Source organism: Leucopleurus acutus (assembly GCF_964270905.1).
Source record: "Leucopleurus acutus genome assembly, chromosome: X".
Classification (NCBI taxonomy): Eukaryota; Metazoa; Chordata; class Mammalia; order Artiodactyla; family Delphinidae; genus Leucopleurus; species Leucopleurus acutus.
The window spans coordinates 129,933,746-130,004,057 of record NC_139148.1 but is presented as its reverse complement, the minus strand read 5'-3'; the positions used below and the strand labels follow the sequence as shown (position 1 = coordinate 130,004,057).

The window sequence follows — 70,312 nt, the reverse complement described above, 5'->3', positions numbered from 1 at the left end:
GCTCAGGGGGCGGGGGGCGGTGGTGTGATGAACTGGGCCATTGGGATTGACATGTATACACTGATGTGTATAAAATGGATGACTAATAAGAACCTGCTGTAAAAAAATAAATAAAATTCAAAAATTAAAAAAAAAAAAAAGAAACTTCTCAACTGGTGCTAGTACCGGAGGGATCCTATAGTATGATTATTGCCCCGCCCTCCAATCCACCCCCTCCCTCAAACTCTGCCCCCACTGAGGCACGACGGAGGACTTAAGCCCCACCCCTGACGCCAAGCCTCCCCTCACGGAAGTTTGATCCCTGTCCCCCCTCCAAGTCCCACCCCCACCCAAGCGCCACCCCCACCTAAGCCCAGCCCCTGACGCCAAGCCCCAGGCTTACGGAAGTCCGATCCCTGTCCCCACCGAGCCCCACCCCGCCCCACCCCTTCCCATGTCCCATCCCCCACTCAAGTCCGATCCCTAACAAAGCCCTGCCCCCACCCAAGCCAAATCCCTGCCCCCACTCAAGCCATGTCCCCCCCCTTCCCAAGCATCATCCCTGTCCCAAGCCCTGACCTCACTCAAGTCCAACTACTGTCCCCAAGCCTCCCGCCCTCATTCCCCTGTTGTCCCCACCCACACCTAAGCCCTCCTCCCTAAGTCCCCACGACCCCTCACACACCCGCTACCTCAAACGTCCCTCATTCCAGAGCAGGAATACACGTGGTCAGTGGAAGTTGGTGGAGGCCAGGGGAGGAAGGGCTGAAGCCACTTTCCCTCTAGGATAAGGCCCAGAGCCACTAGTCCTGACCGCAATGGCTGTGAGCAGGGTTAGGTGCGGAATAGGTTCCCCTGCAATTCCTAGGCTGGTCGCGGTGCCTGGAAATGGCACGGAATGGATGCGGTGCCAATGCCTGGTGTAGTGGGATCCCATTTCCAGGGGAAACCTGTAGCCACCAACCCCTGGGACGCCAAGGGAGATGGCAAGGGTCATTGTGCGGAACCCCACGCGGTTTGGATGGCTCTCTGTGCCCGGGGCCCGACCAGTACCTGCTGGAGGTGCCTACAGGCCGAAGCGCCTGTACACCACGACCACCACGCGTCCGGAACCACGGCTCGCGCGGTGCACACTGGGCCGGGAGCCCATGGAAAGGGGATGTCGGGCTACAAACTCCCCGCCCCCCCGCCCCCGCTTCCCGCCCAGCAGAGCTGCACACGGCCCACTCGCGGCTGCGCCCTAGCAGCGTGGCGCCCACCATTTCCCCTCGGAAGGGGCAGACCTCGCCCCGCCCTGCGCCAGTGTGCGCAACTAGGCGGACAGAGTTCGAATTAAACCGGGGCACCTTAAACTGCAGAGCTGGACAGAATCCAGCCTTGGACTGTGAGCGGGGTTAGGTGTGCAATAGGGTCCCCTGCAATTCCTAGGCTGGTCCCTGGAAGGAGGCCGCCAGACCCACCACGTGCCACGCCAGGCCCAGCAGCCATCTTGGCTCTTGTTTAGCATGTCTGTTCCCCATTGAGCGGGAGCTGTGGCGTGACAGTCACCAGTCGCTCTCCCTATTTGAATATTCCAAGAGGTCAGCGCAGGGCCGGGTGCAAAAGTAAAGGCCCGGTGGGTGCTTACTAAATGAAATCCTGATCGTTTTTTTTTTTAATTGTTCTGTTTTCTAGAGTTGGACAGCAGAAATACAGCTGCTTCCGGGAAAAATGCAAGGGCAGGAAAATTTTTCGTATTCACCAAGAGACCGAAAACTTTCAAAGGATTACATTCTCCCATTATTCCCTGGACTTCACAGCCTAGTACTACCCACCTAGTACTACCCACCTAGTACCCAAACTGCTTCCCGCCCTTTTCCAAAGAAAATTTCTTCCACAGAAGGAAGACTGGAATATTTTCCCTGGGGCCCGCGGGACTCTTAACTCGCTGTTCCAGAGAACGGCGTGGGGGGAGCTCAGGTTATCGCACTGGAAGTCTGCAAATCTGGTAGATCTTGGTAAAAATGAAAGTTCTGATTCAGGAGGACTGGGGTGGGACTGAGGTTCTGCGTTTCTCGAAAGCTAGGTGGCTCCCATGCTGCAGATCCCTGACTACGCTTGGAGTACCAAGGCTCTGAAGCCTGTAGTCACTTTTCGGACCAGAAGTTGTGGTCATCTGGTGACAGAATAGATTTCTTTTGCTGTATTCGGGACACAGAAGAAGAAGCTTTTCGATAACGTTTTAATAAAAATATTAAAAGCAGACAAAAATGTTAAATTAAAGATTACCTTTAAGTCCAGATATTTCCTATATCAGAGAAGGAGAACACAGACCTGAACATGCCTTAATTAGAACGTACTATTGAGAGGCTGTTAAATCATTCTCCTTCCATGCCAAGAAAAAGGGGTTACCTGCTGGTGTCAGAAAGTTATGGACTCCAAGTGGGACATTTTACTTGAGGGATCTCATAACACTAGCCCACTGTGGCTCCATGAATCCCCCACTCAGCCACGTAGCATTACAGGTATGAGAAGGTGTCATAAAGGGTGATACCATGGGAAGAGGGGTTCTGACCGCCATGCTGGAAAACAGTGGAGGTTAAGAAATATGTTTGAAAACATATAACATTATATTAGTTTCAGGTGTGTTTGTATATGTTGCAAAATGATCACCATGATAAGTCTAGCAAACATGTATCAGCACACATAGTTGTTTTTTTCTTATCAGGAGAATTTTAAACATCTACTCTCTCAGCCAATTTCAAATATACAGTACAGTATTATTAACTACAGTCTCCAGGCTGTGCATTACATCCCCAGGACTTATTTATTTTATGTTTTTGTGTGTATGTATGTGTATATAATGTTTCCTACCCTGATGGTATTACCAAATTAGATTATAAAAGTCTTTCAAGGAGCTCCATTATTATTGGTTTAGAGATACTTAAGTGCTTTTATAAATTGAATCCTCAAAATTCTCAGGAATTAGTGACAGTGAATTTGTTCTCACAAAACTTTATTTTAGCAGTAATTGTTTCATATGTAGTATGTCAGTCTTAAAGATAGTTTCCAAGATCTTTTGCTCACTTAAAACCTTACACTTATACTAAATTAACTATGCAGGATGTGTTTTTGTTAAATAAAAGACTAAAGTAAAATGACTAGTTGTTCCAGAATGAAAAAGATGGAAGTGTAGGACAAAACCTGAATGGATATGGTTCTCAGAGGAGATTTTATCTCTTGTGGTCAAAGCTGGCTAAAGTTCAGTGGGTTTGTTTATAAGATTTAAAAAAATGAGCTATAATATCAAATAGTACACTGATGCAAAACTAGAATTTGATTTTCTCTGTTAAAATGGAAACATTTCCTTAGATTATTGGTCTGCTCTTCATAAGATTTTTCTTTACTTTTTGAGTAATCTGCCTAGAAAGCAAAGATTCTTTCTTTCTTCTTCTTTTTTTTATTCAAGACCCATTTATTCTCTAGTTCTGCCCAAATGGAGACAGCCTCCTTGAAAAGGCGCTAAATCCTTCCATTCACTTTAACACCTTGTGCTGAAAACACGTGTTCCAAGGTTTCAACTACGAGATCCACATTCTTAAAGCACTGATTCTTAAACCTCATCTAGATTTCTCCCCTTGGATGGGGGGAGATGACCCAAACACAGAGAAGAACAGCTCAGGACCGCGGGCTCTGCTCGCCCAGAAGACCTTGCAGCTCCCCTGACCACCCGGCTGGAGCCAGGATTAGGGCCCTGAGACGAGGGGCGCCTGCTGGGCTGCTGCCACCACAGATGGGCCACGCTGCCGTTGGGCGCCTTCTTGCCCCGCCGCCCCCGCCCCCGCCCCCCGTCCTCTTCACTAGGCTGGCTGTCACCTCTAGTTTCCCTGGAGTTTGGGGGTTCCAGACAGTCTCTGCTCACACTTCTGCATCACGCCTGCTGCCTCAGCACTGCTGATCCACACCAAGGGGGAAAAGCACACAGAACTGCTTTCAGCACACCAACGTTCCACACAAAAGTTATTCGATAAGCCTGCAGGTTCTTTTTCATCAGAGGACACTCCCAAGGCCATGACTTCCCCCGGCTCCCCACTGCCCTTGCCAGCAGACTGGACGTGCGTGGTCGCCGTGCTGAGTCAGGCACCCCCCACTTGGCTCCACTCCGGCGCACTCTCCTGGAGAGCTGAGGACAGTGCCCTGGGCTCATCGGCAGGATCTGTCCCGAAGCCAGTCCTAGAGTGACAAGAGCCACACCTGCAGGTCTATTCCACCGACCAGCCGCACAGGACCGAGCTGGGCCCTCGGACCCGGGTCTGGATTGTGTTGGCTGCTCGTTCTTGCCTAGGTTCACAGGCCAACAGCCAGTGTCCTTTTTTTCCTGCTCATCACCGCACCAGCGGCTCACTCCTACCTGCTGCCGTCACACGCCTGGCAACCTCATGTTCCGGGGCCAGCCAAGAACTGAGACCCCAGCAGGCCCCTAGTTCCCAGCAGGCCAACTCCCCACTCAACTGCCGCTGCCTAGCCGTGTTCTCGAGGCTGCAGAGCCGGGAGAGTGCGGAGAGCATCGCAAGCCCGGAGGCCCCCAGCCCCGGACCCACGATGCTCCGGCAGAACCGCTGGAACCTCGCCGCAGCCCCGCCCCCCAACACAGGCGACCTCTGCGGCCCGCTTGTCCCGCGGCCCCGGGGCGCACCTCTGGCTAAAGAGTCTTTCTTATCAGAATAATTTTCTTTGCTTTATGTTGACTTAATCATGGCCTTCAACCAAGTCTTGTCACTTTTGAAAGAACTAAGGCTCTTTATAATTGCATTTAAATATTTTAAAATATTTTGTCACTTTGGTTAAATAGACAAGTAGTGTTTCTTACTGACACATGATCTTATTTAACCAAGTGTTCAAACCTTCTGACAACTTTTTTATCTTACTTTCCCCACGCTCAAATCCTAAGCGATATATTCTTTTTTTTTCCTCTTCTTTATTTTTCGCTGCACCCGGTGGCTTGTGAGATCTTATTTCCCTGACCAGGGATTGAACCCTGGCCCTCGGCAGGGAAAGTGCTGAGTCCTAACCACTGGAACGGCAGCGAATTCCCCTGAGTGGTATATTCTTGATCTCAAAGCTCATTTGAGTTTTCCCAGATAGAGCCTGGAAAATCACAAAGTATCTCTTCCCTTGTAAAAACAGAGGTGCCAGAAATAATTAGGTTTATTTGATATATTGAGTTTCATGGGAGGCTTTGTCATATCATAAGAGATGCCTAACCTTCTCTAGGTTACGTTTGTGTGAGCGAAATGTCATTAATATAAATGTTTCAGAAACTGTATTAATTTCCTGGCGGTTTGTCAATGCCCTCAGTGTTCATGATACGTCCTGGTATTGCTTTGCCTGATATTAAAGAGTGTAGTGTTATCAATCATAATTGTAGTTATCTTTTAAAATGTTGCATGCCACAGAAACAACAAAATTTCCTTGTCAATTGCATTATTTTTGCGATGAACCCTCGTCAGATCTTTAACCATTTAAAGCATTTAAAATCTTTTGTCATGCACTAAGGCTTCCCCGAAAGAGCTTGCAATCAGCTACAGGCCAGAATGCTTCACCTTCAAGAAAAAGGGACTGTCTCAGACCCCCAAGGAAAGGACTATGCCACATGCTCTGAGGCACGAGCTTCTGATGCCATTACTTAAATAACTTTGAAATCCTGTCACTGGACTAAGTCAGAATTCCCAGAACTCTAGTGAAGAAGCTGATGGGTTCATGAGACTGAGCGGAACAAGAATTAATGACGTAGGACTTAATGAACTCATGAAAGATGATTACGGGTTTTGTTTGGAATGTTCCCAATGCTTTCATGCTCTATATTCTGGATATAAGGAACCTTTTCTCATTTCTCTTAAGCTATCCATAACTGATAACAATTTAGTAGACTATACTTTCATAAATGGACACAAACCATTTATTTTTTCCTCCCTGCCCACTCCCTCTAGAATTTGGAAATTATTTTTGAGCACTCTAATTTTCATGGTCATACAGTTATATGCCTATAGGTTCAATAAGAACCTGCCTTTCTTATTAACAGGACATAATTGGAAACACTGGTTATATAACCAAGGCTTTGACTGGAATGTCATATTTGTAAATGATGTTCATAGAATCACATGTGATCTGACAATTTTAAGGAACTCGGGTTGAGTTTATGAAGCCAAGTCTTATAAAACTCCCTTGGGAACCTGGTACCTGGCTTACAGAGTTCCCAGCCTTATAGGTGAGTAAGGAAGGTCTCTTCTTGGCAAGTCCAGGAAACTCAGGTGGCTTTGGGTACCTTGAGAAGAGAGGAATTCCCCAATATGTATATATAGGAAGCACGGGTGATATCTGGTGGTGAGTTCTTGGCTTGCCCTACTAGCCTCGAGAGGCTTTAAATGTCCAATCTGAAATTCTTTATAAAAACTTCAGCAAAGCGAACTTCAAAAGGCCTGTATGGCCAATGACCATCCTTGCTGCACCTGTGCAAATAATCAGGTCAACGCTAGTAAGACCAGAGTTAGTTTGCAATCGAGAATAACCTTATTTGAGATGATCTTTGATCAAAAGGAGGGCGACCATTGAGAGAAATTTTGCATTTCATTAGAAAATACTATGAGATGTGGGTTATGACATTCTGGTCCTGTTCATTGTCTCTGAGCTATTTTGCCCCTCTCTGTAGAACGTCATGGTTTTGTTACCATGTAAGAATTTGTAAATTGGACTGAATCCTGCAATCTTGCGCACATTGTCCACACTTAAGAAATCTTCAGTTACTCCAATTTCTTTCAATATCTGCCTACAACCCTCCAAACTAACATTTCTCATTTTCCTCTCTCCCTCCTGATTTGGCCCCACAGACCTAAAAGCTGACTGCCTAGATCCTTATGAAGACTCTAAGTTGTCTTTAAGCATAGATGAATTGAAAAAAAAATGCTTGTTAATCAAAGTTTGGTTCAGCTCCTCTCCTTCCTCCAGGCCCCTGAACTTTGGCCCACCCCCAGCCTGAGTCAGCAGACAGCCCCTCCTGAGAATAGACTGGCCTCTCTGATCTCTATGCGATCATGCCACCATTTCATCCCACTTCCCCACATCCAATTCTTTCTAACCTTGCTTACTCTTTAAAAAAGAAAAACTTTTTCCCTAACTTTTCAGATGCTTGCAGAATTTACTAGCACAGCATTCTCCCTATTGCAAAAGTCCCCCTCCCTCTGTTGCAAAAGTCCCTTTCCCCTCTTTCAACAATTCTTCTGAATAAAAGTCTCTCCTTAATGAGTCTGTATTTGTTTTTTATTTGACAATACTTAACAGACAATAAAACACATCCATTTTAAGTGTACATATGATGAGTTTTGACAAATGTATACATTCATATATACTCACCATCCCAATCAAGGTTTAGAATGTTTCCATCCCTCCATCGAAGGGTGCATACTGTATGATTCCATTTATGTAAAACTTTTTACGTAAAATGCTTTAAAATACAAAGTAATGCACAGTAGCAGAAAGCAGATAGGTGGCTGCAGGATAGACGGATTACAAAGAAGCAGGAGGAAAGTCTTGAGAGTGATGTATATATTCACTATTTTAATGGGGTGATGAGTCCACAGATACATACATGTGTCAAAACTAATTTTAAAAAGTGAACACTTTTTTTGTGTGTGTGTGGTACGCGGGCCTCTCACTGCTGTGGCCTCTCCCGCTGTGGAGCACAGGCTCTGGACGTGCGGGCTCAGTGGCCATGGCTCACAGGCCCAGCCGCTCCGTGGCATGTGGGATCCTCCCGGACCGGGGCACGAACCCGTGTCCCCTGCATCGGCAGGCGGACTCTCAGTCACTGCACCACCAGGGAAGCCCAGTGAACGATTTTAATGTGTGCAGTTTCTTGTGTGTTAAATATATCTCAATAAAGCTGTTAAAAATATGAGTGTGCAGACAATCTTCACTAGAATGGCCTGTAGCAATGTCTCACAGCCAGAGGACTTTAGAAAGAGACCCACACATTCCCAAGCAGATAGTTAGACGCAGAAAGCACCCAGAGGAGGAGGTCACGCTGATTACATTATGAAGAGTGCAGCAGACAGGAGTTCCTGGGCAGTGCGGGGTGGGATGGGGAGGGAACACAGGCAGCATTCATGAGCAGGGCTCAGTGTTCAGAGGATGTTCAAAAGGAAAGGAATCCTGCAGATGGCATTAGATAACGGGCCTGGCACACAAAGTGCTCCTTGGGCGACAGCACTGTGCAGAAGGTATTCAGAGACAGAGTGTACAGTGAGGAAGGGCTGGAGCAGGGATTCTTCATGGGACAGATGGCATGGTGGGAAACACTCACAGGTAGAGTGCATGCTCCGGAAGCCATTCACAGGCAGGACATGCGGTACAGAAGAAGGTTGGGTGGAGACAGCATTAACAGGGAAGCCCATCAGGAAAGCAGTGCCACTCCTTCCCTAGCAGGAAGGGTTGAGAACAAGGAATCAGTGACTTACACAAGCAGTAGAAGGCTGAAGCAGTGAAGGTCAGGGAGACTCTGCTGCTGGTACACGAGGAAAAAGCCCCCAGCAATTCCACCCGCAAGACTGTCATGGATAATTCGCAGCAGGTTTCCCACAAGGCACCGGGAAAAAAGCCAGGTGTACCCTCTTTTTGACACCCCATATTTTTCTTACAAATGATAACAACAGTGACACTATGCTTCTGCTTAGCATGATGCAACCATACCTCATATACACGAATATGCCTTTGCCTTCTTCAAGAAGGGGGGACGTCAAAAGTCCCATTAGATACACTCTCATTCTCTGGGGGATGTCTGTTCCTTCTCTAGTTCTGTCATGATTCCACTTTGACATACTGTGATCTACAGGTTAAATTATATGATTAAGCACCTCCCACACAATTTAAACGCGAGATTTGGAAACGGGAGAAAGAAAAGTAACAGGGCAGATTTAAATATATAATAGTAAAGCAAGACGAATTATGCATAGCTTCCGTAGCTGTTATTTTTGCAACTGGCCATGAGGTCATAGTATTTGTAACTTCCTTTCCCACTAGCATTTCAGTTCCCTATGACCTCGTCTAGTTGGCTGTGGTCATCTACCAGGCAGTAAGATACAAACCTTTATTCCTAACCAATCTGATCCCTTAGTGGTCCTGCCTGCATGAGTCATCACAGTCATCCGTTATCTTACGTTATTGGACGTGGGAACACTAAGAGACACCCCCAGAAGACTCTCCTCCGGGGTTTGCTATGTGGTACTTGCAGCGACCCTTTTCCCCTCGATTGTCAGGAGCGCTCAGCCGGCGGGTAAATAACACCCTTCTTGTTGATTCAGTGGCAAGAGGGGCCCCAAATGGCCACGTAGTGATCTCAACTTTGAATTCAATGTAACCAGTGTTGGGCCCCCTGGTGGAAGCTTTCCTCCCTTGGGAAGTTCATGGGAAAAGGATATTGTGCAGAGAAACATCACAAGAGAAATGGAGCGTGTGGAAATTCACAGGCGGAATACATTCATAAGCAGAGTCCCCCGGAGGACCCCACGTGGGGGTGTATGGGTTGGGGGCCCTCACAGGTGTGGACCTATAAAGGGGAAGGAGGAATAGGGGAGGCTGGGTACTGGGGATCAACCGGCTTGGTGGGAACCTGGTCTGCTAAGCCATTTTTCAAAATAACTCTCCCCTATTTTTTTTCTAGGTCTTTGTGTCACATGCTGTCACCAACAGAGACTCCAGGTCCTGGTTAGGAGCTACTGTTATAGTTCTTGCCTTTGAAGTGGTAAAGCCTCTTCTTCCTTTCCCAAATGTACTCGTAGCCAAGATGGTGGCTGAGGCTGGGGTGAGAAGGCAGCTAGAGGGACACTAGTTCAATGCCTGCTGAATACTGGGCCCCAACGCCCCTGCTCAGTTGTAGAGGGATTTCTCTGTCATGTCTTCTATCTTTGGACTGACTTCCTGACCACCCTTTTTGGCCCCAGGCTGGATCAAGACATCGATGACATGCAAATTATATTTTCGGAAACAAAACCTGGAAGCATGGATCACGTGATAGGCAGAATGACTGTTCCACAGGATTCTGACCGCTTGGGCACCAGCCTTAATGAGCAAGGTGAAAGTCCTGCCTGTCGGTACACATCTGGAGGAATGGGTTCGGACGTGCGGTTGGGGGCACCTCTGAGGGTTAAGAGATGCATACACAGAATTCCGGTCAGAGTTGATGGGACCAGGGGTGTTTAAATGGGAGAAGAGTTGACAGAGGAAGAACCCAACAAGTGTATTTACCGATTTTAGGGGCTGGCATATAAAAGAGGGATTACAGATTACCAGTGGGTGATAGTTAAAGGGAACAGGTTGTAAGTCAGCTGAGGAACGCATTTCCACAGACAGAATGGGCTTTTAAGGGACTGAGCTCTTGGTCACTGCAAGAGTTCAATAAGGACTGTCGACAATGAAAGGAAGGATGGGCCCGAAAGAATAAAATCTCCTTCATTCGATCTGACAGGTCTAGAATTGCACACTCGCTGTGCATGCATAGTTTCCAGATAATGCTGTTGTTTTCTCTTTAGATTTGATACTTCTTAAAAGTATTTGCTTCTGTAGAGAAAACTTTGATACTCCTTAAAGTATTTATTTGCTTTTATAAAGAGAGTGGCTTCAGGTAATAGGAGAAAATAAATCACACAGCCAAATACACCAAGTTATTACACCTATAAAAGGAAACCTTAACATTTACACATGAAATATCTTACCATTTATTATAATTGTGTACATTAATGAGTTAAGCAAGTATGATTAAAAATTCTAGGCAAATAAAAAGAAGCGAAAGAATTCTGTGCCATTTAAACATGAAAGAGACTTTTTCAGATTGGAGTCAATATCTTGCATGTTGGTTCTAAAACTCTCTTAAAGGCAGAGTGTATCTAGAAGGCAGGGAAGCCAGCCTATCTTGCACCTCTTGATCCTGCCAAGACTCAGGGGTGCTGCCTCCCACCCAAAGGCACGACCTTTCTTTCCCTTTCACTCATTCATTCAGCACCTACGTGTCAGTCCCTACCGTCTTGAGGAAAATCAGCTCATGTTTTGTGCGAGTACATGGCCAGTTTTCCACTCCACAGCAAATCTGACGCACATCTATGGAAATAAATGGAACATTCCTCTCTGATCATTTGGCAGGAAGAAGAAGTCCACCAGCCAACGTGCACAGGGCTCAGAAACTGGAGAGAGATGGAGAGGCACTTTCTAATTAAACCAAGAGAAAACGCCCTCATTTTTCATCATAAAAACTGTCAGGTTGTCCTTTCGAGGAACTTACACAGTGATGCTGGTCCCAAAGGCAGAGGGGCCCAGTCGAACCTGAGCAGAGCATCAGCTGACTGCATGAATGGGCCTGCATCTGTCCAGCTGGCCGACAGGTATCCCTGTTCCAAGTACCTGGGGTCTCAGTAGTTGCCACTAGCATGGGACAGAGTCTGGACTGGAAAATGGGAGGTCACTGAGGGCCCTGTGCCCAGATCCGCTAGCCTACTGGAGCTTCCCCTGGGTTGACAAGCTCGTCTTTGGGAAGGTCTGTGAGTCAAATCTGTTCCCAGCTGAGAGTATTTCAGTTCAGAAGTGTTTTCATGGAAAAGGGAGGTGCGAGGGCCAGTTTGGCCCTTCTGGTATTTTATGGGGACCCAGGATGCCCAGAGGAGGGGTGCAATTCCCCAACTTCCCCTCTTTGTAGAAGTGTGCATCCGGGTGTCACCTCCGCACAGTGCTTCACATATACTCAGCATTACTGTTACTGGAGAGGGCATGGGTGCTAGAGAGCGTTACATGGGTGCGCTGTGCACAACGCAATGACCACCTCCCTGAGCCTCAACGTCCTCACTTGCAAACTGCGGAGAAGAACACCCTCTGTACACGATTAGCATGGGGATTAACGCCACCACCTTGTGATAATGCCTGGTACGCAGTAAGGCCTCAAGAGATGTTAGCTGATTTTCTCCCTTTATAATCCTGCTGGAGTCTATAGACCCTACAACTTGCTTTAGGGGACTTCTGTGTAAAGTTTAGGGATCGGACATTGAGGGCAAAGGTATTAATCAGCAAGGTTCAGACACAGATGCCCCTTTGGTCAGTAGCCTCTTAAGAATCACATCCTATAGAATTTAAACCTAACGTGTAAACTTTCTAATACACGTCCACGTGCCTGCAGCACAAAACGCAACTATACTGAAAGGTAGGTAGGTAGGAGGTCATTAAAATCTGCTATATAACTCAATCAAAAGCAACTAACTAGTTGTAAAAGTATATGGAAAGTTTAAAAAATATATATGGCAAATAGACAAGCTGAACTTTAGCCTATGTCAATCCCTAGCATTCAGCGTCTGCAATTTACCCACCAGGGATCGTCAACAGTCTTTAACCCCTCAGAAGCTTCAGGAGGCCTGCTTCTTCTGTCAAGTTCCAAAGGTACACTCAGAGCTGTGAACCAGAATGTGATTTGCTCTCTGTCCCAAGAGTCAGGATACACCGCACCCCGCGCTCTTGTCCGTGACTATCGTACCAGGCCACCTAAACTCATCAGGAAGCTGACCAGTCTGAGGGAAGCCAAAATGGAATTACAGTTCAATCCTCTTTGCTTGAGCTGGAAGTAACATAATGGATGGGAAGTGCTTTCTAAGCTCTAAAAAGCCACACACACAAGTAATTATCATAACATCATTAAGATATGCTACTGGATGTAAGCAAGTTCAACTTAAGAAGAGCAAAAACGTGAAGCAATCACATGGAGGAGAGAGGAAGTGAGGGAAGAAGAGTCAGCAACTTGGGGCTCGTGGGGACAGTCAAACTTGTCCAGGAGTTATCAGCTTCTTCTCAGCCTGGAGGAGCTAAAAGGAAATAGAAGTGTCCATGAGATTGGAAACACACAGCCGATCCAGCGAGCAGTCAGAAGCCCTTGGTGAGGGGGACTGCTCCAGGCACCGGGAGTGACAGGCCAGGTCAATGTGTCTTCTGGAGAAAAGGCGGAACAGGCTTGTGGCTGGTGGAGGGCCCGGTTGGTACCGATCCCCACTGCCTTCAAGGGAGATATTCTGCTCTGTGCTTCTGGCTGAGGACGGTCACTGGGCCCCGTGAAGCTGACACCGGGGTCGATCCCACGGGCTTTCAGCATGCAAACCTGACTTCAGGCAGAGTTCACAATGTGGCCCAGAGGCCGCCCAGGCGCCGGGACAGCACCATCATCTCCCACACACGCCTGCGTATCCTGGCCTTTACCTGCTGCTGCTACCCAGCTGTGCATCTGTTTTACTGAATACCTCGGCTGAGGCCTGATCTGATGCTATATGAGCAATGCTGGAGGCGACTCAAGGGAATGTGGCAGAGAGCCCCGGACCTGAATCTGAAGTCCTGGGTTGAGGTCCTGACTCTGCCATCTACAAGCCAGGTGTTTCCCCATGTCCTTTTCCTTTCTAGGTCTTTACTTCCTTGTTCCCAAATGAGGCTAACAACATAGGCCTGGCCAGCATTTCAGGGCAGCTAGAGGGCTTAGCTGAGGTGCTGCATGGAAGGTGCTTCTTGACAGGAAGAGACAATGACTCCTGCAACTTGGAAATGTCCATGGGGAGGGTCTTTATCTGCGCCACCTAAGACTTCAAAGTATCACAAGGCATAGGGACACAAGGACTCGGGGTCCCCTGAACATAAAGGCTAAGAGAGATAGCACTGTCCCAGGTCAAGACTCAGGGAGAGACCAGAGCACATTTCTGCCCTCTAGTAAGTTTCCAGCACCCACCTAGAAGAGCTTCTCATAGCATTTCCCACAGTGGATGGTGTCGCGGTGAATGAAGATCTGATCCAGAAGCTCACCCATCGGTTTACTGCAGATCCCACACTGAAAGAGAGAACAAGCTAGAGGTCAGCACACAAGCGAAGCAACATAAGCGAGTGGAGTGGGCAGGCTCCAAGCTGATCGCACATCCTGGACTTCGAAGCTGACGATTTAAAAATGGCTAACAGAGACCAAACCCAAACAAAAACAGAAAGAACCTAACAGGCAGAATGATCACACAGCGGTCAGGAGCCCACGTTTCAGAATTGGGCCTGGGTTTGAGCCCTAAATCCACTACTTATTAGCTAGGTGAGCTTCCATTTCCTCACCTACAGGAGGGCTTTAACTGTGACATTGAAAGTCCAAAAGAAGGTGACATGAAGGCCCGCTGAAAGGTAAAGCTATTTCAGCAGTCCAGCCGCTCCGGCGTGTCTCTCCAGCGAACGTCTAAAGGATGAGAACAGTCAGTCATCTGCAGCAGACCCTCCTGGTACGAGAAGTCAGAGTAGGGTGGCCTGCAGACAGTCTCAGCTAAGAGGAGACCAAGAGTCCCCATGTTTCTGAGACTCCAGCTGTCTCCAGGCCCAGCCTGGCTAAGGCTGCTGGCTTCCAGCTGAGAGCAGCGGAGAGTGGCCGCAAGGGTCCCCAAGTCCCTCTGCGGGTTCTCACCAAGCACCTCTCTAGTGGCTCTTTCTTCCGTTTTTCAGTTCCTGTCTCCTGGCCATTTATTTTTTGAATTTTATTTTATGTACTTTTTTATACAACAGGCTCTTATTAGTCATCCACTTTATACACTTCAGTGTATACATGTCAATCCCAATCTCCCAATTCATCACACGACCACCCCCCACTGCTTTCCCTGCTTGGTGCCCATATGTTTGTGCTCTACATCTGTGTCTCTATTTCTGCCCTGCAAACCGGTTCATCTGTACCATTTTTCTAGGTTCCACATATATGCGTTAATATACGATATTTGTTTTCCTCTTTCTGACGTAACTTCACTCTGTATGACAGTCTCTAGATTCATCCACGTCTCTACAAATGACCCAATTTCGTTCCTTTTGACGGCTGAGTAATATTCCATTGTATCTATGTACCACTTTTTCTTTATCCATTCGTCTGTCAATGGGCATTTAGGTTGCTTCCATGACCTGGCTATTATAAATAGTGCTGCAATGAACATAGGGGTGCATGTGTCTTTTTGAATTATGGTATTCTCCGGGTATATGCCCAGTAGTGGGATTGCTGGGTCATATGGTAATTCTATTTTTAGTTTTTTTTTCTTTTTTTTTTTTTTTTGCAGTATGCGGGCCTCTCACTGTTGTGGCCTCTCCCGCTGTGGAGCACAGGCTCCAGACGCGCAGGCTCAGCGGCCATGGCTCACGGGCCCAGCTGCTCTGCGGCATGTGGGATCTTCCCGGACCGGGGCACAAACCCGTGTCCCCTGCATTGGCAGGCGGACTCTCAACCACTGCGCCACCAGGAAAGCCCTATTTTTAGTTTTTTAAGGAACCTCCAATACTGGTCTCCATAGTGGCTCTATCAATTTACATCATCACCAATAGTGGAAGAGGGTTGCCTTTTCTCCACACCCTCTCCAGCATTTATTGTTTATAGATTTTTTTTTCCCGGTATGCGGGCCTCTCACTGCTGTGGCCTCTCTCGCTGCGGAGCACAGGCTCCGGACGCGCAGGCTGAGCAGTCATGGCTCACGGGCCCAGCCGCTCCGCGGCATGTGGGATCTTCCCGGACCAGGGCACGAACCCGTGTCCCCTGCACTGGCAGGCGGACTCTCAACCACTGCGCCACCAGGGAAGCCCTGTTTATAGATTTTTAATGATGGCCATTCTGACTGGTGTGAGATGATACCTCATTGTAGTTTTGATTTGCATTTCTGTAATAATTAGTGATGTTGAGCATCCTTTCATGTGTTTGTTGGCAATCTGTATGTCTTCTTTGGAGAAATGTCTATTTAGGTCTTCTGCCCATTTTTGGATTGGGTTGTTTGTTTTTTTCAATATTGAGCTGCATGAGCTGTTTATATATTTTGGAGATTAATCCTTCGTCCGTTGATTCGTTTGCAAATATTTTCTCCCATTCTGAGGGTTGTCTTTTCGTCTTGTTTATGGTTTCCTTTGTTGTGCAATAGCTTTTAAGTTTCATTAGGTCCCACTTGTTTATTTTTGTTTTTATTTCCATTTCTCTAGGAGGTGGCTCTAAAAAGATCTTGCTGTGATTTATGTCATAGAGTGTTCTTCCTATGCTTTCCTCTAAGAGTTTGATAGTGTCTGGCCTTACATTTAGGTCTTTAATCCATTTTGAGTTTAATTTTGTGTACGGTGTTAGGGAGTGCTCTAATTTCATTCTTTTACATGTAGCTGTCCAGTTTTCCCAGCACCACTTACTGAAGAGACTGTCTTTTCTCCATTGTATATCCTTGCCTCCTTTGTCATAGATTAGCTGACCATAGGTGTGTGGGTTTATCTCTGGGCCTTCTATCCTGTTCCATTGATCTGTATTTCTGTTTCTGTGCCAGTACCATATTGTCTTGATTACTGTAGCTTTGTAGTACAGTAGGAAGTCAGGGAGTCTGATTCCTCCAGCTCCGTTTTTTTCCCTCAAGACTGCTTTGGCTATTCGGGGTCTTTTGTGTCTCCATACAAATTTTAAGATTTTTTGTTCTAGTTCTGTAAAAAATGCCATTGGTAATTTGATAGGGATTGCATTGAATCTGTAGACTGCTTTGGGCAGTATGGTCATTTTCACAATATTGATTCTTCCAATCCAAGAACATGGTATATCTCTCCATGTGTTTGTATCACCTTTAATTTCTTTCATCAGTGTCTTATAATTTTCTGCATACAGGTCTTTTGTCTCCTTAGGTAGGTTTATTCCTAGGTATTTTATTCTTTTTGTTGCAATGGTAAATGGGAGTGTTTCCTTCATTTCTCTTTCAGATTTTTCATCATTAGTGTATAGGAATGCAAGAGATTTCTGTGCATTAATTTTGTCTCCTGCAACTTTACCAAATTCATTGATTAGCTCTAGTAGTTTTCTGGTGGCACCTTTAGGATTCTCTATGTATAGTATCATGTCATCTGTGAACAGTGACAGCTTTACTTCTTCTTTTCCGATTTGGATTCGTTTTATTTCTTTTTCTTCTCTGACTGCCATGGCTAGGACTTCCAAAACTATGTTGAATAATAGTGGCGAGAGTGGACATCCTTGTCTTGTTCCTGATCTCAAGAGGAAATGCTTTCAGTTTTTCACCATTGAGAAAAATGTTTGCTGTGGGTTTGTCATATATGGCCTTTATTATGTTGAGGTAGGTTCCCCCTCTATGCTCACTTTCTGGAGAGTTTCTTATCATAAATGGGTGTTGAGTTTTGTCAAAAGCTTTTTCTGCATCTATTGAGATGATCATATGGTTTTTCTTCTTCAATTTGTTGATATGGTGTATCACATTGGTTGATTTGTGTATACTGAACAATCCTTGCATCCCTGGGATAAATCCCACTTGATCATGGTGTATGATCCTTTTAGTCTGTTGTTGGATTCTGTTTGCTAGTATTTTGTTGAGGATTTTTGCATCTATATTCATCAGTGATATTGGTCTGTAATTTTTTTTTGGAGTATCTTTGTCTTGTTTTGGTATCAGGGTGATGGTGGCCTCATAGAATGAGTTTGGGAGTTTTCTTTCGTCTGCAATTTTTTGGAAGAGTTTGAGAAAGATGGGTGTCAGCTCTTCTCTAATTGTTTGATAGAATTCATCTGTGAAGCCATCTGGTCCTGGGCTTTTGTTTGTTGGAAGATTTTTAATCACAGTTTCATTACTTGTGAATGGTCTGTTCATATTTCCTATTTCTTCCTGGTTCAGTCTTGGAAGGTTATACCTTTCTAAGAATTTTTCCATTTCTTCCAGGTTGTCCATTTTATTGGCATAGAGTTGTCTGTAGTAATCTCTTATAATCCTTTGTATTTCTGCAGTGTCGGTTGTGATTTCTCCTTTTTCATTTCTAATTTTATTGATTTGAGTCCTCTCCCTCTTTTTCTTGATGAGTCTGGCTAATGGTTTAATAATTTTGTTTATCTTCTCAAAGGACAAGCTTTTACTTTTATCAATCTTTGCTAATGTTTTCTTTGTTTCTATTTCATTTATTTCTGCTCTGATCTTTACGATTTCTCTCTTTCTACTAACTTTGGGTTTTGTTTGTTCTTCTTTCTCTGGTTCCTTTAGGTGTAACGTTAGATTGTTTATTTGAGATTTTTCTTGTTTCTTGAGGGAGGCTTGTATAGCTATAAACTTCCCTCTCAGAACTGCTTTTGCTGCATCCCATAGGTTTTGGACCATCGTGTTTTCATTGTCATTTGTCTCTAGGTATTTTTTGATTTCCTCTTTGACTTCTTCAGTGATCTCTTGGTTATTTAGTAACGTATTGTTTAGCCTCCATGTGTTTGTGCTTTTTACGTTGTTTTCCTTGTAACTGATTTCTAATCTCATAGCGTTGTGGTCAGAAAACATGCTTGATATGATTTCAGTTTTCTTAAATTTACCGAGGCTTGATTTGTGACCCAACATGTGATCTACCCTGGAGAATGTTCCGTGTGCACTTGAGAAGAAAGTGTAATCTGCGGTTTTTGGATGGAATGTCCTATAAATATCAATTAAATCTATCTGGTCTGTTGTGTCATTTAAAGCTTGTGTTTCCTTATTAATTTTCTGTTTGGATGATCTGTCCACTGATGTTAAGTGAGGTGTTAAAGTCCCCCACTATTATGGTGTTACTGTCGATTTCCTCTTTTAGAGCTGTTAGCAGTTGCCTTACGTACGGAGGTGCTATGTTGGGTGCATATATAATTGTTATATCTTCTTCTTGGATTGATCCCTTGATCATTATGTCGTGTCCTTCCTTGTCTCTTGTAACATTCTTTATTTAAAAGTCTATTTTATCTGATATGAGTATTGCTACTCCAGCTTTCTTTTGATTTCCATTTGCCTGGAATATCTTTTTCCATCACCTCACTTTCAGTCTGTATGTGTCCCTAGGTCTGAAGTGGGTCTCTTGTAGACAGCATATATCTGGGTCTTGATTTTGTATCCATTCAGCAAGCCTGTGTCTTTTGGCTGGAACATTTAATCCATTCACATTTAAGGTAATCATCAATATGTATGGTCCTATTACCATTTTCTTAATTGTTTTGGGTTTGTTCTTACAGGTCCTTTTCTTCTCTTGTGTTTCCCACTTAGAGAAGTTCCTTTAGCATTTGTTGTAGAGCTGGTTTGGTGGTGCTGAATTCTCTTAGCTGTTGCTTGTCTGTAAAGCTTTTGATTTCTCCATCGAATCTGATGATATCCTTGCCGGGTAGAGTAATCTTGGTTGTAGGTTCTTCCCTTTCATCACTTTAAGTATATCATGCCACTCCCTTCTGGCTTGAAGAGTTTCTGCTGAGAAATCAGGTGTTAACCTTATGGGAGTTCCTTTGTATGTTATTTGTCGTTTTTCTTTGTCTTTTTCTTTAATTTTTGCCAATTTGATTACTGTGTGTCTCGGCGTGTTTCTCATTGGGTTTATCCTGTATGGGACTCTCTGCATTTCCTGGACTTGGGTGGCTATTTCCTTTCCCATATTAGGGAATTTTTTTTTCTGCTTTAAAATATACTCTTTATTTTTTCAATTATAAAAATAATACATTATCTAAACAGATAGCTTAGGAAGCACAAAAATCCACCCAGGTAAACGACAACAAAAGCCCCTCCATCCCACCAGCCTGAGATAAGCGCTGCTGGTGTCTGTGACCAAGATGCACCTGAGGCCATGCACCGTGTACAGATGATGCCTTTTAAGTCCGGGCAGAAGACAGAAGAACTCACACTAGAAGGAAGGCTGCATGCAGTAAGGTTCCAAAGTTTCTGCACGTAGAACGGTGGCCTTAAAGTCTCCTCCCCTTGACCATTTTTGATGCTGCAGAGCCCTACCCACCCGGGGACACAGGAAGAGCTCGTCCAGGCTTCCTGGGGACAGGGCTGGCCTCTGCTCCTCTCAGCCAGACGCCCATGTCCATGGTGACATGAGATGCCCCAGGGCTCCACGGGGCATAGCAGGGACCTGTGGGTAGGGACCCTGAGACTGTGGGTGCGACTGTGCATTCCAGAGCGGGCACCAGGAGACAGGGCTGGAGTCCCAGCTCTGCCGCCCACTGCCCTTGGACCAGGCAGTCTCTTGGGCCTCAGTTTCCTCGTCTATAAAATGGGAATAACGCCTACCTCATGGGCTCCTGAAGGGACTAAATAAAACATGAGAAGCAGGTGACAGCACTGGTACATCTCAAGGGTCAATAAATGTCCAGTACCCATCGCTCCTTCCCATTAACCTGCTTCGTATCAACCCTGTGGCTCTCATTTTTTAAAAAACCATCCCTCTGAGCGCTGACCAAAGCCTGGGGGGGGGGGGTAAAGGCGAGGTTTATCATATCCAGAGCCAACCCAAGTCTAGATCCAGCCAGGCCTGCCAGATGACGAGAAGCCGTGAGCCTGGGGCCTGGACCCTGGACCAGAGAAGAGCAGCCCGGTGAGGACTCTGCCAGGGCCACGTTCATGCTGCAGAGCAGACAGGGCCCAACAAAGGACGGGCCTATGTGGAGGGGCCCCGTGGGGGGCATCGAGGCCACCCGGCAGACCTCGGGGGAAGGAAGCCCTTTCAGTGGCCAAGCTGGAACCCTCCCTGCAAAACAATGAATCCCCCATCATTGTTTTGCCCTTAATCACATTTTTAAACACTTAACATATGAACATCTGTTCCCTGACGTTTCGTCTTTGTGCGTCTGTCATCCTCAAGATGAAAGTCTGGAACCTTCTGCACTAATTTTAAAGTCGGGCTGGATGTTTAGTAATGAACAAAGCTGCTTAAATTTCCCTCTAATTCTGTCTAAGTTCTTCATGAAGTTTATCATAAGTAGGGTCATCATAAGGGAATTTCTGAATCATTCCAATCAACGATTCTAAGACCTTCATCTCTTTGCTGTCTTTCTCAGTGGCCCAGCCGTGCAGGAGACATCTCCACGCAAAAGCGAAACCTTGGTAGCACCCGATCTCAGATCCGATTTTAGCTCCATGTAACATGCCATACTGTCTTCCTTCAATCATACCCAAACTACTTCCTTCTTCATAGCCTTCCTGATAACCTTCCCCATGAAACTGGGCTTTCCATCACATCTCAGGAGACTAGCAAGGAGAAACGTCATCAGATGATCACAAAATGTACCGTGACTGTGGCGCCTGCAGTAGAATAAAGGCTCTAACTTTGAAGGCCCAGCTGTGTAACTGGCACCATCATAACCTCTCATCCGCCATCACGATGGCGTCGAACATGTCCTGACTCCCGGCCATGGCGGCAGCCAGCCCGCCCCCAACCCCACCCCCTCGAGCTCCGGCGCCACGCGCTGCGGCCGCAGACCCACGAGCCTCGGGCACGGACGCCGGGAAGTTTTTGACTCTAATGTCTTCAAGTATTTTCTCCGGTCCTTTCTCTCTCTCTTGTCCTTCTGGGACCCCTATAATGCGAATGTTGTTGCGTTTAATGTTGTTCCAGAGGTCTCTTAGGCTGTCTTCATTTCTTTTCATTCTTTTTTCTTTATTTTCTTCTGCGGCAGTGAATTCCACCATTCTGTCTTCCAGGTCACTTATCCATTCTTCTGCCTCAGTTATTCTGCTATTGATTCCTTCTAGTGTAGTTTTCATTTCAGTTACTGTAATGTTCATCTCTGTTTGTTTGTTCTTTAACTCTTCTAGGTCTTTGTTAAACATTTCTTGCATCTTCTCGATCTTTGCCTCCATTCTTTTTTCGAGATCCTGGATCATCTTCCCTATCATTATTCTGAATTCTTTTTCTGGAAGGTTGCCTATCTCCACTTCATTCAGTTGCTTTTCTGGGGTTTTATCTTGTTCCTTCATCTGGTACATAGCCCTCAGCCTTTTCATCTTGTCTGTCTTTCTGTGAATGTGGTTTCTGTCCCACAGGCTGCAGGACTGTAGTTCTTCTTGCTTCTGCTGTCTGCCCTCTGGTGGATGAGGCTATCCTCCTGGCCATTTTTTCACTGTAAATTTATCAGCCCTCTGTGATTCTAGTTACTGTAGACCAGGACTTGAACCTCAACTTAGCCAGCTAATGGTGCTGATCCATTTAGGGGGTCACCTCTGGGAACACAGGAAAAAAATCAACAATCTGGGCTTGTAACATGCCTCACACTGCGGAGAACAGGGACCCTAAAAGGTTGTTGTGATGCTGTGGCCATAAGTGTCTGCTCTTTCTTCCTAAATATAACAAAACAAACTAGTATTCCATTTTATTTATTTATTTTAGTATTTATTTATTTTTATGTTCATTTATTTATTTATTTTGGCTGCACCAGGTCTTAGTTGCGGCACGCAGGATCTTTAGTTGCGGCATGCGGACTCTTAGTTGTGGCATGTGGACTCTTAGTTGTGGCATGCGGACTCTTAGCTAAGGCATGCATGAGGGATCTAGTTCCCTGACCAGGGATTGAACCGGGGCCCCCTGCATTGGGAGCGTGGAGGCTTACCCACTGGACCAGCAGGGAAGTCCCCTACAAACTAGTATTTTAAAATGTTATGTCAATCTAACAAAGGTAAGATAAACCTACAGTTAAGGATACTGACAGACTAGTTTATACAAATGAACTTGAGCAATGGAATGGCATATCCTGGGAGGCTGCAGGGTGTAGTTGAGACAACACTGGCTCTGATATCGGAACCGGGATTTCCACCCTCGGTTCTGAGCAGCTGTGTGATCTTACGAAAATAATATCCTCTTCACCTCTGTGCTCATGGACCCCAGGGGTGGCTCTCAGGCACCCTGCCCACATTCCAAGAATTCCCCAAGAATATCAGGCCTATTTTGCCACAACTCCAAGTTCCCCAGCCCTGTGTGAGCTCCAATCAGGCAAGTTTAAAATCCCTGCCGTTCTGTGCCTCCTCCTCCCAGGCCTGCCAGCCTCCTGCCTGCCTCTTCATCCCTATTCCCTCTGTACGCACGATGGAGACCTGTTTAGCCACCTGGAAAATACCCTTGGACACCTCTTCACCTCTGACTCTGGACCCACCTCCCTCACAAAGCCTTCCTGGGACCCCAACCCACTCCAACTGCACCCTTAACCCAACACTTGGCTCTGTGAGACCAAATGTGCCCAGAGTTGCTTAGGTCTGAGACTCCCGTAATTTTGCTCTCTGTTTAACAGGGGTGCCCTGTAATTAAAGTATATAACCAAAAATTGACAAAATATTCTAGATCTCTAGAACTTACTTATCGTGGGTACCTGACACGTTGTACCCTTTGACCATCACCTCCCCATTTCCCCCTCCCCAGCCCCTGGCAACCACCCTTCTACTCTCTTCTATGAGTTTGGCTGTTTTAGATTCCTCACATAAGTGGTACTAGGTAGTATTTGTCCTTCCGTGTCTGGCTTACTTCACTTAGCACAATGTCCTCCACGTTCATCCATGTTGTTGCAAATGGCAGGATTTCCTTCTTTCTTTAAAGGCTGAATAATATCCCATTTTGTGTATATACCACATTTTATTTTTTTTAATGTATTTTTGGCTGCGTCGGGTCTTCGTTGCTGCACGCGGGCTTTCTCTAGTTGTGCAGGTGGGGGCTGCTCTTCATTGCAGTGCATGGGCTTCTCATTGCGGTGGCTTCTCTTGTCGCGGAGCACAGGCTCTAGGTGCACGGGCTTCAGTAGCTGTGGCACGTGGGCTCAGTAGTTGTGGCTCGTGGGGCTCTAGGGCACAGGCTCAGTAGTTGTGGTGCACGGGCTTAGTGGTTCCGTGGCATGTGGGACCTTCCCGGACCAAGGCTCGAACCCGTGTCCCCTGCATTGGCAGGTGGATTCTTAACCACTGCACCACCAGGGAAGTCCCTATATACCACATTTTCTTCAGCCATTCATCAGGCAACGCACAATCAGGTTGCTTCCATGTTTTGGCTACTGTTAACAATGCTGCAATGAACAGAGAATACAGACACCTCTTTGAGATCCTGATTTCAATTCCTTTGTGTATACACACAGAAGTGGGATTGCTGGATCATCTGGTAGCTCTATTTCTAATTTTTTGCCTGGCTTTGGTGTCAGGATAATGCTAACTTCATAAAATGAGTTTGGAAGTGTTCTTTCTTCCATTTCTGGAAGGGTATAAAAAGGATTGGTATTAATTTTTCTTTAAATGTTTGGTAGACTTGCCTGTGAAGACCCAGCCTTGAGTTTTTCTTTGTTGAGAGGTGTTTGGTTACTGAGTCAATCTTCTTATTTATTATTCGTCTGTTCAAGCTTCCAATTTCTTCTTGGTTCTGTCTTGGTAGGTTGTATGTTTCTAAGGATTTATCCACCTCTTCGAGGGTGTCCAATTTATTGGTATGTAATTGCTCATAATAGTTTCTATTAAGTTTTCATGTAAGTCCAGGAATCAGGGAAACAGAAAGTTCTTTGCCAAATGACATGTCACAGTCTCTCCCTGCAGCACTCCTGAGTCAATTCTGGATCCACACAGATGGAAGAGCTTCCTACCACGTGGCCTTTTGTTCCCTTCCTCCAGTGTTCTGGGCCCCTCTCTACCTCGGCCACTGCTCTGGCCAGACTCTATGTGGACAAGCAGCCTCAGCATTGCCTGGAAACTTGTTAGAGAGGCCAGTTCTCAGGTCCCACCCAGACGTACTGAGTTAGATACTGGGCTGGGGCCCAGCACTCTGTGTCTTAACAAGCCCTTCAGGGGCTGGTCAAGTGTGAGATGCACACTCCAGAGTGAGAACTGCTGCTCTAGATCTCGTTACAACCAATAAGTCATACACGCCACTGCTTGACTTCCATGTCCTCCAGCTTATTTGGCTGGCCTCTGCCACCGCTGGAACCTCCATTACTGGACCAGCTCACCGCCTCACTGTTACTGTTCCGTTGCACACAGACCAAACCCTGCCAACTCACCTGGCATAATCTCCGCCCCAGTAAATGCAACTGCCCCTGCTTCACCCTTGTGGCTGAGCCTGGCTAAGGAACAACACAGTACATGCTGACCGGTCTCCATAGGAACGAACGAGCCCTCCCTTCAAGCGGGCTCTGCACAGCCCATCCACCCTCCCTGTCTCTGAGACAACATTTCACAGACTCCCCTTTCTTCTCGAGTGTCCAACACCCCTTGCCCACCCTCACTCATAGATGATCATGTTTTCTAATCGACTGAGAAAACAGAAGTACTGAAGTTCTTCATTCTTCCACCAGCCAACTTGGGAACCTCTCTGTATGTGACGCAGAGATTTGGCCTTTCCTATTCCTGCCATGTGTCAACTGGTACCCATCTTTCTCTCCTACAGACGTACATCATGATCACCATCAACATCTCTTTCTCCTGTGTCATCAGTGTCTGCTCACTACTGTATCGCTCCCATCTGCACCAACCCATGCCTGGCACCTCTGCCCCACTGTCTGCTTGCACTGCTCCCTTACAAAGCCAACCCATCAGGAGAGTCTTCCAGGCTCACTCTGTCCATTTCCACATGAGCCCACTCCAGTCAACCTTCTATCCCCATCACTCCAGCAAAACTGCTCCAACTGAGGTCACAGACGACCACCATGCTGCAAAATTCAAGGTCAGTTCTCAGGCTTCATCCCATTTGATCTCTCAGCAACCACTGACAGGGTGACCAATGCAGTCTTTGGAGAAACTGTGTCACTTGGGGCATTGCACTCTGTGTTACTTCTCACCCTCCTCTGTGGACCCCCGCCTCTTCCCAACCTCTAAATGCTAGAAAGCCACAAGGCTCAGCGTCAGCCCCCCTCTCCACCCACTCACACCTTAGGTGATTTCATCAGGTCAGGGACGGCTCAGGGAAAAAGCATGCCCTGCGGACTCCCAGCTCCAGCCTTACCTTGGAACACAAACTCACATATCCAAACGACCATGTGAGCTCTTCACATAGCTCTCACTGAGGCATCTTCAATTTCACTCATCTCTGCCTTCCCTCTGCTCAAACCTGCTCTCCTCTAGTCCTTCCCTTCTCGGTAAAAGGTGCCACCATCCTTTCAGCTAATGGCCTGGGCCCCAAACTTTGCAATCTCCTTTGACTCCTCTCATTTTCTCATAGCCACAACCTACCAGTTCTATTTTCAAACAGTATCCCCGATCCAGGCACCATCTTGACATGTCCCCTGCCAACTCCCTAATCAAGTGACTGCTTTCTCTAGCTTGATCTACTGCAGCAGTTTCCTAACTGATCTCCCTTTTCCCATTCCTGCCCCTCTACATTCGCTCCTTCACCTAGCAGTCAGAGGGATCCTTTGAAAAGCATGAGTCAGACCCTGTCTCTCCACCACCCAAACCATCCAGTAGGTTCCAACTGCGTTCAGAATAAAACCCAAAGTCTCTCTGTGTCCTGAAAGGCCTGCATGATCCAGTTCTTAGCCATCCTTTAGACTTTATTTCCTACCACTCACCCCTCACTCATGTCATTCCAGCCATGCGAGCTAAACTACTCCATGCTGCTGCCCCAGGGCCTATGCACTTGTTGGCTGTCTGCTGGGAATAGTCTTTCCCCAGAAGAATGCTTTTGTTTCCCTCAAAGTATTAAGCACATAGTACTCCTTTTGACTTGGGAGCCCATTCAGCTCCCAGTTCTGCACAGCCTTTGAGATGGAGCACATTCATACAGAGATAAAGCCTTCTCCACACTCTCTGCACCCATAAAGGCTCCCCAGCTCTGGATGACGTTCTCAGCAACACCACTTGTCTTCCTTACCTTAAAGCAATAGTCATGGCAGCAAAGGCCGAGATGTTCCAAGGTAATCTTTGGACAGTCTCCGATCTCCTGGTTGCAGTAAGTACAGACCCCTCCACTTGTTCTGGGAAATGAAAACCAAGAATCCGCGGTCAGGCTGGTACGCAGACTATTGCTGTGACGCAGCCAGGTCCTGTGGTCTGACGCAGCCAGGCTTAGGCTGCTGCCAGGATTCACAGCCTGCCATCTTTTCCTGTGCTGTGAACTGGCCACATAGCCTTGGGCCAGACTGGACCGCAGCCCACTGTAGACCGTCACATTGTTTCCAGAAACCAGTCCCGTATCTTCACCCTACTCTCTATCGTATGTTTGGACACCACGATCTGATGCTTATTCCAGGCAGCTTGCCTGTCTCTGTCCCTCTGCCTAGCATATCTGCCTGGGGGGCTGTTCCCACCTAGAATAGGAAGACATACGTCTTCTCCTACAGGAGACACGTCTCTGTATGCTCCACCTGGCCCCTTGTCTTGATGGCCCTTCTCTTCATGCCTGGGAGCACTGAGTCCTACCTGGAGTACCACAGAGGCAGCATGGGTCCAAGGACTATCACAAAATCAGTGCAGCTGTAGAGCCTGCTGGGACCTCATACTGAAGTCCTAGACACCGACTTGTAGATTGAGTATCTCCCCAGTTCCAGGATCCCTGCCTTTGTTCCTCAAGTCACCCCCTGGTTTTCCTCCTCAGATAGAACCTGTCAAAAGTCCCTGCCTGCCTTGCTGCTGGTCCAGGGCTCAGGCTCTTGACAGTGTTGCCCTCGTCACAGCCCTGTTCCTCCCTCCTATTTTGCCACCACCAGTCCCAGCCCACAGTTAGTCAGATGGCAGAGTGGAAACACCCCTTACCTGGGAGTACTCAGGGCCCTGGGGTTTAGCCCTAGCTCTGCCACTAACTCACTGTTTTTGCCCTTTGGTCTTAGCTGGATTCAAAGGCTTTCATTGCCACAAGTGTGACACCCCGATGAGGGAAGCAGTGCCCTATGCTGTGGTGTGACACATCCCATCTGGAAATGGACCAGAAGTAGCAAAGCGGCAGACAAAAGCAAATGGACTTTCAGCGTGTAAATCTCCCTCACCTGCTTCTCCTTCTGGAGACCTGTGAGCTCCCTGGTAACACAGCAGACTTACCTCTCAGAGTATGGAGTACTGTCATGTGGGAGTTTCTTCTCCATGTTGCGTGAGTCCTCAATGCTGCTGACGCTGCAGGGAGTGTGATGGGAGAGAGAGCAGTCATGAGTGGACAATGCTTTTCTGATTAACACATGACTCTGCATGACCAGCCATCATCTGTTATGCCAAATGAACTTGGTGCCAATGAGGCATAATTCTCTGGGGGCAAAGAAGACCTGCTGTGGTGAGGAAGATGAGAAGGGGGTGGCTAGGGTTCTGGAGAACTGTCAGTTTCACGGACCAGTGGGAAAGGAGCATGGCTTTTCTCCCCACATACGGCCCTCGGTTATAATGTGACAATCGCCAGGGGCCCACTCACTGCAGGAATCAACTAAGAATGGGAACAAAAAAAACAAGGAAACATTCCAACATAATACTGTGCTGGGTTACACAGTGGAATTAGGGGTGATTTTTAATTTGTTTTTTTCCTTTTCGCGTCTTCATTTTTCAATAATATGCCTTTTTATAATAAAAGATAATGATCAAAAAAACTATTTCCAGGGAAGGGCAACTAGCTACAAGCTCTGGGATATGGCTTAGTGAAGCTGTCATGCTAACAGGAGCTGTGTGATGACCTTCTGAGGTTAAGTGACCTGCCTAACGTCATGCTTGGAGTAAGGGGTGAGCCAGAATTTCAGCCCAGCTTCTGATTTCTTTTGAGATTTAAGCTTACCTCTAAGCCTCCTGGAAGGTAAAGCAAAAGGCGAAAACACGCTGGACTACACAACTCTAAGTGCCCCATTAAACAAAATACTGGTGGGACTGGAAGAAGAAAAACCAGGAGATGGACAGAGTTCATAGAGGCACAGGTTCGATCCTTGGCTAGGGAACTAAGATCCCACATGCTGCGTGGCATGTCAAAAAAAAACCCCAAAGAAACAAACAAAAACAAAAAACCACCTCCCTGAAAAAAGCTATAGAGACAGAAAATAGTGGTGGCCAGGGGCTGTGGCTTGTGGTGCTGGGGGCGCTGCTAATGGGTCTGGGGTTCCCTTTTTGTGTGATAAAAACGTCCTGGAATTGGATGGTGGTGATGATTGCACAACATTGTAAATATACCAAAAACCACTGGACTGTACACTTTAAAGAGTGAATTTTATGATATATTAATTATATCTCAATAAAGCTACTAGGAAAAATCACTCTAAGGAGTTACAAGTGAAGAAGCTGAGGCTCATAAAGGTTGAGCGTCTTCTCCAAAATGACCCAACAAATGGGGGCTGAGCAGGCACTTGAATTTGACCCCTACGCCCATGATCATCATTCCGCAGCAGCAGTGAAAGCTGGTCTGGAGTCCCCAGAGGCCCAATCCTGAAATAAGGCCAGGATGCACCTCTCTGTTACTAAAATCCTCGCCCTAGCAGTGGGGTGATGGACGTGTCATAAAAAAAAAATCCCAGGAATACACTGTCTCAGTGTGGGTTAGTTTTCAGCTGAGGTGGCATCCGGAAGCAAGCAATGTGTGTTCAGATGAGGCAACCTGGCATGCTGGAAGGAGCGTGCGGGCTGAAGAGAGGAGCCCTGAGTTCTGGAACAGGATGGAATTAACTAGATGGTTCTTAGGGGCCTCACCAGCTCTATCATGAGTGATGCTCTCAGGATTTCACAAAAGAGAAACAAATACAGGCAGAAACGGCTGCTGCTGGAAGTGGAGTGTAGGATGAGTTAATGACAAAAGGGGAGTGCAAAGGCACCGAGTCAGGTAGAACGTCGGGAAACGCATAAATCTTGTCCGTGAGCAATTAAATCATCTACCTATTCGATAAATGATTACACAGAAGGTACTCTGGGTGAAGTACTTAATGAGGTACTGGGGATGCAGGAATGAGGACCACACAGGGCCTGGCAGGAGAAGGCCGTGACATGGAAAGATCTGGGACTTCTCACCTGCTGTAGAATGAAGACAGTGGCTTCCCGGAAGATACCTCACCAGCATTCACGTACTCCTTCATAAAGAGAATCCCTTTGCTGTAGAAAAAAAACACAGCAGAACAAAGAGGTATACTGGAAGATTCCAGGGGACTGGGCCTGACCCAAAGCAGGGGCCCAGGACAGGAAGGACCCCCATTTTGTTTGAAGGAAGTGCAGGAGCTCATGGGAATGCCTGGGCGCAGAGGCGCTGGTGCTGTAGCCCCCAGCGGGCAGCAGAAGCAGGGAACAGGAGCTGCTAGGCTGCTGAGCCCACTGTGGACTCGGGCTGAACTCAAAGCCCATGACTACAGCCTGCCGTGTGTGGATGTGAGAGCGCTAGCAAGACGCTCCCCGCAGCCAGTGGTGGGACGCTACCCTCCTGAGACCTCAGTCCAGTGGACTTTCCATTCTCCTCTCTGACCACGTTTTGTTTCCCTTCTGCCTGGGACTGAGATCACCTCTAAGCCTCATCTTACACTGTCAAATCTCCAGCAGCAGTCCAACCTCTCCCTTCCCACTCTTGGAGCTCCAGGGTGAGCTCAGGAAGTTGCCTCACCCTGGACAAGCCCCTGGCAACTTTGGGAACAAGGTCTACCTCTCGATGGGCTCACCATGACACCAAATTTGGCCCCATTTTCATGCTCTGCACTCCAGCCTGCTGGCTTGATGGCAGTAGGCGCTCCTCTGATCTCTCCTACACACACACACACACACACACACACACACACACACACACACACAGAGTTCACTCAGCCTCCTTGTAATGGCTCCCTTCCTGCACTCTAAGATGGCAGGTGAGGACAGAAGCTCAGGTGAGGCAGTGGTTATGCGCCTCTTCTCACAACAGATAACGTGAGAGAGACAGACATAGGCCCTGACCTCAAAGGGATTTCTTTGGACTTCACAAGCATGTTCCCCAAGAAACATTAGCAAGGTCCAAAGGATGGCAGAGCCCTAGGAAGTGCTACCTCAGCTTCTCACTGGGAGACTGTTCAGGCCCACACACAGTTTATATTAGGGGAACTTGGGCTACGCTCTGTGGCCCCTCGACCAATGGGCTGCTGAGAATTGGAGTAGGTACTAGAGCTAATATCAGGGAAGTAACGTGGGACAAAAGCCGAGTCCTTTAGCTCCAGGGAGGAAATAGCCCACAGAACATCTCCCAGATTGTCCCTTCTTACCTGGTTGAGTTAGACTCCAATTCACTTGGGGAGCCTGGCACGCAAACCTGAGGCTGCTCAGAGGTGGCAGTGACAGTAACAGTGACCATACAGCTCGAGGGGTTCCTCACCCTGAAAGAAGTGGAGGGAGCAGCAAGGGTGTCGACACTGAGAGCTGGTGCCTTCCAGGGTCCAGCAGGGTTATCAGGGGCTAATGCCGAGACGGCCACTTCAAAGAGTTTAAAAGAACACTGACGTTTTTTAAACAACCCTTGAAAATCACTCAGCTGTTTGTTCCTTGAGGCTCCTGAGATCAATGGGTAGAAGTACTCATTTTATAGATGAGAAAACCCAGGCTATGTGACCCAGGTTACATTGTAAGTTGGTGGCAAAACCCCAGCCTTCCAGTGTGTGCCCAGAACTATCCCTGCAGCCAAGGGCCTTGGCCCATGACTCACTTGGTTACAGCAGAGCTATGGGGCTAGCAAGGGCTTGACAGACACAGCCCCGCTCACCTCCTCAGTGGGTGGCGCAGCCCCTTCCTGGAATGAGCTCCCTGCCCCCAACCTCCAGTGAAGTTTCTGGAGAGCACAAGGCTGAGGGAGGGTAGAGAACAATCATGACAGCAGCTGCCCAGCCTCATCTTCCCAGACCACGCCGCGTGGGCCTCATCGCTCTCGTACCTTTGCACGTGACACTCCTTTCTCCTCGGGGAAGCCCTGTCACCCCAGGCTGGCTGAGGTACCCTGCCTCAATGTGCCCAGTCACCCTGTGCCTAGTCCTATGTCACTCTAGGACACAGGAATGCACCACGCAGACTGAAGGAGGTGGACGGGCTGGGAGGGGAGGCCCAACGGGAACGTGGCGAGACAGACGGGGGATAAAGTACAGGACCAGACAGTCAGAAGACGACTGAGTACAAGAGGAAGGAAACAGCTTCTGACTGAACAGCTATAGCAGGTGTCCGGCATCCTCTGACCCATACACAGCATGACAGTCGAGGGGACAGAAGAGCTGAGGGGGCAAGGAGGCCTGAAGCACAAGGAGAAGCCGGCTTATCAAAACTGGAGGGGCAGCGGATGGGCTTCCCTGCTGGCGCAGTGGTTGAGAGTCCGCCTGCCGATGCAGGGGACACGGGTTCGTGCCCCGGTCCGGGAGGATCCCACGTGCCGCGGAGTGGCTGGGCCTGTGAGCCATGGCCGCTGAGCCTGCGCGCCATGGCCGCTGAGCCTGCGCGTCCGGAGCCTGTGCTCCGCAACGGGAGAGGCCACAGCGGTGAGACGCCCGCGTACCGCAAAAGAAAAAAAAAAAAAAAAAATGGAGAGGCAGCGGATATAGCACAGTGATTAGCAATACAGGCTCTGGGCTGACTGCCGGGTTCTAACCCCTGTTAGGCCACTGCCTGGCTGGGTGACTACTGGCCAGCTATTCAACGTCCCTCCGCCTCAGCCTCCCAACTATAGAACAGATATAATAACAGCACCTCTCTCATAGGGTTGGTGTGAGAACTAAGTGAGTGAGGACACATAAAGCACGAGAAGGAGGCCTGCACGTTCTCAGCACGCAGCAAATACTAACGGTTCCTTCCGTGGTGTTACTGCTGTGGTATTTGTCTGCTTCCTGAGGGCGTGCTTGGGGGCCTGGCCATCGTGTTCAGTGTGTGTATGGCCGCTACCTACAACTGGTTCATACGAAGTACTTGTATATCGTCTCTGGGTTATTCCCAAACTCATGACCACTTTGGGCAAAGATCTCTGTAGAGCTAAGAGAACACTGAAATGGTACCATAGAAGGCACAGCTTAGAAATCTTCCAGCCCCAAAAGTCAGGTTCAGGCAGCTAGGAGTCCAGCACAGAGTGGCCCTTACCTGCTGGCCTGGTTGTCCACTTCCAGGTGCTGGTCAGGATTCCTGGGGCTGCTCTGCTGCTCGGGGCTGCTGGGGTCTGCCGGCTTATGGGTGGGTGCAGCTGGGTCTCCCCGGTCATCTTGCTGGGCTCCACGCCTCCCCTGCCAGGCGTCTCCCACCTGGGTGACCACATTCTCCTCCTCAAAATCAGCCGAGGTACTGAGGGAGAATAAGCCCTTGGTTACCGACTACACACCGATATCCCCTCCCGTGGCCATAGCAGGCTCCTCTCCCAGGAGGTGGGGCAGACAGGAGCCCGGCACGGCCCCCACCTCGGGAGAGCTCGTGTCCTCCTCAGGGGGACCCCAGCGCCGCTGCTCCCCTCCCACCAGCAACGGCTGTCCCCACGTGTGTCACACGAAGCCTCAACCCCTCAGTCCAGCAAGCGGGGAGCGCCTTCCCTGCTGTCCTTGGCATCAGGCTCTTTGGGAGCTCCTCCTTCCTTCCTGGCCTCACGTCACAGCTACCCCTGCACATCCCTGCCATCACCATCCCACCCTGAGGTGCTTCGGAGGGCCTTGTTCTCAGTGCTGCCGCCTTCTCCACGTCCCGTGGGACGGCGCTGCTGCCTGGCGGCCTCAAGCACCCAAGATGTCATATGCCCACTGGCCGGGGCCAAGACTCAGTGAGATTATCGAGAACACGATGAGGATCTAGTTCACCATCACCTCGATCCTGGCCCATCCCGAACTCAACCCTCCTAACAGCATCTTAGGACAAGATCACACCACCAGCCACCTCCAGCCCTGGGGCTCTATTCATGGAAGTGAATCCCCTAGCAGGCAGGCAGGCTCGCTGCCTTCAAGCTGGAATAACAAGGGGAGTGGAGCTCACACCTTTCGGAGGGTATGCTCTCCTCAGATAGTGCCAGCCCCTTACCCCAGAGTGCCCGGACACACCCACCCCACCCTGCCTGGGACATACAGGCTGGAGCTAAAGGCAAACCAAGAAGGCCTTAAGAGTTTGCTTCCCAATTCTGGAAGCCCTGAGCTAGCTTTACCATGGACTTAATCGGAGTCCTGTACCAACCCATATCCCCTACAGAATTACGGTAACAGAAGTTATCCTCACCAAGTCTGTGACTAAAGCCAAGATTCTCAGCAAAGAGCAATTTGGATGTCCACTGCGACACATGGACAAGTGGATGAATAAGGCTCCTTCACCCTAGGCCTCAGAGCAGACTCACTACAATTACAGGCGGTATAACCCACCTAACCCATAAAAAGGAAATCTTAGTAAAACAGTCATAGGAAGTCTTGCTGAGCAGTGTAGCAACCCAGAGGTCTTCCAGGCCCCTAACGAATTGCCTGGAAGTCAATTAGAGATAGGGAAGGTAATACTTCTGGCTGTGACCAGACCGAAGATCCAGAAACCTAACACAGCCACTGACAATTGTGGACACAATCACACTCTCTACGTGGAAGAACACAGCCCCTTCGACTCTTGTGCTACCTCCATCACACTCCTCCAATGGTTGACAGTTGTCCGCGGTGAACAAATGTGGTTAAAGTTCACCTGTTCCTAATGCAGAGAGAATAGAAACCTGAAGATCCCAGACTTGCAACACAGAGGAAAACAGCATATGCTTTAGAGGTAGTCTAAATAACACAAATTTAGTGGGAAGAAGGTGAGCTAATCTAGCTTATTAAATGAAGTCAGGCCAATACGGCTGGTAAAGGGGACCAGAGGCCAGCTTTCTGAGTGTCCTTAAATAGTTCTGGTGGAAAGAGACAGTCCTCTGGGACTGCTTTACTTGGCTGTAACTTCTTATAAAAGGAGAATCCAACATTTATGTAGTACTTTGTGCCAGGAAATGGCCTACATGCAAACGCACTTAACCCTCACAACAACCCTGCGTGGTAGGATCCATTACGGCCACTATTCTACAAGTAGGGAAACTGAAGCACATAGATGAGTACGATACCCAAAACCACATAGCAAGTAACTGACAGAGCTTAGGTTTGAGCCCAGGCACAGGATTCCGTGCTCACTATACTATACCACCTCTTCCTGTACCTGTACTGTGATGAAGCAAACCAAGTTAGAGTAGGGTAGACTTCCTCAACTTTGGGACAGCTCCACTGCTCTGCAGGAGGTCCCTGCCCACCCCATTCCCCTCCTTCCCCCACCTCTTGGGAACAAGCCCCTTCCCCACGGAGCCCCAGCGCCCAGAGCAGCATCTCCGCCCGAGGTCCCTCGTGGTTGGAGGGTCGAGCCGCCCTCCCCGCGTGTCCACAGCTCCTGGCCCCGGCCAGCTCTGAAGGCCAGCGCCCAGAGACCAGCGACACCAGGGCACCCCGCCAAACAGCCCCCTTGGCTCCTTGCGGGCACCGAGCTCCCTTCCTCTCTCCCGCCTCTGCCGGCACTGCGGCGAGGGTGCACACGTGGCCGGGGGGTCTGCTTCAGCCCCAAGGCCAGTGGAACCACCCACGTCCTCCAGGCCATCGGGGGAAGGGCAGGGAGAGCCCAGGGTGCCCGAGACGGGCGGGCCGGCCCAATTGTGATCCTCGCGCGCCATCTAGCGGCAGGCGCGAGCACGACGGCGGGAGAAGCGCCGCCGAGGCCGCTCACGCCCACGGTAGCCATTTCGCTGTGTGGACGGTCCCGTTTCCCGACGCACACCGGACCAAGCTCAGGGCTGCAGGAAATGGCGGCGCGCGCAGGCGCACACTCGCTGAACGCAAACGCGCACCCTCCCGGAGCACGCACGCGCAGGCGCACACAGGACGATCTCGCGCTGGTCTAGACCCAAAAGCGTGCAGGCATGCGCGAGTCGGGGACGCACGCACAGACGCACACGTTCTGTGACGGCGCGCGTGCGCAGGCGCACACTTCTGTGCCGGTGCGCGTGCACAGGCGTACAGTGTGTGCCGGCGCGCGTGGGCAATCACATTGCGTGCTGGCGCGCGTGCGCAGGCGCACACGTGCGTGCCGGCGCTCGTGCGCAGGCGCCCACATTGCGTGCCGGCGCGCGTGCTCAGGCGCAAACGTTGTGTCTCGGCGCGCGTACGCAGGCGTACATGTTCGTGCAGGCGCTCGTGCGCAAGCGCACACGTTCTGTGCCGCCTGCGCAGTTCCATGCAGAGCAGGTGGGGATTCTGTCCACCTTTTTTCCTTCCCATTTCAGAATCTCCTGGCCTCCCATGACATCGTGACAGCTCTAGGACAGAGTTTGTCAGCCTCACCATTATTGACATTTTGGACTCGATAACTGTGGTGGGAGCTGTCCTCTGCACTGTAGGACGCTGGGCAGCATCCCTGGTCTCCACCCACTATTTGCCAGTAGTACCCTCTTCCCAGTTGTGGCAATCAACAGTGTCTTCAGACATTGCCAAGTGACTCTTGGGGGTTGGAGGTGGGGGAGATGCCCCTGTTTCAGAACCACTACCCTAGAACAATTGAATCTAAATCTCTCCGCGTGGGTCACAGGATACTTAAAAAAAAAACAAACCACTTCTCAGGTGATTACCAAGTGCAGCCAGAGTTGTGAAACACTGATCAAGAAAGTTTGTTTTGATTTTGTGAACTTTTAATCAGAGAAAATTAGTTCTAAGCCTGGGCTGTACAGTTAGCCAGATCTGAGCTCTATTCCTAGCTTTGCTCTTCATAGGAGCCCACCGTTTCCTCCACTGTCAAACTGCGTAATAAGAAGCCAGATCCTTCCCCAGGTTTGGGGAACGTTACACGCGATTGTGCGGATGGCATGCTGTACACATTAACCATCTGACAGTTACTGGTTCTGGGTCTTGAGAATAGGCTCCAAAGAACAGAGTTCATAAACTAGCTTTTCAAAGTTTTTCCTGGGGTTTTTCTTAGAACCTCTTCAGTTGCGACTCAGCTCTGCCATTTGGAATCCCTTGACAAGTCAGTTAACATTTCTATGCCTCAGTTTCCCCATCTTATCAATTTCACAGGGTTGCTGGCAAGAGTAAAGCACCTGGCAGAGCGCACTACAGGTGTCAGTTTTTGTTTTCACTCTGTTAATTGTCAGGGCAATTTGAAACAAAAAAGTCACATAATAGGGCCTCATACCTTAGAGATCCATTACCCACCCCACCCCCAGCATCACGGTTTATGTAGGGGTGACAAATGTAAAAACGTAGCTGTAATGTGGTGTGAAATTGCAAACATTTACTCACTTCTTAAACACCTAAATCAGACTGTGTTCCTCTCTGGCTTAAAACTTGAAAGAAGATCCAATCTCTCTCTCATGGCTTTTACCAGGGCACGGTTCCATCTATGGTCCCCCTCACCGGGTAGGCTACTTTATGCTTTGGAACTGCTAAGCGTGTTCCCGAAGCAGGGTTTTAAGTCTGTGTTTCCCTATCTGCAGCTCTTTACTCCTTGCTCTTCCTAGAGTTGTTGGTTCCTCCACTCATCTAAGTAGTACCCTCCTCACCACCATTACTCTCTATCTTAGCACCCCGGCTATTTCTTTCAAAGCACTGTTCTTCCCAGGAGTCACAGAGACCTGACTTCCAGTCCTTTGTTATTCATTATAGTTAGGCACAAAGCTCACATGATTGTGGGGAGGGCCGTAGGAGACACTGAGTTCAGGGCTGTGCGCACAGTAGGTGCCCCAAAGTGAAGCAGCTGTGGTGATTATTAACGATATCTGATAGAAAAGGCCAATCAGCCCCCGCCTACCTTGAGAAACCTCATGTTCCACGCTTAGCTACTTACAGTGCCCAGTAAACACCAGGTTATTTGGAGTCCTTTGTACATCCTGTACCCTTTGCTTGGAGAACTCCTATTCACCTTTCAAGATTCAGCTCAAAAGTCACCTCTCCCATGAGGCTGTCCTGGGGCCCCCTTCCCCTGTTCCAGTCTGGACCAGGTTTTGCCCCCCATTAGCCCTGTCCGATTTGTCTGTGTACTCGTCTCCAGCACAGAGCAGGTGCCTTCCAAGTAGTTGCTGACTGAAAGAGTGGTGGACTTCCTGACTATGGAGGACTTCCTGGCAGAGGCCAGAGGTTTCCAGCTGGGGCTTCAGCCCTCGCCACGTGCCTTGGGCCAGCTCACGGGCCGCACTGGCCTCACCTTCCCAGCCAAAGGCTAATGCACACCGGAGCCGCCTCTCTCCACCGCACGAGCTCAGCACTGTTAGCTGATGCCTTACCCCTTTGGGTCCGTCTCCATGTCCTCCAGGTGTGCCGGGCTGTTGCTCTTCCTGCCAGCCAGGACAGCAGAGGGAGAGGTGGCACCAGAGCTGAAGGAGGAAGCACAGAGACCTTCTGAAGCCTCAGACCAAAGGAGACTTGGAGCCCAGGTCTTCCCCTTCCCAGCTGCATTCTCACAGGAAAGGAGGACCTACATCTGGCCGTGGGCAGCTTGGAATTCCTGGGGAAGTGTCCTCCTAGTTTGGGGTTCCAGCATCCTTGCATGACCTACACCTCCCGGGGCTCTGTGGGAATCTAGAACGATCGTTCCTTACTAAATGTTGCACACACCCACAGCAAAATGGCCACTTCCCACTGGTGGATTGGTAGAGGAAATAGGGCAGAAGCCTGCAGCCTGGGAATGCACAACCTCCTCCCATTGCACCTTTGCACCTCCCCAGCCACCTCCACATGCTCCCTGGGGCTGAGCCCTCTGCTGCCGCCTGGCTGTCCGTGGGATTCTTCCCACCGACTTCTCCTAGCAGGGTCTCTTCCCAAGCTACACTTCTCAATGCCCTCTTCTCTGCCTCCTCAGCTTGGGTCCCTCTGGGTAGGTGCTGAGTTGTCTGGGTCCCCTGACTTATCACCTGTACCCACTCCTCCACTGCCCCTGGTGGGTGGGTTCGCCGCCCAGCCTTCTCTGTCCTGCAGTGATCACCTGATGTGAAGATGGCATGGAGCTGAGAGGTTCAAGGGGGACCCTGGGGTGCTGGACGTGAGGATGAAGCCTAAGGCCGTCTGGCAATGGGATTGGTCATTGAGCAGTTGCCCCACCCTTACCTGGTGGCTGCTGGTCCAGGCTTATGAGGCTGCGAGTTGGCACTGGGCACCTCCTGATCATCCAGCAGACGGGTAAAGACAGCAGGTGAGCACAGCCTGTGGAAGGAGGCCAAGCCCGGTCTTGGTTCAGGACTTTGCGTCCTTATGTCTACACCCCCCGAGAGGGTGGCTTCTGTTCCCAACAGATGCTGGGCACTAAGGAGTTCCTCAAGTGGTTGCTTGGAGTACAGTACTCACTCACATCCTACAGCTGACTGACACCAGGACAGCGTGGCCTCGTGGTGAAGTGCACGCTCCCTGGGGGGGCACATTACTCTGATTCAAATCACAGCTTTATTAAGCTTCTGGCTATGTGACCTTGGGCATATCAAGTGACCTCTTTGGGCCTCAGTTGGATCATCAGTGAAATGGGGCGACAACTGTGTCTGCCTCATACATTTTCTGAGAAGATTATCACTGGGCCCTGTGGCCATTTGTAGAAGCAGCAACCCTTTGCAGTCCGTCTGTGCCCGTCAACTTGACACAGATTCAGTGGGTGCTGTGTTATGCAGCCTTCCCAGGTATCGGCTGAGTTCCATGTCTCTCTGTGACTCACAGCATGCCGAGCAGTTACCTGTGCGAGCCTGCACCCTCCACTTGAATAGCATGCGTGCTAAGAGTTCCTCGTGTTTGTTTCCACACCCACTTACACCAGTTGCACTTGCAACCATAATCACTGAATTCAATTATTAAGGAAACTCATAAAAATGAATGGAAAAAGAGAGTGGGTGTTTTTTTTCATGACAAACAACCTTTTCTTTGCAAAGACCATAAAAGCAAGTCTCTTGAAAATCATTGTCTACAGAAGAGACAATGTAAAAGACTGTTAAAAGTCATAAAAGTCTAGAAGATATTAAGATAATTTTGCAAGTTAATATGAGCTTTGGCTTCATTTTAAGGAAACAATGCAGAAAGCAAAGACTTCATTTTTCCGAGGGGGTAGAGGCAAGAAGGATGTTCTGGCCCAGTCATGTTGGACCGGAGAATGGAGTCAACCTGCAGGACCGTGCTGGCCGGCACCGTGATGCAGGCCGCGGGTGTTGGGCTCTTCCACAGTCCTCCCCACTAGCGGGAGCTCAGAGAACTGAGGCCCCGGCCCCGTGGCGTTTCCCGGCACCAGCTGAGGCACAGTGGGCAGACGCTGGGGCCTGTCATCCTCTTCCCGTGTTGGCTTGTGCTACCGATTTGGAAGTCGGGCCTTGGGGGTCCAGGCATCAGTTGCAAACTAGTAAAGTTAGTCAGGGCAAGGGGCTCCCGGTGGGCTTGGGCGAGCAGGGGCAGCTGAGAGGGCCAGTTGGGAAAGCGGAGATTCTCTCCTCGGCCAGACTGCTGTAGGGCGGGGTGCCGGCTGGCAGCGTGCCTTGGTGGCTCTCTGTAGACACCGGCTTCACCATTCCTCCCTGGCCATCTGTTCTGAACCATAAGGGCTCTAGCACGGCTTGCAGCTGAACTATCTGTGCCAACATCTGTACACCTAACCTTTGTCCCCAGGGATAAGTCATGCTTGGTTTGGAACCACTTGGGAACAAGTGGGACCTTGCCACTCCGCATATCACCTGAGAAGATGGCCCCTGACTCTACCCAGGTCCAAGAAGTCAGAGCCCAGCTAGACACGCTTGCCTCCTACTTTGTCTCACTGGGGCCACTGCTTTTCCGCTCACTGAACTTGAGAGCAGAGCTGGCCAGAGGAGGAAGGTGGAGGAGGCTCTGGGGCTTCTGGAAGGGATGACGAACCGCCTTCCAGCTTGCCCTCACAGCTCAGCCAAGAAGCAGGAAGGCAGCGATTCATCCATCATTCCCTCCTTCCCCACGTGTGCATCCTGCCCGCCCAGGCCCACCCTCGTGCCTACCTGGGAGGAGCTTGAGAGCCAGTGGAAGAGGGTAGGAGAAGGAGCGAGATTGAAGCAGAGGTAAATCTCAGATGTGGGAAGTCGGGGACAAAGGAGGTGCTGGCGGCGGGAGTGCCGGAGATGGGAGAAGCGGTAGACGGGACTATGGGAAATGACCAGTGCCCCGCCCCCAGCAGCCCAAGCAGCTGTGGCGACTTGACCAGGAACAGGAGAGAATCAACAACTTGGGGCCATGGGCCTCCCTCAGGTAGCTCACCCTCCTCTCCCAGAGCTGATGTCTGCTCCAGCCAAGCCTTCAGGTGTGGAGCCCGTGGCTCCGGATCCCACGTTGCCATCACTTGATCTGTTACGGGAAGAGAAACATTTGCTGGCTGATTGGGTTTCCATTGAATGTAACTCATATATGTCCTGAGAGTGGGCGCCTTCAGCGGCCACCCTGCACCGCTCCAACTGAAGCCAAGCTGATGTCAGCAATATTTCTGCCTTTTTTCCTAACTTGATGGGCTGGGAGCAAAAGTGGAGCCAAGAAACAGAGCCCAGGGCTGAGACAGGCTCCCCGAACAATCCTGGGTCCCCTTCCCTCATTCCAGTGCTGGGGCTCCACAGGGCCCAGGGCTGCGCACTGAGAAGACAGTGGCCGGCAGACAAGGCTGTAGGCTCTTATCCATTACTTCCTGTTCAGGAAGTGCCCAACTGTGAGCGACTGGTCACCATCCCCAGGCTCCCCTGGTCTGGCTTGAAGGACAGGTCAGTGGGATGGCTGTGGGGTGGCTGGCGCACAAGCAGCCCCTCTGGACTCAGCATCCCCTGCTATCATTCTGCCTCCTATCCCTGCACCCCCTCCGCGTCTCCCTTCGCCTACAGGCCACCCTGGAAGGCCCTGTTAGATGCTCTGCTGGGGTCCACGAATCCTCTGGTCACTGACTTCCTGAAACCTCCAGCTTGGCGGCCTTGCTGGCCTAGAGTTTTGTCCTCCTCTGCAGCTGGCTTCCTGAGGAATCTTGGCAGGGGCCTGCCCTTCTCCAGGCCTCATGCATTCCTTCATTCATTCTTTCAGCAGATATTCATTGAGGACCTGCACTGCCCCCGACACTGGGGACACAGTGAAGGATGGGACAGTCCTGGTCCCAGCTCCATCCACTGACCTTGGATGGGGGGGCCACATGGGCTCCGTGTCCCTGCACTGAGTTACCTTTCAGAGTCTGCACCAAGGCCCTTGAAGGCCCTTTCACCAGTCAAGTCTCTCTTGGGCTCTCTGGGGTTGGGGGCTTCGTTGTCCTTGGAGCCTGGGGAAGACCTATGGTGGAAAGAAACATAAGTTAACTACCCATCAGCCAACCATACTTAGGTGGGGGCAGTTACCTCATCCCCAAATGCCAGCTTTCTCCAAATAGCACAAAGCCTGACATTGCAGGATTGGCTAATTATCAAAATCTACCAACAGTTGCTGTTGACTGAGGGTCAGACCCCATTCTCATGACTCTGAATGCATTAGCTCTCCGCATCAACCCCACAACATGGTCACTGTTCTTATCCATGCCCACTTTCCAGATGAGCAAACTGAGGCACAGAGAGCCTGGAGTGACTTGCCCCGAGTTCCACAAGCAACAAGGGGAAAAGCTGAGATTTGAACCCAAGCAGTCTGACTTCAGAGTTCCAGACTATAATCTTCTATGGTGTAAGACTGATCCTAACTCCTGATTCAACCTCCCTCTGTTCTCTCTGAGGTCATCAGGGAGCCTCATGGTGTCAAACCCAACAGAGACACTCCCATCATTCTCACCATTCAGGACCACTGACCCAGTGGGCCACTCCCGCCTTCTGTCCCCCATCCGTCCATCATGACTCTGTGTCACTGGCTTAAATGGTGTTCCTGGCACCCCTCTCCATCTGCATGCTCTGCCACCTACCTTGGTCACCTCCTCTGCTCCCATGGCGTCAACTGTCATTCTTCAGCCAATGACGTCTGCCTGTTCCCACCTCTCCTCTGTGCTCTGACCCGTACCCTCACTGCTTCCGGGACTGGCCCTCAGGCACCTCACCCTCAACATGGCCAGAACTGACCACCCTCACCAGCTGCCCTCAGGGGAATGACCAGGCAGCTGCCACCTCCACGATACTATCTGTGCTCAGTTTGCCGGCTCCTCTCTCCTTGAGTCCCTTGACTTTGTACCCCATGTAAATATCGACGTTGAACCCCATTATTTCTGCTCTCATCCCTCTGCACAGAACATGGAAATCTCTTGAGCCCTGATCTCTCTGCCAAAGCTCAACCAGAAACCCTCAAAAGCCTCCTGGTAATTTGCATTTGGATGCCTACAAATAAACTCATCATATAGTCATTTGTAAAGTACTAAGTATTTATAGCACCCCTTCCTGCCCCCTCCCCTTAGTTCCCACTACTGTAGTGACTTATGGAGCAAAAAGCGCAGGGAGGGAGTCAGGCAGTGGGGTGGGAGTCATGGATCTGCCTACTCTTGGCCGTGTGGCTTTGAGGAAGTTCCTTAAGCATTCATGGTCTCAGTTTCCTCATCTGTAAAATGGGCATAGTGATTGCATCTACATCCTGCATGGGGACACGTGTTAGGCTGTTTGGGACAGGGCAGGGCTTAGTGAATTCTAGCTTTCCCTCTTTCTTCCTTTTCTCCAACATGACTTTCCTGTTGGAAAGTGGGGGAGGGGTGCTCCAGAGGCTCTCCAAGGGCTGTTATAGCTTTGTCACTCCCAGACAAAATGCCAGAGGCCTTATGGGTTGTGGAGGCCTTATGGGGCACACAGCACAGACCTTCCTGAGAGACAGCCTGGCTTCCTGCTGCATCTCTCAGGGTCACTTTGCCCCTGTTTCTCAGGGACTGGTCACCTTAGGGAAACCAGTGAAGCAGCTTCCAGTGTTGCCTTATTAAAGACGTTGTCACACTGGGTGATTCTCAATCATTCCAGCAATAAATGCTCCTGCAGTCCTGTTCTGGGCCAGCCAGGCCTTGAGCTCTCCAGGAGCTTGGAGTCCTTGGGGCAGAGCCATCTGTGCGTGGACAACTGTGACTCCGTGTGGAACACTCTCTGGTGGAGGGATGAACACAGCGCTGTGTGAGCTCAGCGCGGAAAGCCCCTCACAGGCGCTGCCTCAGAAAGAAACACAAGCGAAGGAGGTGCTACAAAGGGGAGACATCTGAGCTGAGACTGAAAAGTACAGATGGGAAAGGGCATCCTACAGCCTGCATAGACGAATGGCGCTGGGGGAGGCTGGTGGGGAGGGCCCAGGGAGGAAGGGTGTACGAGGGGAACCTGGGGAGGGGTGGATGAGCTCCGCCGGGCAAGGTAGAGAGCTCAGGCTGCGGAGCCTAAAGGGGAGGGGGCATTGCAGGGTTTTTCCCCAGGGACTGGCATAGGACTACTGCTGCCCTTTAGAAATGGCACCCAGGTAGAAATATGAAGGAGATTCTGGGATGGAGCGAGTGATGAAGGAGGCCTGGCCCCAGGGGAAAGGTACTAGGGACAGAAATATCTCTCAAATAGAATGGACAGGACTCAGTGTCCGACTGCGGCGAGGGTGTAGAGAGGGAGGGGCCAGTGAAGACAGTCAACGGCCCCAGAGATCGGAGCTCCCACCGCCCCAAGGATTAGCCTGGGCTTATGCTCTGGCCTCCCTCCCCAGACGCTGGCTTCACAAGGTGGGGTCCCAGTCTGTCGGCTTCACTGCTGTGAGCTGGGTGAGTAGCTAAATGATCAGGAGTCAGAGCCCCTCCGGGAACAAGCGGCCCCTCCCTGCTTGCATCTCCCTTTGCCCCTACCCAAGCTTCCCTGGGGCCCAGCTCCCAGCCCCCCGAACCCTGCCTGCATGTTACCTGACTGTCTGCCCCCTACCTTGGGGCAGGGGCCGGGCCTGCCGTGCTCCCTGCTGGTTGTGCCCCCCCGGCCCCCTCCCTTGTCCCTTGAACTGTCAAGGCTGACCTAGTGACCCTGCCCAGTTCCTGGTGCCTCCCCCCGCCACAGCTGCTTCAGTGGCTTCACGGGGCTCTGCAGAGCCCAGATCCCCACCCAGCACGGCTGGCTGCTCCCATCACTTCCAGGGGCTCCTGGCACACGCTCAGCATCTCACTTGTGTCTGCATCTGCCCCCCCCAACAGGCAGACAGTCAGCAACTTCAGCGGGTCCCCAGGGCCGGGTCTGGTCTCCCATGGACAAGTGCTCGCTCCCCAGGACTTGTGGAGTGAAATGGGATGGGGGCAGAGAACCCAGGTGGCTCATGTCTCTCACCAGCCAGCCCCCAGGCCTCATCGCTTGCACCCTGACCCTGCTGCCCCCAACTCTAGAATCGTGTGTAAGGAGCCCAGGCAGCAGCAGGGCCCCTGTACCTCATTTCTTCCAGGTCTGGGGCCACCAGGCGGAGTCCCGCCCCGGGTGTTGTGATCTGCAGGCGGACAGTCTCCTCACCTCTTGCGCTGTGACCAAAGGAGAGCGTCAGAGAGTCGGTGGTAAGAAAGGCCTCCGCTTCTCCATCTGTGCTGGGGATCCAAGGGTGTCCTCTCTGAGGAGCCTCCTGGCTAGTGCAGTGGGACACCCAGACCCATTGCCTCCCTCCCACCTTGTTTTTTCTCTCTCGTCTCCTCTTTGGGCTGAGCTCGGGCCACTGACCTCCAGGCCCCAGAGGAAAGGCATTGGAGGACCCCCTCACCGGTCTCCCATCCTCGACCCCAGCCCCCTTCAGACCGTGCTGCTGATCGGTTGCAGGGGTGCGCCCTGCCCGTGGCCGCACTGCAGCATCCAAAGTGGCTACTTGTGAGTTCAGGGGCTGATGGGAACGGGTGACAAACAAAATGCCCAGGAAACCTACAGACCGAATTTGGAGTGAGAGCCAGTGGAAGGGGCATGTGGGAGACTCGGGGGATGAAGGTCAGAGAGAAGGTGCCGGTGAGCTTGAGACCAGGGAGGATCAGACAGTCTCAGCCCTCAGAGGGTCCCTTTGAGGGTTCCTGCACTCAGAGGCTGGTCCGAGGGTGACTGCACACAGCCCTCCAGTTCCAGTGTTTTTGGGCCCCCACTGCAGCTCCTGACGCCCAGCAGGATCGGGCCGTGGTGATGGCTAGGGCTGGAGAGAATCTAGAACTCCCTGGCTTTCTGGGGTTCCCCCTCACTCCAAACCACACCTACCCAGGTCCACATCACAGACACTCACTCTTTCCTTTGGTTGTACCTGGCCACTGGGCTACAGATGGGGGTGAGCCCCAGGTCTGCCTTGGTGAAGCCCCAGCCCAGCAGGGGGCAAGATGAGGGCTGAGTGGCATGGGCTGTGCACCCGAAAAGCTCCACGGAGGAGTAGGCCAGCCCAGGCCAACTGTGGGCATATAAGGGTAGGAGGTGGAGGCTGGCGGGGGACTTAAAAGCAGAGACCAGATCGAGTGCGGCGAAGGGAAGCCACAAGATGGGCTTGAAGTGGGGATTCGGGGTGGGTCTTGAGATGATCAGCCTGGCACGTTAGAAAGGACACTCCGGGGTCCCAAGAGGAGGAAGGGTGGGGGGTACAGGGTGGAGACAGGGACTTGAGTCGTCCGAGTAGTCCCCCTGGAGTTGACCGTGGCATCTGGCTCCAACCTAGACTAGGAGCTCGTGGAGGCCAGGTCGGTGGGATGCTCATCTCTGCCCCTCCTGGACACTGCAGATGACCAGAGGAAATGGAAGGGCTGCCAGAGACAGGGCCTCTCTGCACATGAAAGACCAGCGAGGGCCTGGTGCACGCAGGTAGCTCTGATCTGCGCCTGTCTCCATGATAGCCACGAAGACAGCGTAAAGCCCCGGGCTGCTGTCGCTACTCTGTCCCATCTAAAGCACATGGTGCCAGGGAACAAGGACACGTCCCACTTGGGGACGTCACAGGCAAGTAAAGCAAACCTTCTCCCTGGCGTTTCTAGCTATGTCAGAGGGGAAATGGGGACCCCAGCTGGCGCCTGTCCCTCAGCACCCTGCTCCTGAGCGATTTCTTCTCAAAGGCCCAGCTCAAATGGTACCTCTTCCAGGGGTCCTGTTACAGGTTGTGTCCCCGCTAAAAGGTATGCTGAAGTCCTAACCCAGGTATCTGCGTGAACGTGACCCTATTTGGAAATAGGGTCTCTGCGGAGGTAATTAGTTAAGATAAGGTTGTACTGCAATAGGATGCATCCTAATCCAATATGACTGGCGTCCTTACAGAAAGGGGACATTTGAACACAGACACACAGAGGGAAGACAGCCACGTGATGACAGAAGCAGAGGGTGGAGGGATGCATCTACAAGCTAAGAGGCGCCAAGGGTTGACTGCACTACCAGAAGCTGAGAGAAAGGCCTGGAACAGATTCTACCCCAGAGCCTTCGGAGGAGCACACAGCCCTGCTGACACCTTCCTTCATTTAACTTCTGGCCTCTAGAGCTGCGGAAGGACAACTTTCTGTTGCTTAATCCACCCGGTTTCTGGTACCTTGTCACGGAAGCCCCAGCAAATTCATACAGAGGCAGTAGCTCCTTCTCAGGCACCCACAGCGGCATTTCCCTCTGAGACCAGCAGGTGCCGATGTTGGTCTCTCCATTTGTTGAAGGGCCCAGCAAATCAGGAAGCGCCCAACCACACCAGCACTCAGGCAATGTGCAAAGGGCTTTATGTGTACTATCTCATATGGGATTTGGGACGGCCTCTGGAGGTACGTATCACTGCTCCCTATTTCACACATGAGGACACTGGGGCACAGAGAGGTAAAGTGACTTACTCAAGGTCACACAGCCAGTACAGGGCAATGCCAGGGTTTTGCCTTGTGCCAGAAGCTGTGCTCTTACTCACTGCTCCCCAGCCCCTCTGCCAGGCAGCATGTTGGGGCCCAGCCTCCAGGCCCCACCTTGATCAGGTGGGGCAGAGAGCCAAGAAAGCCTGAGCGGCGCTGTGATGGGGCAGCAGCCGGGCCTGGGGCTCTCACACAGGCCAGTTTCGCTGACAGAAGGTATCTGAGTGAGCTCAGTTTGGAAGGTGGGGAAATGAGCTGAACCCAAGAAACCAGCCCCATGGTGCCTGGAGGGAGGGCCATTGCCACAGGTGAGCGGTGGAGGGGGGAGGGGAGGGGCTGATGGTGGAGACAGGAGCTCAGATTTGTACACTTGGTGCTGAGAAGCCTTTGAGGCACCCAGGCAGGTCAGGGGTCCGGAGGAAGACAGGGCATCCTTGTGCGGCACTCCTTCTGCTCCCCTCTGAAGTCCCTGAAGGGTTTGGTGCCTAGACAGGGGAGCCCCTCCTAGGTGGCTGAGAAGCTGACCTTCAGACCCAAGCCAAGGGGGATGGGGCAGGGACACGCTTGCGGAGGGGCCTGGGGACCAGGCTGTGAAACTCTCCTTTCCTACTTTGCCATAAACCAGCCTCCAGAACTGTGAGACAATACAATTCCACTGTCTGAGCCACCAGTTTGGGGGACTTCGTTATGGCAGCCTGAGCAGGACAGACAGCCATCTTGCTATGACAGCAGGTGACGGGTAGTGAACATCCAAAGGAATATTCTGGAATAAATGTTAAAATGCCTCTCAAATCAGAATATAGCACAACCTACTTCCTCCTCCTGTGTTCTTTCAGAAGGCATCTGAAACCAACATTAATCGCTTTCTTTTATTCAAAAGAGAAATTAAGGAGAATTCAGAGATGTGCATTGTTTTTGCTGAATTGTGTCCCCTCCAAAATTTATATATTTAAGTCCTAATCCCCAGTGCCTCAGAACGTGAGCTTATTTGGAATAAGGTCGTTGCAGATATAATAAAGATGACGTCATACTTGAGTAGGGTGGCCCCTAATCTAATACGACTAATATCCTCATAAGAAGAGGAGGTCAGAACACAGACACACAGAGGAAGACCTTGTAAGAGACGCAGGGAGAAGACAGGCGTCTACACGCCAAGGAGAGAGGTCTTAAGGAGAAACCCTGACAACACCTTGACCTTGGACTTGCAGCCTCCATAACTGGGAGACAATAACTGGGTTACTTGAGTCACCCAGTTTGTGGTACTTTGTTACAGCAGCTCTGGCAAACTAAGCCCCCATATTCCATCAATCACCATGTCCCATCAATGCTACCTCGCGAAGAGCTCTCAAATTTTCCTACTTGTTCAAAAGTTCTTAGGGTGTCCTGTCTCCCTCCCGGCACAGAAGAGGCGGCCCCGAGGACCGAGGTCACATACAAATGGTTGTGGGGCTTGAGTCGGGGAGGGGCGTGTGGGACATGCAGTGGCAATTCCAAGACCTGTAACAGCCCCAGAGGCAGTGGCACTGTCGGCAGGACTTAGCATGATTCAGCTCAAAGTACAAGGAGGTATTGATTGCCTTTGGCCTGCAGACAAGAGAGAGCCATTATCTGCCCGGAGACTCTGGGGCTCAGAAATCAGGGCAAATCAGAGCCCCACGTGGAGTGAGATTACCCACGCTCAGCCTGTCCCTGCCCTGTCACCCCGCTGCCAGACCCTCCCACCTGATGGCCTCAGAGGCCAGAGCCAGTTCTTGGCACCCACCTGAGAATAACAGGGCTAGTGCCCTGGCCACAGACCCCCTCACATCCCACAGCTGGTACTTTTCCTCGGGATGCCACTGGACTCAGTGGTGGAAGGGTTAAGTTGACACAGATAAGCACCTAACAGACAGGACTGAAGCACTGTCTCCCAGGAGACCAGGCTGTTTTGCGCCTTTCAACCCCAGGACATCCAGCCAGAGAGGCCCTTACTGGTTTCTGGGCCCCATCCTGTCACTGGGTATACAGGGACACTGACCCTGAGGTCCTGTAGGGAGATGACCTGGCAGTCACCAGCCCTGGGCGGAGATGAGCAATTGATTACCTGCTCGAGCCGGGAGGGGATCGCGCCAGAGCAGGTGGGTCCTGGCTTTTCTTGGAAGGCCCGTCCTCATCCACCACCTCAATCCTTTGGGCAAGAAGAGAAACAGATGCACCGCTATCCTCAGGGCACTCTTGGCCTGCGAAGCTGCCCCGGAGCTTGCAGACCCTGAAGGACATGCTTTCTTTCAGTGGTGTTTATGGCTTAGCAACTCCAGCTTGGGATAAGGGCAGAACACTGGGTTGAATAGCATCCCACCAGAATTCATGTCTTTCTGGAACCTGGGAATGTGATCTTATTTGGAAATAGAGTCTTTGCAATCAATTTGTCATCAAGTTACAATGAGGTCACACTGGGGTAGGGTGAGCCCTAAATCCATGACTGTTGTCCTTATAAGAGGGAAATTTGGACACAGACACACAGAGAAAAGAAGGTCATGTGATGATGGGGGCAGAGATAGGAGTGATGTGTCTACAAGTCAAGGACTGCCGGCAACAGCAGATGCCGAGAGAGAGGCCTGAGATGGCTTCTCCCTCACAGCTCCCAGAAGGAACCAAGCCTGCCCACACATTGATCTCGGACTTGTAGCCTCCAGAACTGGGAGACAATCTGTTCCTGGACCTTGTGCCAGTTCCTGCAAAGTGCCGGTTTGTGGTACTCTGATATCGCAGTCCCAGGAACCTCATGCAGCCAGGAGGAGGGCAGCATTATCTGTCACTCCCGTCATGCTGCCACCACCCTCTGCCTGGAACACCTGGTATGCCGAGTCCTCCTTGTTTTTCAGTCCTCAGCTCGTCATGGATATCTTCCCTCTCTACCCAGTAGAATACCCCTAAATTTCAACTGGCCAGAAGTTTCTTCCCTCTCCTCCCCAAATACTCCCCTTTCCCAGAAGATGTCCTGTCAACTGATGATACCATCCCTCCCTCATTCAGCTGGAGTGTCTTGATATCCCGATCATGGCCCATTGAGCCCTGTTCACCCTTTAGGGTCCATCTCCAGTGTCATGGTCACTTCCAAGGGCCTGGTCAGGCAGGAGCTCCCAACGACAAGCCTCTGGACTCCAGCCCAATGATCCGTCCTACCCAGGCACTGTCCGGCCCACCCCTGGTAGGGTGGGCAACAGGGCAAAGGGACAACTTTTCTGTAGCCCAGTAGCTACTTTTGCTGCAGAACCCCAGAGGCCTTGGAAACACCTAAAGCTCCATCTTGGGTCGGGGGCCGGGTTCTCTCAGCTCCTGCCTACGCAGCGTTGGTTGCCAGGGTCTTATGTGCCACCACAGCCACCCACGTGCTTCCCTGGCTTCCAAACAGAAGCCACCAGCCCCTCACAGCTCCCTCTACTCAGGGACAGTGACCGCATCCCACCCTGCGCCTGCTCTCCCCACACTCCACCCCTGCCAATGGAAGACCTTCCCTTTGCCGACACTTACCTCTTTGCGATGAACGGGGCCTGTGTCTCCTGGGCGAGGCTGCTGGAAGAAGGCAGAGAGGTGACAAGTTGGGCAGAACCCACAGCCAGGTGACATCACTCCCAGCACCTTGCCTACCCTGATGGCGGCAGCCAGACCTCTCAGGTTTCCAGAAAGTAGATCTGAGAGTCCCAGAAAGTCTGGTTAGGAGGGCCCTCTCAACCCGCCTGTCACCAGCCAGAGGAAGACCAGAGCCCTGAAGGGAAGGGAAGTGGCCACAGCTCACCTGGCACTCTTCTTGGCCGCCGACAGGACGTAGGAATGCTCCCGGGGAGCTGTCTTCCTCACCACACTGCTGGCAGCCTCTGACCTGGGGTGGCACAGGGAGGGGGCATCTGATGGCATGAGGAGGGGCTTGCTCTGCCAGCCTAGCCAGGCAGCTACTCGGGAGGCAGGGGGAGCTTTAGGGAGCTGCCCGAGACCCCACACCTAGAGGGCGGCAGAGTGGGCAGTCGATGCCCGGCAGCCTGGCTCTGGAGCTCTCGGCTCTTCCCCGGTACCTCCGAGGCCTGGGGACCCCTGCTACTGTTGACTCTGCCCTTAGGACTGCCTGTCTGCTGGGCCTTCAGCGTGGGGGGCTTTGGTGTGTTTCCTAAGTCACGGAGGGGCCAGCAGATGTCGGGAGTGAGGGCAGGCTGAGCTCGGAGCCGAGCTGCTGCCCAAACATCCAACCCTCACTTTGGGACAAGGGGCGTGGGCACCTCTGGAGCCTGGCCCTGCCCCCAGGCACATACAGGAGGCTTCTACCAGGGCACCACGCACTGCCTATTTTGGTCCAATTTGCTCAGGAACCTTTTTAACAAACTATAGAAATTCCTCATTACCTAGGTTCTGCCCTCTTAGAAGGTTCATAAGAGGGCCCCCTGGGCTGGCCCAGCACTGAGTGGGTAGTTCTGGGGTTCCAGGAGTGCCACCTGTGCTGGCAGCGACCCTCCAGCCAACAGACCAGCACCGATGCTCCGCATGTGGTGCACCAGGCTTCAGAGACCTGAGCCCCGCCCGGTCCACGGGACACCCAGCAGGCACCGTTACCTCCGTTTCTGCTCGTCAGAAGAGAAGGGCACCTCCTCGTCTTCAGCAGCCCCTGACGCTGAGCTGCGCCTGACGTTGTAGGGTGCCCTGGGGGGGGTGAAGAAGCTGGCAGTTATGGCCCCTCCTCCCCCTGCGTCTGCCCCTGCTCCCTGTCACAGGCCTGGTTGCCCTGGACTCTGCTCGCGCCGCGTCTTTCTCTTCGAAAGCTACACTTGCTATCTGTCCCTGTTCCAACCCTTACTGTACCCCAGGACCCAGGTCAAGCCCCATCCGTTCTCCAGAAAGATTCCCTGGCTGCTCTGTGTCACTGGATGATGGTGACAAGGGACAAACAATATAAAGACGTGGGGCCCTGGGAATGTGGGCCCTGGGCACACAGGAGAGGGGCTTGGACAGGGGCCACAAGGGGAGCTCCAGAGGGAATCCCAAAGATTTATACCCAAGAAGCAGGCCAGAGTTAGGCACCAAGTGCCCATAGGTGACTGGCTGCCAGGGCCAGCAGCATGCTTGGGCTCACCAGGTGCCAGCCCAGTTCGGCCCAGCCCAGGAAACAGCTAGGGCCATGACCCATCACACTTTCTCCAGACCCACTAGCTCCTTCTACAAGCTTCCTACAGCCCCTGCTTTGCTTCAGATCAGAAGTACAATGTGCACACTGTCCAGTTTTCTGGAGCTTGTCAACCTCTGGTGGGTTCCAGGCCACAGTGGCAGCTGGCAGGGATGTCAGGCCGACAGGACTTGCACTCCTGGGCTGTGCTCAGACCTGGCTGTGCCCAGAAGCAAGCAGCCAGCTGCCCTCAGCGCGCCCAGGGTTCGGGCTCGTCCTTGGAGGAGGGAACCAAGTTGAGTCTGTGATTGCATACTCACAGCTTCTTGTAATCCTCTGTGGTCATCCTGTAGCCAGAGGAGGAGGGGCGGGGAGGCCCGGCAGCGCTGCAGAGGCAAGGAATTTCTGTGAGTCCACCCGCAGGGCCCTCTTGCTTCCAGATTTGCCTACGTGGCCCAGCGGGCATGTGGCAGGTGGACAGGGGGTGCTGGCGCCCTTTCCTCTCTGCTCTCAGCCCTGCCAGATACCCAGAACAGCTGTGCAGGGCAGCCCTCTTGCCACAGACAGACTCAGCCACCTTAGTCCTGCTTTTCTGATGAAGCCCAGGTTCAGCCTGGTGCCAGCTCAGCCCGTCGGGAAGAAGGTGGCCTAAAGCACACAGCTCAGTGCAGTCATCAGCGAGTCAGGGCTCCCACCCAGCCTCCTCCCGGTGCCTCTGTCTCAGTGACCAGGGCCAGTCAGGACTGGCCCAAGGACAAGGGCACTGGTAGTGGTCCAGGGCCTTGCCTTACACAGGAAGACACCTGCCACCCACCACCCCGCCCCCTCAGTGACAGGCAGAGGACTCTCTCTGGCCTGAGCGTGGCCTGGGCCCTCACACCTCTCACGGGCCAACTGGCCAGCACCCTGTGAACACACCGTTTTGGAGCTCCTTTGGCCTTGGGTAAGTGCGGCTGGGGCTGAGACGAGCTGTCTACAGGCTTGGTGAACACTCCCCTGAAAGAGAGCCCGGGAGAAGCAGCACCGTGAGCGCCCCTGGAGAAGCTGGGGGCAGTGCGGGCGGGCATGGGGAGGTGGGCAGGGTCCTGTGGTCACCTACCGGATGATATAGCCGGTGGGAGCCCTCGCGCTCGGGGGCCTGCCAAGGGAGAAGAAGGGATGGTGTGAAGCCAGGCTGCCCAGTGACGGCAAAGTGGGTTGGCTGCTGGGTGTCCCAGTGCAGGCAGAATGAGGGGAGCGACAGTGGCCAGCTGCTTCCCAAGAAATCCAGCCACGCCTGCACCCCTAGCTGGGCTACCTGTCCTGCTCTGCCTGTCTCCCTCATGGCCCCCAAGAAAGGTACCCCAGGCCGATTCTTCTGGGCCCTGGCTCACAGCACGTGCCCAGGAAGGGCATTTATACAGAGGTGTCCCCTCCAAAGTCCGGTTTCTCCCTGTTCTGACAGCCCTCCTCCCCTCCCCTCTCAGAGCTGACCCAGCTCAGGCTGGAGGCTCTGTGCTCAGAGGTCTGGGGCTGAGGCGATGTCAGGCAGAGCCCCTAACCTGATCTGACCCCCTACTCTGCCCAGCCCCCTCCAGGAAGACTCATGAGGGCCCAAGGGGCAGAGCCCAGGCAGGAGCCAGCCGCCCTTTCCTTCCCGCTCTGCTTGAGGCTCCCTCCCCCAGCCCGTGCGATGCCCACGTCACAAGTCTTGATGGAAGTTTGGGACCGGAAGGCACGGCCAGGGCTTGGTCAGTGCCTGGAAAACATTAGCCTCCATGTGCTGGGCACCTTCTGCCTGGGCGGGGGCTCAGAGGACTCGGGTGAGGGGTGTGGGCAGGCAAGAGCTGGTAGTGCTGGGGAAGCAGGGCTGTGAGTTCTGGGATCAGAGGCAGGAGACAAAGACTCGGCAGATGGCTCTTCTGTCCAGGAATAGGGGAGCTTGGGGCTGGAGCAGCTGGGAGGGCAGTGCAGAGCCCCAGTGTTCTCCATCCCCATGGACCCTGTCCTTAACAGGGCACGGCCTCCTGGAGGTGACCAAGTTACAGGAACACTTGGAGTGGAACCCGAGAAAGAAAGGTCACTCATCCCACGTGTTTTCCAAATATACTCCCAAACCAAAGCCCAGGCTGAGAACTGCACCCCCGAAGTAAACATACTCTCCAACGAATGGATTATCTTTGAACTGTGCCCAGGCTCTGGCCAACTGCCGCTATCACAGTCCGCAATTCTCTCTTTCACGCTCATCTCTCTACTCAGGATGTGCCCGTGTTCCTGGCTAGGATGTCAGTTCCCTGAGGAGAAGGTTGCGTACTCTGTGCCCAACACAGGACCTGGCAGGTAACAGGTGCTGAGTCATTGAGAGATTACGGGCAAGCGCATAGTTGCCGGAGGGAGCCCCTGTGGCTAGCAGTGAACTTGGACCCCTGCCTTCCAGCTGCTGCCACTGCCTGTACCACCACCCCAGGAAGGCACTGGCCCTGCACTCAACTGCTAACTGCTGGCTCTTTGAAGCAAGGATCAAGCACTTCTCAGAAGTAGTTCCTCCCCATATGGGCAGGATGTGCCCACCCTTCAGAGCCTCCCTGGATGCCATTATGCAAAAGTCCTTGAAATAGAGAGAAGAGCTGGTTCCCCTCGGCCAGCTGTCAAGATATGTCATCTTGAACTTGGGAGACAGTTGGGGCAAGTGTGTGAGTCTCCCCTGGCACTTGGGACGCTGTGCTGATACAACAAAAAAGTGACAAGTAAGCACGTCTTAGAGCTTGCAGAATTTGCATAAGACTGAAGTTGTCCAGACCTGTGGGTATTGCCTTTTTAAAAATGTGCCTGGGCTTCCCTGGTGGCGCAGTGGTTGAGAGTCCGCCTGCCGATGCAGGGGACACGGGTTCGTGCCCCGATCCGGGAAGATCCCACATGCCGCGGAGCGGCTGGGCCCGTGAGCCATGGCCGCTGAGCCTGCGCGTCCGGAGCCTGTGCTCCGCAACGGGAGAGGCCACAGCGGTGAGAGGCCCTGTGCCTGATAATGTGTATTATGCAGAATGCAGAATACGCATTTGCTTTTATAAGCCCATATGCTCTGGCACAACTTCGCATTTTGGAGCTAAGACTTTATTATTATGCTCAGTGACAGTTTTGATCCCAGTTGACAGCTGAAGCCATGGACCTGGACCCAGTGACTCCTGCACTCCTTTTCCCAAGAAGGAGCAGAGTGGAAAAGCCATCCTTCCTGTGGAGTTCAAATGACTCAGCGTCCGCCAAAGGCTGCAGCGCAGGGCCCACCCACCGGCCACCTGGGCACCACTTCTTACCTGGCCTTCGGGACCTCCCCAGCTGAAGAAAAAGATATGGCACGACTCCGGCCCGAGGGCAGCTCGCTGAGAAAAGAGGGGACACAAAAGAGGGCGGCCACTACATGTACCCCAGGAACTTGGCCCACCGTTCCCGTCTCACCTTCTCCTTCCCTGGCCTGCGTCCACACTGCAGAGGCATGTGTGTCCACGCACGCCCGGGCAGCCGCGCCTTTCTCACCCTGTGACTTAGAGTGTGGCCCATGGAGTGCCACCCCACGCCCAGCCTGTCGCTGCCGGCCCTCCTGGCCTCCTGGACTTACAGGGTGTGGCTCTCCAATTCATCCTGCTTGGTGATCCAGCTCTTGTCCCCCTTCAGCGTGGTCCGAACCTTCATCTGCTTGAGGACATTATTGCGTTCCTCCTCGCCTGGTGGCAGAGGTTTCCCTGGTGGCGGCAAGGCCAGGCAGCATCAGAAGTGGAGCCCAGCCCCAGGACCCGAGGCCTCCTTTCCAGCCCTCCCAATACGTTGCTGTCACTCGGCTGCCCAGGCAGTGCTGTGGCCTTGCAGGGCAGGCCTGGAAGGAGGCAGCCACGTACCAAGCCCAGGACAAGAGGGCACCCAGGCCTCACCTTTGCTGCCTCCTCCGAGAGCTGAGATACTCATGGTGTTTGCTCTGAACGTCCCTTCTCGGTGGATTCAACAGGGCTCCTGGGGGCAAAGGCAAGCACATGGCTTGTCACTTCATGCATTTATAATGGCTCGTGGGTCACCGTACGGTCCTTGGCAAATTGAGACCATGCAGACTGTCCTTTGGGTGGAGTCTGGGCAGAGGCCGCCGCTGGGCTGCACACTGGGAAGCATGGCATGGCCTGCCAGGGGCTCTCTGTTGGAGAGATGGCTGAGACAGGCAGACCACCAACTCTCTTAGAGACCTCTGATGGCCAGACTCCCGCCCAGCGAGTGTAGGGGAGGGGTGGAAGCAGTGGCCGACACTGGTGGACCCAGGAGGAGGGATGGGGGAAGGAAGGGTACAGGCTGGGGGACGGTCGCTTTGGGGGACCGTCTCTCTCACTCCTTAGTCGTCATCTGACAGACCTTGAACGGGTCATCTAACCTCTCCAGCCTGACCCAGTGTCTACCCTTCAGGACTGCTGTGAGGACAGAAGGCACCAATGTTCTTGCAACTGCCCAACACTCCCCAGGACAGCAAAGATCGCCGTGACTCTCAACCTATCCTTGTTGGGAGAGACCCTCGCGGGTCCTTAATCAGCACAAGCACAGCCTGGAGGTGTCAGCCCCGTGTGGTTCGGGGGTTGGGTCCATCTCCGGTGGGGAAAGCCTGGGGCCCCACTGCCCACTCCTAGTGACCCTCGGGCACGAGGTCATGTTGGGGAAGAAGGGAACGTCCTGTGCTCTGCTTTCTCTTCCTTTCTCTGTCTTTTCGCCCTGCCCTCCCCCATTGTCTCCTCTCTGCCCTTGAGCCAGGCGCTGCCCTTCTGTGGCCCGTGAAGGGGGGGCCGTCATGGTCCCCGACACCTTCCAGCTCCAGGAGGCGCTGGGGTGAGGAAGTCGGCTCTCCAGAATGGGACTGGCCCAGCACGGGTTTAGTCAAGGCAGTGACCCTTGGGCCTCAAGCGAGTGGGCGTGACAGGAAGCAGGGGCCCTGGCTCTGCCCACACAGTCCTAAGGCACAGCGACCTCCCTCTTAGGGGCCTGCCACCCTCTGGGCCCCTCCAGGGCCAGGCCCTGAGCAGCCGGGCCATGCTGCCAGCTGGCAGAGTCCCGGGAATGTTTTCACGGAGGTCACGGGCATACTAAAACGGGCAGGGCAGAGGGCCAAGAGGAAACCAAATTTGCCCCGTCAGCAAGAGCTGGATTTCCCACAAACTGCACCGAACGAGCAGCCCAGCAGGCCCGAGCCCTCTGAGTGCCAGGAACGGCACCTCATCACTGCGAACGGGAGCCCCGCGTGCCTAGCCCTGCACCAAGGCTGCCACGTCAGAGTTCTGTTGAGCAGAGCTCACTCCATAGGTGACCGTCGGACCACACTGCCCAGCTGCCCCATCCCAGCGGCCCCTGGAACGGCCCCACTGGGCCGCCTGAGATCTCGGCCCCTCCGTCTCCTGGGGCTGCTGACTGATCGCGTGGCCTTGGGGGAGTCCCTCACCTCCTCTGGACCTTAGCTCATCAGTTTCCCCTCAACAAGCCTGTTGGCCACATTGCCTAGAAATTTTCTGTCAGATCAGAAGCAAATAAGCCACTTACTTCCAAAATCAGGGCAGATGCATGAACATGCAGAATGACAGAGGCAGAGGGGCCACTGGGGACTCCCAAGCCAAAGGGGCAGGGACGCACCCGAGAGCCCACAGCAAGGGCTGGCTTTACAGCTTCCTGTCCCACCTCACCAGACAAAGACCAGGACCGACGCCTCATCTCAGAAGTCAAGTGTCTTTTTTCATGGAACAAGAAATCTGAGTCAGGAAGTAGAGTCTCCTCATGGGACTGAAGAAGAACGCAGCGCTTCAGGACAAGGAGACTTTAAGGTGATGAGTCCCAGCCAGATGGACGCACACATGACATTTGAACCTATGTCCCGGCTGGACAGCTGGCTTCTCCCTCCACCTCACTGCCTGCCTTCCCTCCCACAACAGCGCTGGTTCAGGCTGCAGTGACTTCTGCCTTCCTCCCTGGTCCACTGGTTTCCATCTGTGCCTCCTTCTGGCAGCACTCATCGGCCCCTGATCCCTCCTGCTGGTCCCCCACTGTCTCCAAGACTGGGGGCAAACTCCCCAGTCCTCTGACCCAGCCACTTCTCACACCTCAATGTCAACAGTGCGCTCCAAGCGGACCACATGCCTCAGCATCCCTGGAACGTGGTCCTGCAAAGTCAGTCCCCGCGCCTTTGCTTATGCCGCTGGGCTGGAGGCTGGCAGGGGCCGTGCTCCTAACATCCGATAGCGCCACCGCTCCTTTGAGCCAGGTCTCCTCTCAGACCCACCATCCACTCCCCTCCTCTGACCCTTCTCAGAAAGCAGGGCAAAGTAGCCGCCCAATCCGCGGGCAACCAGAAAACCCTCACTGCAGACACGAGCAGCTTTGGAGGATGGGGGGTGGACCACTCAGGAGGGCATTTTCTGGGCGGCTCTCAAACACCGCTGGCGGGCAGGTCAGTCAGGGCATCTTTTTGGAGGACAGGTCTCCGCGTGTGTCAAAAGCTTTGGAGAGGGCAAGCCCATTGATCCAACAGTTCCCCTCACAGTAACCTCTCCTAAGGATTCAAGTGCATAAGTACAACACAGTATACAAGAGGGTGTCATTCCAGTGTAGAATATGATGGTGAAAATTTGGCAATAGTCTAAATTCCCAATAGTTGTATTTAAACATATTATGATCTACTGTTCAAGCAGATGATATGTGCCCATCACAAATGATATTGATATATGCGATATTCTACAGATAGAACTACCATACGACCCGGCAATCCCACTATGGGATGCTTCCATTTCCTTAAAAATACAGTTACATAAAAATGCCCAGGAAAAGAAACAACTGAAAGGACATATACAAAAATAGTTTGCAGAAGCACCCTTGGGAGCAGACACAGCAGCAGAGAATGAAGGCGCTTTGCACGTGCAGAGGCTCTCTGCTCCCTCCCTCCCTCACCTGGGGAGAACTGACCAGGCATTGAGGACCCACACCACCCCCTCCAGCCTGGCTGACTGGAGCCTTGGTCCTGCCCGTCCATGGGGCCTTGGGATGTGGGGTCCCAGCATCTAGTCCAGGCATCAGGGCAACCCGCCAGCAGTAAGTATACCATCGTCCTGCTTCACTGCGAGCAAACTGGGATCGGGGAGGTTGGGCAACTGGCCCCAGGCCACACTTCCAACACTTTCAGAGGGTGGTGGGCCCAGCTAGAATCTGGGCCCCAGCTGTGGCTGCACAGTAGCCCTGCTGACCCCACACACGACATCACGGAGTGCTCCTTGGAGCAAAATCCTGGGGTCCAGGCAGCTCACCACCAGTATGATTCCTGCAAAGCAAGGCACATGGCCCCAGCAGCTGGCTCACACCTGCGGCAGGGAGGAGACTCTTGGACTCAGGCCAGCCATGCACACGGTGCCTGCCTGGACTCTCAGCCTCACTACCAACTCCGAGCTCCTGACTCCAGCATCCTCTCTGAGCTGGGCAGCCCTCGCCCTGCAGCCCCGGACTCTACCCTCTCCACGTCCAACGTGCCAAGGTCTCTTATGCCCAGGGCTTGCACCTGAGACGCAGGATGCAAAATTCAAGAAGACATGGGAAGAGAGAAACTGTTCTGCACCTCCCCACTCACCCCACGCAGAAGGTGGAGAAAGAGGCAAGATGGCCGCTACATCACTGGAATGTTCCATCTCCAGCTGCCTTCAAAAGTGGGGCAGGAGGGCTTCCCTGGTGGCGCAGTGGTTGAGAGTCCGCCTGCCGATGCAGGGGACGCGGGTTCGTGCCCCGGTCCGGGAAGATCCCACGTGCCGCGGAGCGGCTGGGCCCGTGAGCCATGGCCGCTGAGCCTGCGCGTCCGGAGCCTGTGCTCCGCAACGGGAGAGGCCACAGTGGTGAGAGGCCCGCGTACCGCAAAAAAAAAAATAATAAAGTGGGGCAGGAGTCCTCCCAGCTGCCCAGTCCTTCCAGTCTTCTTCTTCGTCTGGGCACTTGGGCTTCTCCCAAACCGTCCTAGGCCTTCCTGGCGCACGAGGCCTGCCATCAGGAAGGGCCCCCCAGCCTGACAGCAAGCCCTGCCCACCAGGCTCACGGCTCTGTTCCTCGTCCCTAAGGGGCCTCACACGGCTGCAATGTTGTCCCACTCTCTGAGCCTCATCTGTGAAGTGGTGCTGAGCCGCCAGGCCCGTGAACCTACTCGCCGGGTCTCCTCTTGGCAGGACGCCTCCAAGCCAGAGCACGTGCCACCGCTGGAATTTGGTGCCAGTTCTGCCCCATGCCATGGCTTGGTGTCTGGATGCTGGTGGGTGTCCTAACCTCCCAGATGGCCTGTGTGAGCACCGGTCTAGTCAGGGCAGCCACTAACTCAGAGAAAGTTTTCTAGAATCGCCGGCCTGCCTGACACCCCATGTTGTGCACATCCACTTTCCCAAGCAGGCCTCTGTGCGTCTCCCCTCGCAGCTACCAACTTGACAAATGGCCCCGAGCTTCAGCCCAGGAGGCATCTCCCAGAGGCGCCCTCAAGTTCCCCTGGGGCTGCTCTCCCCACACCTTTCCCGGCTCCCCCCGGCACAGCTGGGACGGGCTGGCTTCTTCTGGACAACAGGAAGGACACCAAGGACGGGCCTGAGAACGCAGGCAGCCCCGCCCCCCGGTCCCTGCCCAGGATCCTTGTGTGAAAGGAGATGGCGGCTGAGTGACCGCTCTTGCCCCACCCTGGATGGCGGTGAGATGAGTGGGGGGCAGCGCTGGATGCCAGGCAGGGACCTCCTAGGTAAACTGCGACGGAAGAGGAACAAAACACCTTTAGCCGTGCTTTCCAGGAGCACAGGACACCGTTTCACACACAGGAGCTGCAGCCAGAGGGCGCGGCTGTTGGGGCTTGTCTGCAGGTGTTATGCTGGGCGCTGGCCACTGCGAACAGGCAGGCGTGGGTGCGCCACTGGCAGAAGAGCGAGGGGCAGGGCTTCTTCCCCAGAGGTGAGCTGTGACGCTCTGCACCCAGGGAGCTGACAGGAAGCCTGGCTGTGTTTCCGCACATGTATCGACCTTCTGCGGGACCCCATCTCTGGCTGGCAGGGATCAGACGCGATTCTGTCTCTTGGCACCAGAGCCCACGGCTCAGCTCCGGGCAGACTCGTTAGGTGTGGTCACAGTGTGACCCACGCAGCCAAGCCCAGTGACCAAATACAGATGTGACGAGGACATCTGGAAGATGTCATTGAGGCTTTGGGCCCCCCGGGGGCTGGTTGCTGGGCCAACTTTAGGCCGTATTTCAGTAAAGCTCTGTCTGCGAGCATTTTTATGCGGCTCGGGGGCAGGGACTGCTAATAGCCGCAGGGCCCCGAATATGGCCTCCCCCATCACTTCAGCAGAGACACAGCGCTCCTATCTGGGGCGGGAGGGAAGAGGTGAAGTGGCGAAAAGTCCCTTGTTTCCCAGCAGCTTGTTCCTGAGACGGGCGGACCCAGCCAGTTCTGATGCCTTCAGCTGGGTGCTGTCGGGGGGTCTCAGAGAAGACAGCTGGCCTGGGAGGAAGGAGACTCCTTCCTTCCACGGGGCCTTGGCTCCGGATGGGGTGTCATGACTAAGCCATGAAGAAACAAAACCTGCCAGGGGGACCTCAGCTGTCACACCTGTCCCCTCTGGCCCTCTACGACAAACAGCCTGGCCAGACTCCCTCCACGCCTCCCTCCTGGCCCAATTCAACCTGGGGGCTGCCACCAGCAGCGAGAAGGGGGTGGGAGGGAGGGAGGGAGGACACCTGTGCATGACCTCCCAGGCCGTGCCCCTCCTCACCTGTCCAACAGCTCTACCCACCGGAAGACTTGCCCCGCGGATGGTGGCTACCTCCCAGAAGAGACACCTGGGCCCTCTTTGGGTGTGTTTCAAGCAAATGCCTTGAAGCTTCAACATAAGGGTCCCCCTAGTGTGTAAGTGCCCGTGAGAGGCCCCTCTCAAGGTCCTTCAGGGTAATGAGGTGTCCCAGAATTGGGGCAGTCTGCATCACCAGGGGACGGGTGACACCAAGGTAGTCAAAGCCCACCTGCTGGAGAGCCCTGCCTCTACCCAACGGGCAGCAGGTGCCTTCACCCACCCTGTCCGTCCTCAGAGAGCTTCCCTCTACAGTTGGCCTGGCAGCCCCTTGAGCCTGAAGGGGGCAGCAGAAACAAAAGCTGACGAGGCAGTGGGGACACTGCCTGCTCAGAGATGAGCCGGCCAGGCCCATCATCTGTCCCTTCACAGGAGGGGCACACATGCTGTTTCTTCCAACTCAGGTGCAAAGGAAAGAGCAAGAGACACGGAGTCCCAGTCCTGTTCTGTCAGAAAAGGTCACCGGACATGTCACTTACCCCGTCCGGCTGAAGATGAAGCCCCAGCTTCACAGCGCTCCCTGAGCCCTGCCCCTGGCCGTGGGGATAAGGCACAGGCTTCAGTGCGGCTCATCACCAGGGCCACAGCCTCCTGTCCTTCCTCTGCAACATCCCCGGAGGTCAAAGGTCTAGCGCCGTAGGGAGGGCCCAGGTTGCGCTGGGCTAAGGAAGGCCTGGACCCAGATGAGCGACGCTGAGGCCCCAGGCAGGACATATGAGGGGGCTGGGGACCCCTGTTTGGGTGTCCTCGTCCAGTCCTTTCTCAAGGCACACACTTGGTTGGGTGTCAAAGTTTGGACCCAGGCTGACTTAAGCCGGCACTGGGTCAGCTGACCTGATTCCCCAGGCCAAAAGGGCTGGAACGATCAAACGTCCCATTTTATGAGGAGTCTCCTGAGAGCACGTCTCATGAATGAGGACATCCTGGTTCCGTCTCAGCAGCCGGCAAGAGGACAGCCAGCAGACGGGCTGCTTTCCTCCAGGGGTTCCTGGGATCCGGAGATTCTCAGCAGCGCTCCAGGGGGAAGGGGCCCTTCAGAGGCCTTCCAGATCCATGGCTGAGCAGCTGGGTTATGTCCAAGCCCCTCAGCTGGCTGCACAGCACACAGCTCCCGGGAGCCCTGGCTGGCCTCTCTGGCCTGTGCGAGCGACAGAGTGGAGCATCTTGCTGGCCCGTGATGCTCCAGTCCCAGGCCTCCTGCCCGGAAGCCAAGGGGTGGCAGGAAGGAGGCGTACCACATGGAAAAAAGAGCTGGAGGAGACTTGGGTTCCAGAGAGGGAAAATGTAATATGGAAAAAAAATGCATTGACCGGGGGGGGAGTATTTGTAAATGTGCTTTACAGGTAAATGACTTCTGCATGAAAGTCTGGAATTTCACCTCCCCTCATCCCACCCCCAACACCCCAGAATCTAGACTTCTCGGCGTCAGCGCCAGAGGGGCCCTGGGAGGCAGACATCTGAGGCTGGTCAGCTCCCTCCGGGCGGTGGGGAGCTGGAGCCCCAAGAGGACAAAAGGAGCCACAGCCACCCAGCCACACGCCACTCCTGTGCCCATTTGCTAGCGCTCAGCCGGCCAGATACGAGGGCCAGCAAGGGTTTCCGGCAGGACCCTCTGAGATGTCTCTGTGGAGGCCAGGGGGCTGGGCGGGGCCAACATGCTGGGGACAGCAGGGCCCATGCATGGGCCTCACCCCACACAGGACCCTTTGCCGGAGCCACATACATGAGCTATTCCCAGGGCCGCGACCTCCCCTGCTGTGCCAGGAGAAGGGGCCCAGACAAAGCCCAGGAGCCATCTTGTGGGGCCTGGGCCAGCTCTGTCCCTCCCACCACACACCCCAGTTGTCTCTTAAGACCACCCAAGGTGGTCTTACGCTCATCCCAGTGGGGCAGAGATGCTGTCCACATCTGCACACAGACAGTCAAGGGGGTTGAAAGGGACCCAGGGGTCATTGGAGCCCACTTCCACCCCACACAACTCTTCCCACCCCAGGAATACCCCTGCACCCTCTCTACTGCCACCCATTCAGCCTTTGCCAGAGCAGGCCTGGTGACAGGGAAGTCCCTTCCATTTTCCCCTGACTGACACTGGCCAAGGCTGATGCCTTCTGTCCTAGTCACAGGTGATCACGAGTGGCACTGCCCTCTCCCTTCCCAGTCCCCTCCTCCCTCACCTTCCTGTCCAGCCCAGACCCAGAGTTCCCTGAGCTCCACCCCGACCTCTTATCGCTCTCCGCACTTCTGGGTGAGAATATGGAGACCCGGGGAGGAGAAAGTGTTTGCCCAAGGCCACATATTCATTTATTCCATAAGCCTTTAGAGAAAGTGGAAGCCAGGCTAGGTGCTGGGCAGACAGGCAGACAGGAGCCTAGAGCGGCACCGCGTTTCCCGGGAAGGTGCCCTTGGCTCGGGCCGTCTGAAGGAATGAAAGAATGAGTAGGAGCTCACTGGGCAGAAGCGATAAGGCAAGTCCTGGTTTTTTGTTTTGTTTTGTTTTGCTTCTTTCAGTCTGAAAGCGGGCGCTGCCTGAGGTAAGCATTTACACCAGGGATACCCGCTCTGCTGCTGGGAATCCTCGGGCCTGCTCTCTGCACCATCAAGCTCCGTGGGAAACTGACCTAGTCATCAGAAAGTGGCGAGCTGAGCCAGTGATCACGGGGACCAGATCAAGGCTGCTGGACCGAGCACCCGAGGTGTGCCCACAGACGTGGCCAGGGCCAGGGGCTGCCAGAGACGACCAGCAGCAGCGTGGGGCCTGCGCACCGGTGGCCCTGGAGGCCAGGCCTCCTCTTGGACCCAGGGTGTGCCACACAGCCCCACAGCCACCTCGGCTGCCACCACCAGCAGCCCCAGTGCCCGGCTCCCTCTTGAAATGGGAAGTGAGCACCCTCCCCACAGGAAAAGCCTAGGCAGTGTTTCTGAAAGTGGCCTCTGGGTCCCTCTGGCATCCAGGTCACCGGGGACGTGGGCTTAAGTTGCAAATTCCTGTTCTCCCAACCCCCATTAGACTTTGAGAATGACACCCACAGGGCCTCTCGTCCTTTCATTTTCCAGTCCCTTCTCCATGCAGCCCTGCCCCTCCTGCTTCCCTACCCCTGTCCTCCTCAGCCCTCAGTCCGCCCTGGGCCCCAGCGCCAAATACGGACATGCGTACCTGTGAGATAAGGTAGCCTGGCTCTGTTCCTAATCCTCAAATGAGTATTGAGTTCCTCCCTATGCCTCAGTTTCCCTTTGGAAAAATGAACTGACACCAGCCCTGCCCACCTCCTGACCCTGCCATGACCACTGGAAGGTGACAGTCACACAAGTACTCCCACGTCAACTTCCCCTTTCCTGAAGAAAACGATCAGAAATGTTCACACTGGGGGATGCAGATAAGGGAGTTCTTGGTACCATTTTTACCACTTTTCTGTGAGCTTTTGATTAATCCAAGATAAAAGTTAAAAAGAAAAACATTGAAAATTGTCAAAGAAAGCAAATCAGATGTTAGTAGGCATCCAGAAATGACCCAAGAATTAAGTGTTCTGTAGCAAATCACTGAACTGTGGGTAGACACAATATGCGACCACGGCTCCTGCAGGAGGACAGCTCTGACAGCATACGGATGACAACCTGGGGCCACCAAAGCTTTCGTGACGCACTCAGGTTTGCACAACTAGACAGTGGCCGAGCTGGTGTCTTAACGCAGTCTGACCTCCGAGCCGCGTTCTTACCGCTAGGCTGTAAAGGCGCCTCTGTGTCCCATCACACACCCTACGACCAGCCATCTCCCGTCGCCACTTCACAACCCTCAGCAGCAAAGATGCCAGCCTCTCCTGAGTGTCATTTCCAGGCGCATGGGTCCCTGCATGGCTGCTCTTGTCCTGGCATCGGCCAGCTCTCTGTGGGCGCAGCAGGAATGGACGCAGAATCCCTGATGGACCCCAACCTTAGGGGCCCGAAGACCCGGGGCGCTATATGGGTTGCTGCTCACGGTCCTGTCCAATGCCAGGGGGCCTGGCTTTCAGCAAGCAGAAAGCAAGCTGGTGTTACGCATGAGCTGGCACCTTATGAGCTGTGGCTTGAAGCAAGATCCAGACCAAAGGGATCAGTCAGCCGTGGAGGCTGAGTGGGGATGGGAGACGGCAGGCTCCCAGAGTGCACTGGGCCAGATCTGAAACGTTTTTGGGCATGCAGCTGAGGGCAGTTTGGGGACCGGGTGCCAATGTCTATGTAGCCAGGTCCCAGGCCCGCTGCTGGGGCCCAGAGTCTCTGTCCTGCTTGGTCTTAGAAGGCCACAGGGGCGCTAAGCAGAAACGCAAGGCAGGCTGAAGGAGGCTGAGGTGAAGCACTGGCTGCTCCTGGGGTCACTGCACTCCGTCTGGAATCTGGACTCGAGTTGACGAGGAAAGGAGGTTGGACGGTTTCTTTACTGAGCGGCCTGCCTCCTCGGGGCAAGGCTTGCCCCTGCTTTCTCTCCAGCGCCCCGCTGCCTAGCTCCGGGTGATCCTCCCCTACCCCAGACTCCCACAGCCCCTCGTGCTTATGCCTCCTCTGTCGCTGACTTGTGCGTGTCCAGAGGGTGGAGATGAACAGATCCAGAGCGCCTACTGTGTGCCTGGCCCTGTGCTGGGTGCCTCTCATCAGATCCCCACACTTGAGCACAGAGCCCCCAGCCCGGCCCCGGCTTCTCAAGGCCAGGCCAGGAAGGCACACGGGCTGCGGCTGGGAATTGATGGAAAGTGGGGGTAGGGCAGGTGAGGTGGATCTTCTCCTTCTCATCCTGGGGTGGCCCAGGCGTGATGAGGTGAACAGGCCAAGTACCGAGGCCTACCTGCAAGCTGGCTCCTGGTCTGTGCATCCACCTCCCGGCCACTTGCTTCTAAGTGCTGAGCAGGGCCTCTGAGCTGCCCCTGGTTTTATGGATGAGGTAGTGGAGGCCCTGGGAAGGTAGGACACTCCTCCCCCGCCCCCTGCCGCCTTCCACCACAGCTCTAAGTGACCTGGTGAGGAGGGAGTGGGAACCCGGAGCCCCTCCCCACTGTCCAGGCCTATTGGCCCATGGGGCCCTGCCCCCTGTCCCCAGCCAGGTACCACGATCAGAAGTCCAAAAGGCCATGAGGCCCAGGCACGACTGGGTCCAGGTGCCAGAGGCCTGAACCACCGCTAGGTGGGTTGTGAGGGGCTCTCTCTCAGGGTTCGCTGAGTGGTCCTGAGATGCGGCCTTCCACGATGTCAAGACTAAGTGCAAATGGCTCAGTGCGAACACAATTCCTATCGCGCCTCAGATGTCCCAAACCCCAGGCACAACCACCACCGACCTCATCTGAGACCCCAGCAGCCCCCGGTGGGAAGCGACCTAGTGTCTTACCCCCTTGGACCGTGGAGCTGCTGCCTGGGTGCCCCCGGCTCAGAAGCAGCAGAGTGGACAGAGCAGCTGAGCTTTCAGTCTCTTTCCAAGGCAGAGGTATCACTCTGCCTTTCCAAAGAGGACAAGGCTCTTGGCTCCCCTGCCCCCATGAAACAATCCAGCCACAGAGCCTGCTCACTGCAGATCCCGTCGATAACACCCAGCGGCGCTTGATTCGGCGCCTTCTGTCTGAGAAGCTACCTTCCCAGTGGCCCTTCAGGGACTGCCCTGTGCCCAGCACATGCTCATCACAAGCAACCGGTGAGCCTCCTGCTCTGGGCTCCAGGGTGAGCTGGACTCTGGGTCTCAGTTTTCTCATCTATAAAATGGACACAGGGAGAACTAGCTGATGTGAGATAGCACCCTGGCTCCAGGCAATTAACTAACAATCAAATCCTCTCTTCCAGAAAGAGTGAGGACGCCGGGACCAGGCCAGCCTTAGGTGCCTCTCTCCTTAGTCTCTTTGCTCAAAGTGAAAACCAGAAAACTAAGTACCCTGCCTCAGCCGGCGGAAGCCCGGGAGGGATGCTTAGAGAGGGTGAAGGTTATGGATGGGGAAACTGAGGTCCTGAGTTGTCCCTGTCACCCGGCTCAACACTGGCCGGGTTCCCCGCGCTGACTCCGCCGGCCGCGCCAACGGCGACTCGACAGTCCTACCTGGCACAGGTGCCCAGCTCGCGGGGCGGGCGGAGGGTCGGGCGGGCGCGGGGCGCGGGCTCCCTCAGGTGAGCAGCGCCGGCCGGGCCGGGCAGCGGACGCGGGGTGCGAGGCGCGGCGTGGAGCGCGCAGGGCGGCGAGGAGGAGCGGACTGGACTCCGCCCGCAGGAGAACAAACAGGTTTTCTCCTGCGCCCGAGCCTCGCCCCTCGCCCCTCCCCTCGGCCGGCCCCCTTCCTCTGCCCTCTCCCGGGGTAGGTAGATGCGCCTGGCACATTCCGCGCATTCTCCCGCCAGTGTCCTCGGCCCGCCCGCCCCTTCCCGGCCCCGCCCCGCGGGGCTGCTGGAGAAATCAAGGCCCGGGTTCCCCGCACCGAGCCCAAAGCGAGCTCCGGAAGGCTCTGCCGCGGTGGAAAACTTCCAGGCAAATTCCTCCGGGCTCGCGGCCCCGGGCTGGGAGGCCTCCGCCACGTGAAGAGCCCGGGCTGCCCAGTTGCGCCCCTGCCCGCGCCCGACGCGATCTGGCCCCCGCTCGGGGCGATGACTTGCACAGATGCTGCGGGTTAATTCTGTCGAGAACTACTGTTCCTAGATCCATTTTACAGATGGAGATCCCAGACAGGGGCGGGGAGGGGGGGCTGGGGGCTGTCGGCTGAGATCATGCAGGAAGTCCCGGAGGCCGGGAAGGAGAAAACAGTGGAAAAGCCTGCTCCCCGGCCGCGCCTGAGAAGTTCTCACCCTGGAAAACCATCCTGGGGGGACTTGGGGTTCCCAAGACACTGCAGTGAACACCCTGTCAGCCAGCCAGGCCACCCCCACAAGCTGGGTGGGGAGACACAGGCAGACCCCGAGGGCCAGTGCAGTTTGATAAGTGTCATTCAGTCCTGCTTTTGGAGTACTTGTGTCATTGTCATGCTTGCGGAGTACTTGTGATGGTTAAGGCACTGGGCTGGGGGCTAGGATGGAGGGAGCGTCAGAAGAAGCCCCTAATCCTACCCGTGGGGCTTGTCCAAGAGACCGCACAGAGTTGGCCTATGGGGATGACAGGATCAAAACGATGGACCAACAGGTTCTTCATCGATCCCTGCCAAATCGATGTCCTAGAGGGCCCTCCAATCCATCCACTTCCCTCCATGCCCACTGCCATCACCCTGGTCCAGGCCTGGGCTCCAGGATCAGCTTCCTCGGCGGTTTCCCTGCCTCCGGTCTTGCCTTGTCCCCGTCCAGTCTCCACACAGAAGTCACTTGAAGACTTTACACGTGGCTCCACTGCCTGCAGCTCTTTGATGCCCACTGCTCTCGAGATGAAACGAAACTCTCTAAGGGGCTCAAGGATTCGGCTGTGCCGACCTCTCTCTGCAGACCCAGCCACGCTCTCCCTCGGTTCAGTGCACTCCAGCCACACTCAGCTCCTTCCGCCTTCTGAATACATCCTGTCTCCCTGAGGCTTTTGCTCCTGGCACCACTCAGACTCCCTAGAATGTCCTTTGTCCCCTTGTCTGGTTAGTGAACTCATAGTCATTCTTCAAAACTTTACTCAAGTGTCTGTAAATCCTCTCCTGACTCTACAGGCCACCCGGGTTTCGGGGTGGGGGGGAAGATCACTTCCTTCTGTGTGCTCCCCCAGTTCCCTCTGATTACATCAATCTAGCATAGCGGCTGTCACCTTTTATTGTTCTAGACGATGAGCTTGGGGAGGGTAGGGCCCTGTCTGAGTCATCACTGGGACGTGGAAACCAACATGGCAGGTTGGAGGGGATTGAGAGGCGATTGAAACTCAGGAAGCTGTCCTTGTTATTCTCGGGCTTTATCACGTAGGGAGGAGACTGCCCTGTGTCTGTGTGAATACGTGTGTGCGGTGTGAGGGTGGGGATCGTATATAAAGTATAACGTCACCTCAGTTCATCTGTGTCTCTTGCCAGCAAACGTTTCTCTGCTTCCA

At 52.8% G+C, this 70,312-nt stretch overlaps 1 protein-coding gene across 5 annotated transcripts; it reads right to left on the bottom strand.

The window, feature by feature from the left end:
- Positions 1-10,289: 10,289 nt before the first annotated feature.
- On the bottom strand, positions 10,290-68,474 carry ZNF185 (zinc finger protein 185 with LIM domain). 5 transcript variants are annotated; one of them, XM_082864862.1, is made up of 23 exons: positions 68,372-68,474; positions 56,385-56,463; positions 56,075-56,198; positions 55,773-55,838; positions 53,582-53,620; positions 53,401-53,478; positions 52,803-52,868; positions 51,936-52,022; positions 51,130-51,213; positions 50,865-50,906; positions 49,435-49,518; positions 44,958-45,044; positions 41,795-41,899; positions 40,859-40,945; positions 38,714-38,809; positions 37,894-37,983; positions 32,736-32,933; positions 30,890-31,000; positions 29,685-29,765; positions 27,756-27,827; positions 26,593-26,695; positions 13,754-13,852; positions 10,290-12,848 (listed from the first exon to the last, which is right to left on the bottom strand). In XM_082864862.1, exons 2-22 carry the CDS (start codon positions 56,416-56,418, stop codon positions 13,754-13,756), a joined length of 1,833 nt encoding a protein of 610 aa, XP_082720988.1. In that variant the 5' UTR covers positions 56,419-56,463; positions 68,372-68,474; the 3' UTR covers positions 10,290-12,848. The 5 variants fall into 5 exon arrangements, with proteins under 5 accessions (XP_082720988.1, XP_082720990.1, XP_082720989.1 ...); XM_082864864.1 differs by having other exon boundaries at positions 50,865-50,903; XM_082864863.1 differs by lacking the exon at positions 68,372-68,474 and adding an exon at positions 67,139-67,221.
- Positions 68,475-70,312: the final 1,838 nt, after the last annotated feature.

Bases quoted from the DNA above. Each gene is read 5' to 3' on its own strand.
- ZNF185 (XM_082864862.1), bottom strand. From the start codon at position 56,418: ATGAGTATCTCAGCTCTCGGAGGAGGCAGCAAAG. The intron at 52,869-53,400 runs GTGTGTTCACAG...TTGCCTCTGCAG, and splicing joins GCCAAAGGAGCTCCAAAACG to CGCTGCCGGGCCTCCCCGCC. The intron at 50,907-51,129 runs GTGAGCTGTGGC...GCCTTCTTCCAG, and splicing joins GCGGCCAAGAAGAGTGCCAG to CAGCCTCGCCCAGGAGACAC.